At 37.3% G+C, this 60948-nt stretch overlaps 1 protein-coding gene across 2 annotated transcripts; it reads left to right on the top strand.

The window, feature by feature from the left end:
* Nucleotides 1-2402: 2402 nt before the first annotated feature.
* Nucleotides 2403-58070, top strand: tox (thymocyte selection-associated high mobility group box). 2 transcript variants are annotated; one of them, XM_030161070.1, is made up of 10 exons: nucleotides 2403-3045; nucleotides 22657-22722; nucleotides 27954-28064; nucleotides 33837-34121; nucleotides 42193-42438; nucleotides 43899-44132; nucleotides 44227-44307; nucleotides 47721-48212; nucleotides 53395-53555; nucleotides 56603-58070. In XM_030161070.1, exons 1-10 carry the CDS (start codon nucleotides 2941-2943, stop codon nucleotides 56637-56639), a joined length of 1818 nt encoding a protein of 605 aa, XP_030016930.1. In that variant the 5' UTR covers nucleotides 2403-2940; the 3' UTR covers nucleotides 56640-58070. The 2 variants fall into 2 exon arrangements, with proteins under 2 accessions (XP_030016930.1, XP_030016931.1); XM_030161071.1 differs by lacking the exon at nucleotides 27954-28064 and having other exon boundaries at nucleotides 56603-56739.
* Nucleotides 58071-60948: the final 2878 nt, after the last annotated feature.

Below are 60948 nucleotides of genomic sequence, written 5' to 3'. Positions count from 1 at the left end.
AAACTAAATTAAAGCCTCGTGGCATTAATGCAAACAAATCTCTAATTAATTTCTTCAGAGACAGGGCTGGATGAGGCAGTCTGGTTGACAACAAGGACCTTAACTCCTTTACACCTGAACTCCCAAATCAGTAGTATTGCAGCTGAAACTACATAAACTCAGACTGAGGGCTGAAAAGTTTCCCTTATCCAGTGAGTAATAGAATGAAGCATGAGGTTTTTTTTTTGTGTACAGCTACACTTCGTCCAAGACAGAGACAAGTGAGCAAGTAATAATGCAATTGAGATTGAGATGGAATCAAGACATTCAAATAGTGGCTAATCTTGACAACTTCAACTCCAAATCAGTCTCACTTTGATGAAAAAGTAGATGCTGGAACCCAGTCTGGTATTAAGTTAAAATGATGATGCTGTAGTGATGTAGGACTGAACCGATGCTGGGCATAACTCAATGATATTGTCATGTCCACTATAAAGTACCTATTTCTCAAGCTTCAACTCATTCAAACTTAACAACAAAGCACACAGAACCAAGGTGAAGATATTTCAGTAGACTGCCTCCTCATCTGCTTGATTGCAATTGACTGTGCCACTACATACAGTTTGAGAATATTGAACATCTTCTACGTAGTCACATGGGCATCCTTCCTTCATCTATACTTGGATGAAAATAGAACATACACATCAAGTAACTTAGCCAGAGTAAAGAAATGAAAAACATATTAGAATAAGCAATAATACACAAAATTTAAAAAGGAGAAAAGACTTTTGTTTTTTTCAGTTAGGAAATGCTCAAATCTAAATCAACAAATAGACAAGTAATAAAAAACAGTATAGTGTCTCAGTAGAGCTGAAACTAACAATTAATTTCAGTTAATTTGTTGATCATTTTGTGAATTTATCAGCTAAGTGGTTGGAAATGTGAGGAAATGTCGAGAAATGTGGGTCAATCATTTTTCCCCAAACCACATAGTCAATTTACAGTCATGAGTAAGTTTAAAAAAAAAAAAAAAAAAAAAGCCAGCTTCTCTGGAGACACAATGGTTAATAATCTCCCATAGGTGTACAGCTGGAATGACACTTGGGACTGGCCAAAAATTGGAATGATTCACACCATTTTCATACTCATCAAACCATTCAAATAGGAGCATCCTGGAAGAGCCCACTGCCACCAGGTTTGTCTGTATTTAAATATGGATATGAAATATGTTTCTTCTTAGGAACAGAGTTTGTGGTCATTCATTGACACCTGTCTGGATCTGGATGAGTTCTGACTCTCTCATCCTCCTCTAGATGGAGCACATCCTACCAGTAAGTCTCTCACAAACATTTTTGTCAAGCTAGAGATAATAGAATGGTGGTAAACCTTTGTCAGTACTACATCACTGACAGGTAAGAGAAACAAAAAGACAAAAAAATTTATATCTTCAGTGAGTTTTAAATGTGATACAAGTAAAAAGTAAAAATAAATAAATAAAAAAAAAGAATAAAAGAAAAATAAGTTGCAAAATCGTTTTACAAACTAAATGAGGAAATTTAGTACCATTTAATAATATTTTGTATCAATGATTACATCAGCTATGAGGTTCATGTGATCACTCACTCATTAAATAACAATAGGTTTTAGAGGGGGAATAGGTAGAAATAGGCAGATAAATAAATGGATTGATGAATAACCTACCTACATGACAGAGTATTCAAGCAAAAACTTGTCAGCAGTTCTCAGTCCAGTATGGTGGATTTGTAGCTGTGCTGCTATGCCCTGATCTGTCCATGTAAGAAATAATTAAGTTTCACCACTTATCAACTTAAATTGTTTGACAGTTGCAAAGATTCTTTTACATGATTTTTTTTTTTTTTTTTTTTAAATTTTCACATAGTAAAAACATACCCATAAATACATGTTGGTCAAAAATTGTGGTGATGGTTACCAAAAACCCTAAAGGGACTTAACAAGTGGCAACCTTCAGATTTCAACGAGTATTTACAACTGCAGTAGCTGGTTTTGGTATGAGATAACTGAGAAAAAAGACAAAATTGTGATGCTAACTAAAATCAGTTCAAAATGGCAGAATAGAAGATTTGTTCCAATGGAACAAGTTCTTTTCCATCAGTTGACCAATTACAATTAAGGAATTTGCAACAATGCTAACAGTACGTTATGCTAACCTGTACTGCTAGCTAACAAAAACGGGAGATATACATGTTATATTTAAGGTTTATTGGTGGTTTAGTAGATATAATAACAACTGCATACCGAAAATAATAATGTACCAGTACTATTATTCTAATAGTGTCCTCTTAGTTTCCGCTGTGAAAGCTTACCCTCTTATTTTGACAGAATACGACTCAGTTTCCGTCGGTGGCTAATTATTGCTAGCTTGAAGATGGAGCTCTTTGTATGACTTTTCGGCGAGGTACCAACCAGAGCACCGACCCAGCACACGCGTGGCAGCAGCAGCAGCAGCTTCAGCAGCAGTGAAAGTCCCAATAAGGGACAGACAGGGTCCAACGTCCCCTGTCCTACACACTCTCAGCTTCGGGATAAAACGAAGGAACCAGCCGACCAGAGCTCCGCCGCTTTGTAGTCCCTTTTCTGCGTCAGGTATCAAAGAAGTGCATTTACCGGGAAGTTTGACTCTCTCAGCAGCACTTACTGGAGCATTCAGAGCCGGTGCGAGGGCAGCATACTACATGTAAACTTTACCGCTTTCAGCAGCCTAGTTTTGGTGTATTTCAGCAGCTCCAAACCTGTATTTGTTTCCTAAAAGACGCTCATCACGTATAAATGTCCGTGGCAGCTTCCCTGCGTGGCCGCTCAGGGACTCGCTGAAAACCAACTTTCTAAAAACAATAGTAACCTTATCTTTGTGACTATAAGTGAATAAAGGGAAGAGGAAAAAAAGAAGAAGCAGGAGGAGAAGTGGATGTATTTTCAGCCATGGATGTAACAGTTTACCCGCCACCTCCTCAGCCTCTGTCCGCCACTGATCACTCCAGGCTGGGGCAGCTCTCCTACCCCGACCCGGCCTTTGGGACCAACAAGGTAAGCACTGGAAAAACCAACCTACATACTGCTTTTGTTCTGCTTTATCTGGAAATTAAGCCTCTCTTTGTGGTCTAATTCTTCTTATCTTATCCATCACCCCTTTCTGTGTGTCTTCATCTTTTCTTGACCTGCCAATTAAGTCCTAATTAATTGCTTTATTAGGCTGTAGTTAATTAACGCAGCTCCTGAAGGTAACTACAGTTACCTCCCATCTAAGTCCTGTCTTTCGATCATATCTTTTTTCCCAGTAATGGGCTGGCAATTTAATTCTGGGTGTAGTGTCAGGGGTGTAATGATACCTTTAATTAGAACCCCACCACTCCTAATTGAAGGGTAATTAAGCTTAAATATGTTCCACATTAAAAATACAAACATAGCACTTATGGAGAAGGATGTGCATTCCATTTTTAAGCCATAAGAAAAGGTACTATCTTTTTTTTTTTTTTTTTTTTTTAATCCTGCATGATTTTATTTGTCTACTAATTCCCTCTGGTTCTCCCTGGTGATTTTAAGATAATAAGTGTATGTAGGGAAGCTCTCTGTTGTCTCTTTCCCTCCAGAGCAAGGTCAAAGGTCGGGATCAGACTCAGAACAGAGACCGACCTTGAGTCATATCATCTTATATTTGCAGGACCATCTCTGTCTCTCTCTTTCTTCACGTCTCTCTGTACACTTATGGGTCTTTTTTTTTTCTTTTCAGAGTAAGGTGTTTGATACACAGGGACTCTACTCCTTTGACAGTGATGAATTGCTTAATTATGTAATTAAGCTAAGCTGATGAGTGTGGACTAGTAGAGTCAACCACAGTTTATTAACCTCTCCTCAATCCTTAATGGGAACAAGAAGACAATTCAGACATTTACTGGATATGTTTTACTATATTCAAAGTAGATACGAATAAATAATCAGAATTATAATATAAGGTATGTACACACATGGTTCCCACTTCCCACTAGTTAATTTATTTAAGCTGCATTTATGATCTGTGGAAAATGGAGATAAACCAAGAGGACAATGGAAAAAAGCTTTGCTGGCTGTATTCAGATGTTATCACAAGGTCTTTAAAATATTTGGGAACCTAAACAAGGGGATGACCAGAGGCTGTGTTGTAATGTACTAAGAAGTCAAGTTTACAACACAGAGACATAAACCCTGTTACACACTGTAGATATTATATTGATGGCTTCTTGTCTAAACAAATTATGATTCAGATAATTTTAACTTAATTAAACTAGGGCCGTTTTACCATTTTGAGCATCGTTTCAGTAGCACTTTAACATGGCCTGTGTCTGACCTGAATGCCGTCACACTGACATGACAGCAGATCAAGGTGAAACATCACAACACAGAGAGAATAAATGCACATTTAGGTTACCTGATTAAGATCAATCCTAAAACGTGACCCGTAATAATTACTAGAAATACATGTTTAGGTCACATGAAATAAGTTATTTTTTTTTATTTTATTTTTTGGGAGGGGGGGTAAAACTCAGGTCTGACATTACAAAATGTTTGCCATAATTCTTTCTAATACTGAATGATAGTCATCATAAACAGTAAGTCATCAGATCAAAAATGAAGGCCTGAATAATTACTTACTATTTACAATACTATTCATTTATTGGTGATCACTGAGACACAATGAAACACTGATCTTATTATTATTCCAAAAGTCCCCCACTATTCTCCAGCATTAAGTGAGGAAGCTTCCTCTTGTCTTACTGTACAAATGTCATGTCAAGTGGGGCAGCATAGAGCATCTGTCTGAATGAAGAAAAAGTAATAATCATAATGGGGCATATGTCTGTAAAGAGCTTCACTTGCAGATCACTCACAGCAGTTTCACAATCCTTTTTTTTTTTTTTTTTTTTTTATTTTATCTTAGCCGTCTTCTGCCATAGACCTACGAGACAGTGTAATATCAGTAGACTGTAATTACCGACAGTCTGAGGTATAACATGTTTCACTTTGGCATTATTGATTGATTGGATTTTTCACAGGCAGGCTGTCTGAGCCGACCCCCGTCTGCTCACGTTACTAACTGCTCCCTCTGCAGCAGAATCACTGACTCTGTTAAACCGCTGAGCAGCAAACAGGGTGGTGTTGAGGTTACTGAAACTCTGCTTTGAACCTCTTTGTTGGAGAGCATCCACCCAAGTGTAGGCAAGAATTTAGCTGTGTCCCACAACCATAAATGTGTGGGTTCTGATGTTTTCTCTTTACATGTGGGAACCATGCCCATCTACTTAAAGCGGTTCTTAAAAAAGCAAAAGTACCACAATGCAGTGTACACAAAAGAGAGGTGCCACTTGTGCAGTGAAAGCTAGAGCTCAGAAAAAACACCCACAACAATATGATATATTTATTAAAGTGATTTCTCTTCCAGTTGTGCTGCAGATCATGACCCCTGATTATAAAGACTGTGCATTAAACATGAAGAGAAGATTTAAATGAGATGTTTAATATAACCCTTTATCTTCAGACACATTAAAATGCTGTATTCATTGCACTGTTTTGTCAGCCATTGTAGCACAGGAGCATAATGTGTGGAAATGGTCTGCACACAGAATCATGCAGTAACGCATGATGTCAGTGTGTGTGTTTGTTTCATAAAGAGGGAGAGATAGAAGATAGAGGCTAGAGATGTAGAGAGTGAGTGTGGTGTGGTTGGGGGTAGGGACTGTAGAGAAGGAGGGAGGGAGGGCTGTTGGGGGTAGGGATGTTGTAGATGAGAGAGGAGAGAGAGAGAGTATGGTGGGGGTGGGGCCACTTAGGTTGGTACTATTTTTCTCTGTGTGTCTTTTGATTCACAGCTCTGTCGGTCTGATAGACGAGATCATATTACTGTGTGGGGAAACAGATGGAATAGAACGGGGGAAAGGAAAAAAGAGAGGAAGAAACAAAATGTAGTGTGTCAGAGGGAGAGGAGTGTCCCATACAGATGTGTTAAATGTAGAGACAAAAAAAAAAAAAAAAACCTCTGTAACACATGACTAATGTAACTTAGCTAGGTCATGGGACATATAGTAAGTCCAACCTCCCAAAATAAACCCTCAACTCGTCTTTCATACTGTCCCATAATATACTGCGTATCATTATAAACACTAGTGGTTTATTTACACTACTGATTCATGGGCAGACTATTTTGACAGTTCATTGACCAATCATTTTATCTGTAAAATTACACAAAACAGTTGAAAATGTGTGCAGCATGTGAATCACTACTAAATGAAATGTAAATATAATTAGTTTTAATCAGAATTAGAAAATGACTCGAAGGATTATTTGAAATAGTGGCATAGTTGCTCACATTATTTGACTAAAAGCAGCTCTAGTGTTTTTACTGGTTCTAAAAGAGGATTAATGAGGGGAATGTATTTGTTCGACGAATAGAAAAGGGAAATCGTGGAAACTGCTTTGAAAACATTTGTGTTGCACTAAGGTAAAATAAATTGACAATTGTAAATGCTGAACAGTCTTTTTTTTATTAAATTCTCTCTTGAGGGTTTCAGTTGATACCCTCTAATATGAAGCTGTTGTTACTGACTGGAACCAAATGCACTGCGCAATAGAAAACAATACAACTTGAGAGAATTAAATTTGGAAAAGGTCACACTCTTGTTCAACCTTGTTACTTCACCTCTTAATTTTTGACAGACTCTGAACCAAGAGACTGTAACACGAAGCTCCTTTCTCATTTTGTTAAACATTCTACCAGTGGGATTATTTATTGACACTATGTTGGGCAGTCGTCCTCAATCACTGAGTCGTCTTTTAAGGAGCACTCTACTGCTGTCAGAATATCAGAATTTACTCAATATTTAAGGTCAGTTTTAAAAACAACCACAATTTGAATATGTGTTTTGGTATAATGTGGAATAAATCTCAAAAAACTCAATCAATATATACTGAGGTTTCTTATACACAAAACACAATGTAAAATGCCATGACTCATATTGTTGCATGAGTCATATTTTTATCTAGGGCTGATGTTGAATAAAACAAGAGGCACTGTTGGCTATAAAACTGAAAAACATCACAAAAACTTGCCAATTAGGAGGAGTGCTTCAGTTTGTTCCACTTAGAATATATATATATAATTATTAAAAATTAAGCCAAACGCCATCAGCCTGTCATACAGCTGATTTGAAAGAAGCAAGCAGATGCCAGTCAGCTTGAGTTGAACTTTTAAGTGTTTACAGATGAATGTTTCTAGAGTGTTTATGAAATCTAGTTCCATGTTGTGTTTATTAATGTTCACACACAAAGCCTACCACATATTCTCTTTACAGAAGCATGCACTGAACCGTAACGTCCACACTATGACGGTTCAGGACAAATACACAAATCGACACACCCCTAGACAGTAGCTGTACGACAGATGGTAGTGCATGTGTTTATTGTGTACTGGAGGACAGATTTGCTTACTTTCTTATACTAAAGTTGGGAAAAGATCAAGTTCATAAAAAAAGTGCTAGACTGGTGTCTCTGGCCAGCAGCCAGTCGCTGTTTGTAATGCCTGTGCATGGTTTAATCAAATGGAGGGTTTGGATGGATGGGTGAGTGAGTCACTCTGAATTTTGATTGGATGACTGTGCTCATACTGAGTTTCCAGAGACAATGGAAGAAATTCACTTAATGCAGAAGTTCTTTTGAGCCAGCTACAATCAGACTCATTGTATAACTGTTAAAATACAGCATTTAATGTAACGTATGTCCTTGCTAAAGAAACAAGGGGAAAGAGAAGGACAGAGATGACATGAATAAGAGAGTAGAAGGGGAAGGGATGGTTGAGCGAGGGACAGAGAGGGAGAGAGAGAGAGGGGCTAATGTAAACATGATGATTGTGAAAGCTGGGTGAGGTATTTCTAAAGCAAATAGAGTGCAAGAGAGCAGAGAGGAAAGGAAGGTCTCAGGAAAGAGCAGAATAATGCAGACCAAAAATGAACCAACTAGTAGAAGATGGGATGTTGATTTGTTGTAATAGTATATATATATCCAAGAAATCACCTATGATATTTATCAAAAGTAACCAAAGGAGAAAATGTATATTACAATTTTTAAAAATCAGGAAAAGACCACATAATGCATTGTTCAGAGCACTCCAAACCCAGAACAATTCAGTCAGGAATTTATTTATTGTGATAGTTATATGTAACAATCATAGCATTGCAAGCCAAAAAAGTATCACTGAATAAATACAAAAACTATTATGTAAAGAAACCATTTCAGTGTGATGTTATGAACTAATGCTAGTATATTAACAGGTTGCACCACAAACCATTGTGGAATTGTAGGTATTGCAACAGTCAATCAATCAATATAGCATCACATCATAACAAAGGTTATCTCATGACACTACATTTAGAGCTGGTCTAAACCAGACTCTCAACAGTGACCATTTATGTAAGAAAAGAATACGTGGAAAGATCCGCTTCATGTTTATGATGGCAGTAATCTCCACCTAATGAAGTTACCTTTGCAGCAGAAAGTAACCCGACACTGAGGTAAAGTCTCTCATATTGTCATGACTTCAACAATCCAACATATATGTAAATACCAGATAACGTGGTAAAGTGAGCAATGATAAAACAGAACAGCATAATGTAAAATACTAGTACATAATGGGACAAAATAAGTGCAACAGCTTCACTAATGTCCGTAACTTGTTGATACATAACCTGTGATGTCAAAACACTTTAGTTAAAGTTCTCTTAGGACTCTTAGTCACTATAAACACACTTCTAGCCACATTAATGCTAATGGCCCACAACACAGAGTAATGAATACTTGACACCATGAGTGAAAGGAGCTGCTGGTCTAAAGATGACAATTCCATCTGAACAAAGATGTGTAACAGGAGGCAGACCTTTTGTTTAACTTAAAAGTTGGCATGAAAAAGATTGTCTAATGTTAACTTTTGCATAGTTGCCTTGTTGTTTGCTGCTGTATAGTTTAAAAGAGCATATGTTTGAATATGGAAATAGAAAACCGGATGTCTACATGTCAAAATGGGTCCAGCCCTACCTGTTACAAAAAATCCTTCTCTCTTGAATGATCTTACCCCTCAATAGGAACAAATTAGTGATGCTGAAAGAATGCAAGCAAAACAAAACTCGTCAGCAGTGTTGTGTGAAAATGTTCCCTTCTTTCATTGGGTAGATCTGTGTGAGACGAGAACAACCACAAGGCCCAAAGTTATGAGTCGTCAGTAGCTGGGTATCCATTACAGTTTTCCGCAAAATAAAAGCGATGTTTCTACAATTTCAACAAAGTACAATTGTTACTTGCAGATGTTTCCTTTGAAGAATGTTTGGCTTCTGATGTGTTTGGCTTCTGATGGGTGATTGCAGTAAAGTCCTGTCTTGCAAGATGCTTGTTTAAGGAAGATGGACACACTGAGTTTCATGCCAAACCTCCAAGGTGTTGGTACTGTAGTGTCGGTTCAGCCACTGCTATTGCAGGGACTGTCTTAAACAAAAGAAGAAGGGAATGTATAATCATCCAAAGTCAAAGTCCTTATGGCAGCCTTATTTATTTATGACTCGGGCAACTTTTAATGAACCGTGTGGTATTATTGAACTTATTGTGACATCAGATTTGTCATGTCCTCAGTAAGCAGTTCCTACACAAAAGCGAGTGGCTATTGCCCAATACAATCTAGCGCCCGGTTCTAAGTACAGGGTAATAGGTGAGACGTTCGGCGTGAGCAAAACCACCGTGCACAGATGTGTGAAAATGCACAAAATGTGTTTCCATTACACTTTTGCCTATACTTCTATATCGAAACATCTCAAAAACCACTTGATGAGAGCGTAAAAACTTTTTTGCAATCTTTGACAGTTTTTGCGACATTTCAGTGTTTCCATTACCAGTTGTCTTTTGCACATATCTGAGGGTAATGGAAACCCAGCTACAGTCATTCTGGTTTGTCTGGATTTCTGCATCTGTCAGTGTTTTTCATAAGCATCCTGTCAGCACAGCATGCCTGTCAGTGGGCGCCATTCAGCTCCAACGAATATATTACGTATTTGTGTAAGATCATGACCCCAATAAAGGTGAGTTACTCCATAGGTATTTGGAACCACAATGAGAACATTTCTTCAAAATGGTCAGTGTGGTTATCTTGGACTACCCTAAGTGCCATTGGTGTGTTCACATATTCAGTCATATTCACATTCACTTACAATCACATACTCTGTGATTCTTCTCTGAGCCCATTCCCCGGCCTTCTAGTTTATATGTGATGTATTCTACTCATTTAACAACAATGCCTTTCCGAAAAGATGTTCCTTCCACCCACTCCTTTAATATGCTGCTGCTCCACTATTTATGTGGTATATTGGTGAGCACTCTGACAGTCTTAAGTTGTGGGCTATCTTACTTTTACATGAGCCACTTCTTGGAGGACTCGTTCAGATCACTTAATTAATGGTTCTGTCCAAACTTGCTTACTTCACTAACATTCATGATAAATGAAGAAAGTTCCAGCTTCAAGTTATGGTGATTGTGACTTTAAATGAATCAGATTATCTCTTGGCCAGAACATCCACCGCTAATGTAGAAACTGCAGTATTTGAGTATCATCTCTCCCACTCCAGCATCCACCTGTAGGCTCTGATTCGAAGTCACCTTGGGGGACAGTTTATTATCATCACACCCTGTTCTTCCTGGTGTATACCTGCTGGGTACATACTCAGTGTTCACGTAATAATAAATCTGCTCCACGTGAGTTGGCTGACTGAACTTGCTGTCTGTTGCGATTGCTGGCAGGTAGCCATGGCATCAACAAGATAATCCACTCCACTATAAAAAATAAAACACTCTGCATCAGAGCCTTGTGGCGGCTTTGTCACTTTCAAAGAACTGCTTGAGTCAGTCAGGATTACAGAAAAAAATAAAATGGATTTGCAGGGTACATTTAAGATGGCCTGTCACATATCTTGCAGCAATATGTAAATGTTCTTTGCTAATTGACATTTGTTGTAAAGACTCACAGTAGGACTGAATCTTGTAATAACACAATCAGCTTGACTGCTTTCAACCTGCGGCAGTGGAAAAAGTCATTTGTGATGTAACAGATTGAAAACATTAGTATTTTATTTTAAATAAAGACTCCTCATGGCAGTATTTCTTATCTTATCTTATCTTATCTGGCCCCTCCTCCGCATTTTTTTCACATCTTCCCATTATCCCCTCCTACAGTTTTCCAACCAGCCAAAGTGTCGGCATCTCATCTAATTATCTATCAGAACACAACCAGTCAATCTGTCTGTCCGTCTGTCCATGTTGGCTGTCTTTCCCGGGACTGAACACCTCGCCAAGGCCCCCGCACTCCCCCCAACTCAGAGATGATTGGGTGACTTTCAGCGCTGTTGCTTGTGTGGCGGTGTGGCTCAAAGTCTTTCAGTTTCAGTTGGTTGAATCATGTGGACGAAGCGATGAGGGACTCCTGGTTGGTGGAGGGATGCCAAATGGAACAGATGGGTGGAGATATAGCGCTGCCAGAAGAGACTAATTATCAGGATTTGGTTTCCAAAACAAACATATTGCAATCAAATCACATACGGCAATCATTGCTGCATTGTTCTGTGTCTGTGTGTACTGTATTAGTGACAATGACTTGGATCAATTAACTTGTGGAGGAATAAATTGGACCAGTTCCTGAGGCAGTATTTAGTGGTCCATTTTTCTTCAGCACTCAGCCTTTTGTTCACGATCATACAATCCTAACTATCGTAGTGTGGTGCTAATTACCACGGGTAGATTAAAATAAATTTGTTACATTTGTAAATTGATGTCTGTTTTGACCCTGTTTCCTTCTGTTACCAAAAATTATCTTAGACTTCAAGCTAAGTTTTTCCTGATAATCTGCATTTCTCTGTTACTGGACTTCTGTGCCCCACACAGTTTTCTAATCTCATATGCCATTGAGAAAGTCAGTCTACCTCAGGCCTGATCTATGTGTGTGTGTGTGTGTGCGTGTGCGTGTGTGTGTGTTTAAATCTTATTAATCCTTTGTCCTCTTACTTTTGCAACTTGTCACAACTTACTTTGGAAAATAAAAAATAAAAACTTGTCACACATGGTGGTGGAATTAAACAAGCAGTTCCATAACAGCAAATTGGAGTTTGGATCACCTTAAGAGAAAAAGTGCCACTATTCTGTGACACAGTATAGCCTGTAGCTCAAAGAACTCAGACAAAATAATTGACATGGATGTTCAGTATTGATTAATGTGAAGTTAAAAGGTAACAACATCTTAAAGTAGGCTGACTAAGTAAAGTACATTTGGAACAAACCAGTCACAAATTTCTTCACAAAAATAAATTGCTAAAATGCTTAGACCTACAGACCTTTTAAAACAACAAAATTATAGAAAGGGCCAAATGGAGACTGAAGTGCATGAGTAAAAATTGTATTATAAAAGCAATAAAAAGAAACAAAGATGATAAAACACTGACAACAGCGGTGTCTGTCAGAGTGAATTTAACTTGGAGTTTTGTTGATGCATGCAAACATGAATTCATGTTTTTTTTTTCTCTCTTCCTGTAAAACGGTAAAATAGTTTCGATGAGTCATATTGAATTTAGGAATGGGTGCATTGTTTTATTCAGTCAGATGAGTGAACCCTGCCCGTATCATATAAAACCTCATTGACGTCAGTTTCTGGTAGTTGTGGTAAATGGCAGTGCTGGATGATTATTGGAGGTTTGACTTTGTACATCAGCTACAAAAGCTTATGCCGCGTTTCCACTACGTGGTACTGGCCTGACTCGACTCGAATTGGCCTTTTTGCGTTTCCATTACGAAAAGGACCTGAAATCTGGTACCCGGTACTACTTTTTTGGTATCACCTCTGTCGAGGTTCCAAGACTGGAGACCAGATACTAAAACGGGATGTGTAAGCACTGCAGACCACTGATTGGTCAGAGAGTTGTCTCTGTGGCCCGCTGTTTTACAAAAAAACAGATGCGGAAGTTTACAGTAAATATAGCGGTAGGTTAATCCACATGATGACATCCCGAAAACTACACCATGGTTGGTCCAGGAGATTCAGATGTAAAAATTCAGCATGAGCTTAACGGAGCAACACACAACAAGCAAGTTTATCCGCAGCTCTCTGAGCAGACAACACGGAAGTAGCGCGCCGCATCGCTATGATATCCAGGTACTCTAAAGTCGGTAGTATCCTGTAATGGGAACAGTCTCCAGGAATAGGACCTGGTACCCAAGTTGAGCCGAGCCGAGTCAAGTTGAGCCAGTTCCACGTAGTGGAAACGCAGCATTAGTTTAACTTAACAAATAATGTGTTAGATGTCCCATTTATTATATCCCCGAAATCAAATTTCGGGGTTATAATGTTTTTACCTCGAACACCAATGGATCCACCACCGGGTATCCTTCATGTGGATGTGATAACTGGGACAGATTTGGTTGGATTTCTTCTCCCTGGATAACCAACATAGAGGACTCCTAGCGGAAGAACCTGATCGATTTCAGCTTCTCTCTGAGTGTTCTAAGTCATCCAAATGTTGAAAGTTGAAAATCAGTTTTTGGGACATAAATCAAGCAGTGAAAGACCAATTAGATTAAATTTGGTTCATATTGATCTTCTTACCAATGTCCATTTTCTTGCTATCATCCAGAGTTCATATGGTGTCATTTTCATTCACTAGGTGGAGTTTTGTGGGGAAAAATTGGTTCTCTGACCATTATTCTGCCACTATCAGGTCCATGTAGCCCAACTTGAGTTTATATATATATATATATATATATATATATATATATATATATATATATATTAGAGGATTGGGGGGATTTCAGGGATATACCCTTGCTGCCCCTGACAGCATAAGCCTTGTTCATTTAATTCTTTACTTTAACTGTGATCTAACAGGAGTGCTGGCAGTGGAGGTTTACAGTATTAACTGTTGTGCTGTTTTTTCAGTCACACCCACTTTTTTTGGTTTGGTCAAATTAAGAGAAGAAAAAGTCAAAAATTGTTTCATAAGTATCCCCTACGTTCATCCTCACCATCTTTGTCTTTTTTAGAAACTAGAGAACTATTGAACTTAACATCATTAAAGTAATTAATTTATAAGTCTGTAATGGTTCATTAGAGTAACTCTTAAAAGGCTGGGACCCAAAGGGTCCGATGGGCTATTGGTATCAGTTGTCCGTCTGCCCGTCCATAAACAATTTTTCAAAAATCTTCTTCTCCAAAATTGTCAGTTAGAATGGCTTGATATTTGTTGTGGAACATCTTTGGGGTAAGGTCTACCAAGTTTGTTCAAAGAATTGGGAAATATTAATTTTTGAATTTTTTATGAATTTTTAAAAATCCCTGTTGGTTTATAACGGGACATATTTCAAAATGCAATAACTTGAAAACAGTTGAAGATATTGATATAATTACTATTGGCAATAGGTAGGAAGTCACATATGGGCTTTCATTTAGTGCCATAACCTTTGACCTTCAGTGACCCTGAAAAGTCAAACAAATGTCAATTAATGGCTTTAAATATGCCGTTGGACTACAGGACCCTTGGTTCTGTTTTTTAATTTCCACTGAGAAAAACTCAGTAATTTCAGTTGAGAAGCCTCTGAAGTCTTCAGACAATGGAGCCACGTTCTGCTGATAGTTAATGAAACATAATCAGTCTGTGTCCATTTGTGCATTAAAGAAAACTGGCCAGTGGTGTTTTAAAACACTCAAACATTGCACTTTACATTGAGTTTTATATCACTGTATTCTAAGTACCAGCTGTAGTACGATGCAATTTTTTGTTGAGATATGTGTACATTTTATAGTACATTTTATAGTAAGATCAGCTTAGTCGTTGGTCACAAACCTTAAAAGCAACTCTAATAGGAAGATGTGTGGCATAAAAGTAATGTTACACACATACATGATGTCGACTTCCACTCCGGATACTTTGGCCAGTAAAACTTGGTTTATATTGTTTCCACGGAGACAGAGATAAGACAGGTAAACAATTGCCGAGCTGAACTAGCACAGCTGTGTGAATCCTTCTCTTTTCTTTTACGCACACACCCTTAAGCCTCTGTCCGCACAGAGGTTAGCTGATTTATATTCCCTCATGTAGTTTATGTTGTCTGAATAGTTTTACTTGCTACCCAAAGCTATGTAGTTGACAAAACCAGCCTCTTTTTGACTTGTTCACTCACAGGCAGCCTCCAAACCTGCAGAAATGCTCATATTTCTGTCCGTGACATTAGCTTTCGTTGAAGAGTAGGTCACGACCAACGTTACCATCATGGTTGACAAGGGGACACTTGAGTTTTGGTGAAAACATTTCTGTGGTAGTTAATCGCTGATGTTTTCCCAAAAAAAAAAAAAAAAAAAAAAATCTTCTCTAATTTGCATCATTTCTTTCACAGCCCCCCTCCTGTGACGTCCCTCTTCTTTACTTCTTTCATCCTGTACTCCACATATTATTTCCCCAAAACCTCATCTTCTGTCTCTTCCTCACTGCACTCCTGCTTTTCCTGGATACACTGTATTTCTCTCTTTTTCTTTGTCCTTGTCTGTCATCCTAATAGACTCTCCCCCACTTTCTCCCCCCTTCCACCAACCCTGACCCACTTAGCTGGCTGCTTGTTATTCAAACCTTTGCTTTGCACACACATACACACACACAAATGAAGAGGAGCAGTAGAGATGAGAGAGAGAGAGACGGAGGCAAGAAGGGGGAGAGAGGACGAGAGAGAGGGTAATTTGGTTTGACTACAAACCTTGCCATCCTTTTTAGCTCTCTCACTGTATGCCTTTCAGATACACACACATGCAGATGATGAAAAAGTGCTAATTTTAAGAAATGCCAATAGCCTCCATCTACATGAAAAAGCAGACTCTGGAATATTTACCTGAACATGTAACTCCGTAGTCAAGACACCCCTAAACTCACCTTTTCATACACTATCACCAGCATCCTAATGTGAGGGTTTTTCCCAGCTCAGAATAAGGCTGAAGTGCTACCTCAGCTGTGACCTACTGAACTCTGATTTTTTTTTTATAGATGGAAAATAGATTTGCTTAAGCAGATGAGCAAGGTCCCATCTGCAGCTCCTGACTTAGACGATCTTAAAATGTAATGTCTTCGTGATGGAAAACATGACTCATATACAGACAGGTGGCAAATTAAAGGGGAAACCTGATGGGAGAGGTCTATTCCAGGATGATAATGCTCCCACCGATAGGGCACAAGAGGTCACTGAATGTTTTGATGAGTATGAGGATTGCTTCATAAGATGTATCAATATATTTTTGGATGAGATGTAGAGATGACAAAATTCCATTTTTATCTGCGGAGGATTAATGTTCTATTTCAGTTTTAGTTACTTGTGTTGAAAATAAACAGAGCACTCAGAGAAGGAGCTATTTCTGAATATTGTTGGTATTTCTTCATATATTTTTGCATTTCCATATTTTCTATGTGTTGATTGTCGTATGTAATAAAAAAAAAAAAAGCCTTTCATTTAGGTCACAGGTTGTCATCAAAGTAAATGCTTAGTACTTCTTGAAGGATACCTTACTTGTAGCTTTGTCTTTGAAAATAATATTTTGCCTATTTCAATATATTGTATTCTGGTGAATAAAAACTTTAGTGTTGATTAATTTCAGCTGGACAACTTTATTCCTTTGTTCCATTTATTGAAACTTTTGGTGGTCTCTGCTGTGCTCCTGTAGAATGGCTACATGATTTGGTGTCATATAGTGATAAGTGTGAGCAACACTGACTACATGTACAAAATTTTCCACTTTTTGTTCTTGTTCTGAAAAATACGAAACTCCCAATAAGTTGTTTCCTTCCCTAATGATCATGAATATGCCACTGAGATTTTTAAATGCAGCTATTGCATGCACCTATACATGTATACATATCATGAGTAAAATGTTGTTTTCATGGGTGGCCGTCTGTCCACTGTGTAAACACACTCTGTAAAGTCAGTTTTTTGATATTTGCCTTCATCCAATAACCTGCTGGTGTGTTCTTCTACTGACCAGAGATGTGACCTTTTCTTTGGAGCATCCATCTTGACCAGAGAGGATTTTGGTTTTATTCCACTTGAGAGTAAACAGGGGTCATGGTTCACATCCTGCAGTAAAATGTCATAGTAGATTAATTTTCCAAATGTGCTGTATATGTGACCACAGAATCTTCACAAAACTGGAATAAATTAATGTGTGTTTTAATATGAAAATGCTACTTTCAGAAAAGTCTTAAAGGGGTCATATTTAGCTAAACCCACTTTTATTAGTCTTTGGTACATTTATTTGTGTATTTGGGGACCTTAGTTTAAAATGTTTGAATTTGAACCCTCCAGGTGCAGCAAAGCTATCTTTATGTTAATTTTGGCAAAAATCAAGTGGATTTCTACAACCTGTTTTAATTCCTGCTTAATTTGTTACGTCTATAACTAGTTATGTCATGACATTTGCAAATATAAGGTCAAGACTTCTGACAAACATTTCTCAGAGTACGCCATAATTGTTAATTTATCAGCAGCAGCAGTTGTAGCCCATACTGAAAATATGTCCGAACTTCAAGCCGATTACCTAAAATATTCAATTGTTAAATGAACGGAACAGAGCAGCACAGCCAACAACCTGGAGGGAGTGGGGCATGAAGTTGCTCATTTGCATTTAAAGGGCCAGCGTTCCAAACGACCTTTCTGGTGTCATTACTCAGATATAGAGTTGAAGATGGACCTGTGGAGTTTAATTAATAAAGAATTCCGACCCAATTTACAGTTTATGTACAGTAGACCACAGGGACATATTTGAAAATGCATAATTCCATTTTAAAAAAAAAAAAGCAAAAAGCAAAATATCACTTCTTTAAATCAGAGTCTCCAAATGGAATATGCTGTTTACATGACACTGGGAAAATACACTGATTACTTTTTGGAATATATTTCTAAGTAAAACATGCTAGCTTAAACTAGTATTTTAAAAAACAAAAACAAATACAAAGCAAGTAGTAAGTGTACCCGGTACCTCTCTGTTCAGACACTACTGATTCCAGAATATCACAGTACAGCAGAGGTTTTTCCATTCAATTAGATTGCCCTAAATTCTCTAACATGTTACACGCTGACCCTTGAAATTGCAGTCTTTTGCAAATATATAATTGTACAGGCTGACATCGCGATTGTGATTTGATTAATCATGCAGCTCCATCCTGTGGGAAGGAGGGATTACTTTTTTACAAATGGGAACATAAAATAAAAGTCTTCCCTAAAAATACACTGACTCCTTCTCAGTCATACATAAAGCATGTAATTTGTCCTTGAAACGTACAACTCATCAAAACTGACACTTTCCACAACCACACCCTCTACAGTTGTAATGGAAAAAGTTTTAAAGTCAAATTGATGTTCAGTGATGAATGAGGGACTACTTTATCTCCGTGCATGCTCGGCTGCTCAGCACTCTAGATAAACCATCAGGTCAAACAATACCCTGCAATTTACACTGTACTGTAGTGACAGCAAGTAGAAGCAGTTTATCTCACCCGTGGACTGTATGTTCTAATTATAGGCTCTAAAATTAATGCAAAGTACAGTTCACCTGTAAAATATACACAGCTGTATTTGATAAAAGTCTTAATGGTAGAGCTTTGAGTAATCTGTCTTAAATTAAGCAACAACACTATGATCTATCCAAATTCATTCAGTCTGTCTGTTATAGAACTGTTCTCTCTGCCACTCACACTAAGCTGTTGCAAAAAAAAAAAAAAAAAACATCACAGTTTGTCCCTTTTTCCATCACTTCTTCTTTTCTTATGTAACTTTGTGTGGAGTGAGAATGTTTTTTTCCATTCGATAACAGTAACCTCTTGACTTACAGTTACTGATCACTTTTTTTGCCTGATTTATTTCCATCGTTACACAAGGTTTTATTGTCAAAGACATCTTAAAAATATTTTGTGCCTTAAGTGATTTGTAATAGTTCTGTGATAGTATGTAAGGTTCAGTATTCACCTTTATCATGTTGTTAGTCTCTGTATGGTACGTGTTCGTATTAGATCTTACCCAATGCAAACAGAAAGAGCTGGTTTGACAGTGGGGTCAGTGTGTCAGCCATCCCCATACATCAGAGAAGAAGAATGGTGATCAGACACAGAGATTGATACCTCATTCTTAACTTGCACCATTTCTGCTCCAGTTGTTATTTTTGGAAATGTGTTCCATGTAACGCATTAATAGTTCACTGTTTATTCAGTGTGTGTGTGTCTTAGACATATCACACCACTGTTTTGGCCCTCTGTTGACTCTGTAAACTTACACCTCATTTGCATAATACCTAACAGCTGGTGAATGGATAGGGCAGTTACACCTGTCTGTCCACGTGTGTGTGTGTGTGTGTGTGTGTGTGTGTATGAGAGTGAGCTTTACTTCTACACACCTCTTCAAACGCTCCTCTGCATGCCTGTTTGTCAACCAAGAAAATGATCATGTACCAATGAGTTATGAAAATGATGATTTCTCAGTTGTTTGATTAATTGTTTGCTTGGCAGTGAGGTTGATCTTATTTCAGAATGACTATGGCTAAAACCAGCATAGTGTCTCTTAACAGTTTATTTTTTCCCCATCAAACAGTAAAAGTACACGTTTAACTGTGGAGTTTAGTCAAATTCTGCCATCTACCAAAAATGCCTCTTCATTATGATACTGATATTGTATGACTAGTTGTGTTGTGAAGTGACAGTGGTTTTGAGAGAAATATAAAAACCTATTTACTTACTTTCATTCTTAAGTACATGATGTCTCATAGGTGACACCGTTACCAGAATAGTATTTTACATACTTATACTGATTTAGTCACAACTAGTCACAACTAGCAAAATATACCATACTTTCCTCTCAGTTTTGGAAAACAAGTTTGTGAAAGTAAATATAAAACTAATGTAATGAGGGGTTTGTCTCCTTTCTGTATCTACCTGGCTCACTTTCATAGACTTACTCAGAAATAGTTGAATTTTTGATTCCAAGAAGGATATATCTGATGATGCCATATATTGATATTCTCCAACTATCTAAACCTCCAGATGCTGCTACAGAAGCAGCTGACCCCCCCCCCCCCCCCCCCCCCCGTTTGCCCTCACCTTGCACCAGCAATATTTCCTAAAAATCACATCAAAGTGCTTATGCAATTTTATCAACTTCTATATCATTCATGCATATAATACTTAAATAGTGCCTTTAACACATATCCAGTTTCATACAATGACTAAACATGACCTTTGACCTGAGCTCATTTGAATATCATGTTGGAAAATACCGCAAAATCATTAGGTTTGACTTTTAAAATCTAAAATAGCATTCTTGCCCACCTTGTAGATTCTGTTGCTTGAAATATGTTAAACACACTATATTATACATAAAATATATCAAGCTTTAGAATCTACGAGGAGGGCAAGATGTTCAATTTTAAAGTAAACTAAGAAGTTTTAAAAATTATACATTGCATGCAGAAGTGAATGGAACATCCCAACTGATCACCTAAACATGTCTTATTCACAAATTTTTGTTGTTATTTTGATCAGAAGTATTTGCTGTTTTAATGGAACTTCTTTCCAGTTGAGTAAATCACATCACTATTAATACAAAAGAGTTCCAGACTTAGTATTTACAGACGTTATCAGGCTAAAAGGGATCAGTTTTGGAGATGCTTAATATTGCTGTTATGCTTCAGCAACTGAACATGGTCCAAATGATTTTCTAGACATAATTATGCATTTTACGGAGCCAGACACACCTATTTTTAAAATGGATCCAAAGTGGGCAAAACAGATAGGATACCAGAAGACGCCCTTTACATCCTTAGTGTGACTTATAAAGTATGAAAAAATAATAGCAATTCTACAGGTAATAGTGAAATTATATCCTATTTTATATAAAAGGGAAAATGTGTGTACTCAGTAATCTTAGATTTTTGTTGCCATTTGTTCCATTTTCACAAGTCACCCATTATTATAATACGTATGAGTAATAATAGGTGTTTTAGGCTCAGTAGTGCAGACAACACACCTACCAACCACACTGTAACACCAAAGCAGGGCAACACATTGTCCTCTTCACAGTAAATGTTGACTGGCCCAGTGATGTGTCGTCCCAATGTGTGATGCAGTAATATGAGCAGCTGTCCACTGCTTACAGTGACTCATGTAAACATATAAACACTTGTTCTTCACAGCTGGATGTAAGTTGAGACAAATAAAAAGCAATACAGAAAGGCCACATGAGGAAGTATAGAAGAGCTAATAATGGGAAGTAAACAAAGGTGTAAAAGATGGTGTAGCCTTTAGCTGTTTGTATACTACTCTACACAGTATCCATTTATGAAATACTGCTTTTGTAGTTGTATATTAATTCAGGTACTTCCCTGTTTTTACAAATAGAATGTTATTCATTGCAGTCTAGTCAAACAGAACCACAGTGGAGCAGGGCAGTAACTATCATTATTGTTTTTTTTTTTTTTTCTTTTGTCTTTAAGTTGTATTTTGCTTAAGGTTTTATATAAAAAACAATATGTTTTGGTTCTCAGTCTTAATAATAGACATTATGAAGACCTTTTATCATGATAGCATAACACCCATCAGTTATTTCAACCAGGATCAACAGGAAAAAAACTAAAGATTTGACATTTATAGTGATAGCTAATTAGTATCAACTTGTTTTTGTCATATATTTTTCCCTTTATCACCTAGTCCTTTCCAATAGTAGGGATGTATTTTCATTTTAGTCATTTTCTGGCCTTTATTTATTCATTTTTAAGCACAGGACAGCAATGATGGTAAACTAGACTAAACCAACAGTGAGTCGCCAGTTCTGCTCATGATCTTTTCTGCAACCATTTTGTGCCATTGCTATGAGGAATAACGATGTTGTCACAGCTGTCTCTGCAGTTAGTTTGTTTTTGTGCTTTACTCTGCATTATAGCATCTAAGACACAGTCTAGTATTATGGAAGATGGGGAAATTGGAAGAAGAGAAGATGGCCAGGATTAAAAGACAACAGAGCTGTCATTCATGAACTAGTTAATGTGAGTGGTGGTGTTGTATCCAGACCTCTGCTCTGCCAGTTAGGGTTATGTTCTACATGGCTTAAATTACACACTTCATCTTTAATACGGTGTTCATTAATTAATTACAACACACATGACGGTTTAAAAACCATAATGATGTTCAATGATTTATGATTATCGCAGAGACCTTAATTGATATTACTTCCTTGTTGTATGTGAGCAGGGTTTAGAGGAAATGCAGTAGAGAAACACTGAGCAGTAGGCATCAGTGGACTGTCATCATACTTCAGTCCTTGGACAACAACAGACTTTTATAAGCAGTTGTCATTGGGAAACTATTGTCGGAACTTCAGCACTCCTACCTCACCAGCAGGACTTTAAATGTGCAAAGGAGATGACCTACAGATAATGGACTAATCTTTCATACTGGCCATTGCCCAGTAATCTTTCTTTTCTATCTCCACCTATTGTCTCCTCGCTCGCTGCTTTGTGTTTGCTGTGTTTGATTATAGTTTGTTGACATTGTTGCTCTTGCTTTTTGTTCTGTCCAGCTGGATGGGGACACCATGTTCCTGGGTATGCCAGAATCAGGCCTTGACTTTCCCTCAACCAATCAGGTGAGTGTGAGCGAGGATTGCTTTGTTTGTGTGACATAGCCACAGTAATTGATTGCATTGTGAAGTTGTTTCCCTACCGTTTCTAAGTGCATTGAGCTATTTTCTAAACAGAACATATTACTTGTCAACATGTTTTAACATTTCCGCAACAAAACCATGTATCGTGTCCAAACACTGTTCAGCGTGTAACCATTGTAGTCAATGTGAAACCATGCGCTGACTGTGAGCAAAAACAAACATGTGGCAGGTGTGCACAAATGACTGTCATGTTAATTGGCAACTCTTGTATTTACAGTGCATGGTGAATACATCACTCAAGATGTTAACTAAGTGTAAAGGAAACTAAAATATGTAATATTCAGGGTTCAGCATTGATAGGTTTGTTTCCCATTTGCCTGTATGCAGAAGTAAGGTAATAGAAAGTTGAATGAATGTGAAGACATCTAGCCAATCAGTGCCTAATTGGACCATTTTTACTGATATTTCACAAGTAAAGAAATTAAGATGGCTAAATGACATAGATATGCATGTGCTGAGTTATGTTACATGAACCAGCAAAGACTGCTAATGTATGATAAAGATATCTTGGTGTCTCACATGACATGCTGATGCGCAATGTCCTTGGTTTGAAAACATTGTTTCCTTTGTTTTTTTTTATATTTAAAAAAATCCATTGAGGCCACCCTTTGTTAACCTAACATACAACCTATTTTATCTATATGTATTCTTCCCATTTACAAGTAACGGTGCTATGCATTTTCATTTTACAATAAAAAAAATATATAGTTTTTGATGAACTGACCTTTAACTAGAAGTACAGTGACTTGCCAGCTTTCTTTCACAACTAATGTGAGAATAATTGTCCAAACAACATGGAAAATATACAGTATCTTTCCTTAAATTATTTTAAACTCCCCTTTAACCTGTACGACATCTAAATCCTGTGAAAACCTGTCGAAAACTCTGCCAAAGTTAACTGTCAAGTTTTATCTGCGTGTGCAACTTTCAGTATAAATTACAAGTGACATAACTCCCACCTTATTTACTTACACCATTAGTTCCAGAAAAAAAGCCATGCATAATTCTTTTTTCAGCTGACATTTTAAATTCATTCACGCCTTGTAAACTTGAGCAGTGTGGTTTTGTAACTGTTGAAGGCAGATTAATGGGTGCATTAACAGAGAAGAATCGACCATATCTCTTACAAGGTATAGAAAACATCTGTGAAGTTGTAAAAAAAATAACTACTGGTCTCTGTTACTACACAGAGTATTAGTATACATCTATATCTGAATATATTTTACAGATCATTCTGGACAAATTCACTGATTCAAGGGTCTTTGTTGTTAAACCTTGTATTGATTCAGCTGACATTGTAATTACATCTGTAAGATATAATCAGATAAAGAGCAAATTTAATTGTTCTCGCTGCAGTTTAGTTTGCACCTGCAATTTCGGTCTTTTCAACGACCTACTCTCATTTTAATCAATTTTTGGAGGCAGAAGTTGTGGGTTGAATGATTTTTCTTTAGGTTTTACAGATAGCTTTTATAACTGGCTGAGGTCTAATCATATCATGAAGCATCTTCAAACATTACTGATCCGACCTTTGTCCCAGTCGGTTTCTAGTAACATTTTTTCTCGTCTAGATTTCTAACATGTAAATATCTGATGATGCACAAATACCCTGATTCCTCAGTAACATCGTGCACTGTAAACAGTCAGTGGACAGGATGTGCTCAGATTCATTCCCTGTACAGCCATTGCATGGGGGTCGTTTTCCCCAACCGTTTTTGTTCTTGTTGCTTTCTTCAAATAATTTGACCATACCCCACTGTGTCTTTGAGCTCACCTTTAGCTATTTCGGTCTTCAGTTATTTCCAGATGCATCAACCTAACTTTTTCTCCCATCCTGTTCCACAAATCAATATCACTTACTGCTCTCAACCCCAGGCACATAAAGCATTACAGTGATTTTCTCTCTTTTTTCGTAGACAGAGAACTGCTGCAGTGTGTGGATTGCCACAGGGGTTACTTATTCAGTGTACTAAGGCTTTAAAAATAGCTTCTTCATTTAAGGTGTTTGCATAGGATTAGTTAAATGTTAAATCACTCTCATTGAAAAGAAAAAAACAATAACTTAGTAGCAATTAAATCTTGTTTTACCTACACGTTGAATTTGTGCCAATGAAAGCAGCAGATAACACTTTGAGCTTATGGTTGATATAAATGCCAACTTATTTTGATAAAAACATAAATAACTGCAATTAAAGTTTTTGTTTTTTACCTCAGCTACAGCTGTATTATTTTTGGTGATTGGCTAAAGGCTAAAACTCTAGCCGTTTTTGTTCTAAGTCATTGCTATCTATCAAAATAAGGTTTAATGAAGAAGGTTATGTAACACTCCAACTGCTTGAATTCTATTATGTCGGATAAATGGTGATTGAAAATTCTGCAGCAGGACTAGTTGTAGTGTTTTTGTGTCATGGTATTGTTTCAGATGCTGATGGCCTCCTGTGTGTAATGGTATGTTTTTTTGCATGACCAGGCCTTTGTACTTTATACTGCCATGTGATATAAAAACATTTGATGAGTGTTGCTTAGCTTGAGGGAATCTGTTTGATTGACTGAATGAATCAGGTTTTTGTTGTTTAAAAACTGCAAACAGTAAAAACTTGTGCTCTATAGAACCTCTAGCTCTAAGCGTTATAATTGAAGCACTACAGCTATTGTTTCAGTTATACCACAGTATGGTATTATATGACAAATCCATATATTATGCAAAATGAAAACTGGTTCAACTAGTATATAGTATATCTCTAGCACTACTTACAATCTCCCTAAAGCTATATTTGTCTTTTGGGTGTTGTTAGATTTTTGTCTATCATATGATAAACAGTAGAAGGACTACAGCCACACTTCGTGCTTCATGAATGCATTAATGAAATAAATGTACTGGTCATTTTTAAAAGACTAACTTCCCTAATGTGTGATATCCTCATCTAAGTGCTAATTGAGGCTTCAGACCCTGTGATGCTAAAAAGGAAGAGATGTTCACAGGATGTGTTGAGTGGATGGAAATTTCCACCAGAGAACATTAAGTCCATGACATAAAGTAGGGTTTAAGGGTAATAGATGCTGTGTGTGCAGCTGTCCTTTCTTATGCCATCCCAGTATGATGATCAACATTGTAAAGATCAGCTGATTACTTTGAAACAGCAGTGAATGTGTGAGTGCATTCAGTATCTACCTTTCCGCAAAACCTCCAGAGAGTGAGATGTGTGTTTGTTAGTACAGAATTATCTCTCCACCAAGCCCATATTAATAAGAAACAGCACTAGAGATACATTATTCATGCAGCACAATATAGAGAATATTCTGCCATATAGGGATATATGATTTGATGTTTTATTCATAGCGTTGTGCCGTAGGAAGATGGGAGTGGTGTGTGGAAACAGAATTTATGGCTTTATTATTGAAGTACCATTGCTTCCATAAAGTCAGAGGTTGTTGTGATGAATGTGACCAATTCCACTCCAGACTGACCCTCATCCTTGTCGTTTTTTATGTAAAGGGAACAGCAGTGTGATGGTACTGCATAAAAGCTGAAAGAGCACAGGAGGAACTACTTTGAAAGTGTGAATAAAGGGATTAGTTAAAGAAAGAATACCAGTACTGTGAAGCAAAGGGTTGTATTTTATCAGTCTAAGAATATGGGTTCACACTTCACATGTTAGATGCTTAATTAGAAGTCAGTGCTCCAGGTTATAAACTTAGTCTACCACAAACAGATTTTCCCTCAAAATCAACACTCTTCTTTCAGACCTAATTATCCAGACTTTAATACCATATCCTCATCATGTAGTATATTGAGCTCATTCTGGACGCTCTATTGTTGGCTGAATAAATAGACCCTATTTCTAAAACAGATGAACTCACCACTAAACAGACTGTGGTGATGATCAGATGGAGCAGCTTGTGCTGATTGTAGGGTATCTATGAGTCCATAAAACACCTAAAATTCAATAATCTGAAATGTAATAAACTGTTCAATGCTGTTTTAGTTAGATTTTTGACATGTTTTGAAAAATTGTTTAAAAAATATTGGATTTTTTAAAATTTAATTTTAATTTATATTTTGGAAGTCTGGTGAAAATAAATCTGAAGCCTTTATTTTCCCTCCAGAAAAATACAACGCTTCACTTTCAACAATTAATGTAAATTCAACTCTGCATTCACCCATTCATCCATCTTTTTCTTACTTACCTGTGACCCAGACCCAGATAAGCAGCAGAAGATGGATGAACAGACAGTTGAATGTACATTAACAACTGAAAGTGCAGTGTTGCATCTTCCTGGAGGAACTGATTAAGAGTCCGAAAAATACAAAGTTAATGGAAAACGCCTGCCATCACCTAGTTCTGTTCTGAATTCACATTGGGAGCCTCACTGAAGTCAGGCCACATTGCATCCATTATAAATTGTATTCATAATGGTCTTTAAGGCCCTAAAAAGACTTAAATTTAACAGTTTTAACCTGATGAAACACAATTAATAACACATGACTAGTGTGCGTGGCTGTTTTGATCTATTCTGTTGTTCCATATGATCCAAAATTAATTAAAAGTGGTTGTGGCATTAAATATGTAGCCAGGTTGAGATAGAGAACAAGAAGAGTTGGTACATGGCCAAAGTTAAACACTGCAATGAAAGGTAATGTACTCCAACTGTATGTTTTACGATTTATGTGTTTGCCTTTCCTCCTACAGCACTCGATGTAACCTTTTCTTATCAGGGATTAGTTGTGGAGGGAAAGAACAAGCAATTTATTTACAGCCTCTCTCTCCCTCTGTCTGTCTCTTTCTGTAAATATCTGTCTGACTCTGTCTGGCTTGTTTATCGGCCTTTCTTTCTGTCAAGTCCACTTAAGTTTAGCCATTTCACAGGCATAAAAGTAACGGCACACTATTACTCATCGGTGAAACTAGACCATCATTTTGACCCATGGGATAGTTTGTATCCACGGAGCTCTCTCTCCCTCTCTCTCTCCCTCTCTCTCTCTCTCTCTCTCTCTCTCTCTCTCTCTCTCTCTCTCTCTCTCCTCTCTCTCTCTCTCTCTCTCTCTCTCTCTGCCCTTGCTCCTCTTCATGACCTTTTCATATGACCTCTGACCTTTTCCTGACCTCTAGTCCTATTTGAACCTTTGTTTGTCTCTGTGATTCTTCCCATAGTTTCGTGTGCCACAGCCCCCTCACCCCCTGACCAAGGTGACGCCTCCTAACCCGCCCTCACAGCACTGGAGAAGGGATGCTCACATGGCCGACACACACCGTCTTCCCTGGGTGAATGCACACAAACACACACATAAACAAACCTGGCACTGCTAACATAACACTGCTGCTGCACTAAGTGTAGATTAACATCGGACTGTGCTCAACACCAACACCAGTCATATCTGACCATGTATTAATTGCTTTAGGCCTCAGATAAATTTGTGCCACCTAAAGGCAGGACATTGAACAGCAACAGTTGAGTGGTCCACTTGTATGTATTCAGATGTGTGCCATCTACAGGCAATGTCCATACCTGGCACACAACAGGCTTGCTGTAAATATTTACAGAGGATGTTCTGGTTTATAAGACTGTAGCATCAATGTTTATACAGCACATGTGTCTATGTATGTGTGGGTCATTTGGTTTTTGTTAAGTCCACAGATATAAAAAAAAAAAAAAGTGATTATATCCCGTCTGTTCTTTAATTGCTGTGATTTTAGTTTTTGTTCAACAAAAGAGAAAATTAACTTGCACATCCTTCTTTCTATATTTCAAATGAAAATTAACTGACAGCTCATTTTGTTTTTAATACCCATTTCTCAACAGAAAAAAACAATGCTCAAAGAATACATGGTACAGGGTGCTGCACTTTTATTATATTCTTCGCAGTAACTGTTTATAGTCTGGTCTGGTTTTTGTTACGTTTGGTAGAGATGGACTAAACATTTCTTCACAAAACAGATCTTATATCTTGTAACTTTAAACAGAATTTTGCGTCACTGTATATGTTATTTTCTGTTCATAAACATAGCAGTTGCACCTGGAGACATTTGAAACTAAAAGAGGAAAGTAACACAACTTCTACGTGTTCCACAATTGATGTTAGCTAGTCAATAGAAGTCTGCAGTATGTCTGTATAGGTTAAATAATGCACAAATAGAACAACGAGTCTGCTTCGAGAGGTGAGTTAAAATTGTGATTCAGTTTTTTTAGTCTACTGACCAGGTGAAATTAGAACTGCAGCTGTTGTGTTTGTAAAAAAACTGCTGTTTGTGTGTTCATACTGATCTGAGCAACTCTATTACAATTGACAAATGGTATACACTATCAAACCACCTAAGTGTTTAAGGGGTATAAATATGTACACGTGTAGCTGGGTAGTCTACTCCTATAGTTGACATGAGCTGTTCTGACAGTGTCTTAACAGTGAATCTGAGAGTAAATTGCCAGCCAGTAAAAAAAATTTTGTAGGCTTTTGCATGGAATCGTTTCAAGTGTGATCTCTCAGTTTATTTGACAAATGTATTAGTGAACAGTTTCCATTTCCCCAAACCAGTGTGATGATCAGTTTCATGCATTTTAAAAATTTCCCACATACAAGTTTATTAAACATCAACCTGACGAGTGGGTGATACTGTATGTAGGGGAACCATATTCAAGGGACTCTCCCAGCTCTCTCTAACACGATATATATACTCACAGTAGCATTCTGCTGATAAATATGAAAAAAAAAGTTGGTTTTCATCTCGGTCTGTTGTGCCATTGTCTGTCTCAAACACACACATCTTCCAACAGACATTATTTGATCAAAGCGAACATGGATAAAAATAGAAAAAGAGGGATGTCAGTCAATCACCAATCAAATACTTAGCTTCTACAGGCCTGTTTATTTCTGTGTCGTGTTTTAATGAAACTGCTGTCTGTCCATCTCTCGGGCTCATCAGCATTTACAATCACTCTCAGATATTGTCTGTTTCCCAGAAGACGCACCATCTTGACAAAGACAGGGCAGATTTGCATTAGCCTATTCAGTGTGTCCAACCCACATCTTATATGTATGGATGAATAAGTATAATTGACACATTGAGAAAAATACATGCAAAGAACTGACCCAGATATGAAATTACATATTCAGGTAGTAAAAATACAGTTTTGCCTGGAGTTATTCTGATGTTTATAGAGAGGGACATTAATTCTGTATGGAATAATTGTATCAGTTCATACAGAAGTTATATTATTTCATCTAATTAGTCTAATCTAATCCATCGCCTTCACATATCAATCATGTGGCTTCAGTCAACACATATCATCACCAAACGCAGATCCTGATTGTCTTCTTGAAATAAGTTGAGCTTGTGCATTTTTACGTCTACCATGAAGCAGATATGAGCATGAAGTTGTGGGAAGTGTTTGTAATGTGAACACAGCATGTGTGAAAGGACTTAATCCTGACTACATTAGTCGTCCTATAAGCCCCCAGTGCACAGCGAACAGCCTATTGTACTGACATGAATGGAAGAGCAGAGAGAGTGAGGGAGAGACATACAGGAGTAATTTATGCAGAACCTGAAGAAATGATGGAGAGAGCAGGAGAGGGAGGGAGGGAGAGAGAGAGAGAGAGGCAGACAGACAACAGACAGGCTGAGTAATTTATGCAGAGCTCTGAGCTGCGACTGAGCACAGTATGAAAGTTAGACTGAAACCAACTGTTGGACCTGTAACAAAGAAGTAGTGCCAGGTACGGAGTACAGTGTTGGATGCCACTTTATGGTTACTAAACAAGTATGGAAAGGAAACATGATTACATAATGGTTCTATGTACATGTAAACAGTGTCGAAATATGATGTATTCATATCACGATACTTAGTTGGAGTTTAATGGTTCTGAAACTGAGACCAAATCTGTACATGTCCACAGTCTGCAGTTTCATCTCCATCCTCTGTATTGTAATCCATTCTGCTGTCACTGCCGTTGTGCCCTCATTAACTTACTAATGTATGAAAACACATTCTTTTTGAATTTTCTTAACATTAAACATGTAAATCACACAATTATTATTGTATTCAAACTAAAGATGAATTGATGTCTTAGCCAAGCAGCCGTATCAGCAATATTTGCAATTGTCATAGACGATATAATTTCACAGATGACAGTGGTATCTGTCATTGTCATATTTAAGTTTATTAATTAGATTTTCATGGTGGAATTTTTGCCCAAATGTAGTATGATGAGTTGTTGAAAGATGGTTCAGGTTGCCCATTTTTTTTCTTATATTTATGAAGAATTTTTTTGTTTCTGTTTTACAAAAGGGAGGGTAAATAACAAAAACAAAATAACCAAACAGAAAATAACAATGGCATTAGCTCTCAATCAAATGTCTGTATTGACCAAGAGTTAAGTTAGAGCAAGCTACATCTTTTGCAAATATTACACATACTTTGTTGTATTCAACAGCGTGTAACTTAACCATTTTTGGTCATTTGACACATGCGGTTGATGTTAGCAGAACTGTTTATTTATTCTTGTTGACTTAACTCATATATAGACAGTTCTTAAGAAAAGTTTGTCATTTTTTTTGTTGAACCAATTAATATATTAACTAGTCTGTAGCAGTACTTTTCTTCATTTGTCCATGTCAGTCTCCCTTCATACTCGTCTTTAATGTTGTAGATGTTGTGAATTGTAACTGTTTATTCCAGATTATTTTTCCTTTTCCTTTGTGAGCCACGCCATCATGATCTGAACTGAACTGTGAATTTGGAGAACGTTTAGATCCCCTGATGTTGTGTCAATTCAGTGGCAGGCTGCTTAGTTAAATAGGTGGAGTGACCCTTAAAATATACACCTATTACCATGTGTAGTAAGTCAGAAAAATAGAGCTCCTGTCCATGAAGTGGCGGGCACTGCTGTGTGGTATTGGAACATGGTGAAATGACTAAATTCTTGAGTACTCGTACAGATCGTTATTTGTCATCTCTGGAGCCACATCACCGTCAGTTCGTTGGTCACAGTGTAGCATGACGGAGAGGTGTGGGCTCCTGCTGCATCTCATCTGTAGAGTCACTGACTTCTGATCATTAACACAGAACTAGAGTTACTGCTTTTTTCTTTACATGTGACACTGGCACTTAAACGTTTAATTTAAAGCTCTTTTACTTAGCAGATTTTGCAAACCAGAGGCCTAACTGTCTCATGGAAAAAACCTTGTCAGCATTTCCCATCCTAACTAGTCCACATGTAGATATCTGAGTCATCACCACAGAATGAGGTCACCTGTAACAACATAAGACACTATATAAGGGTAAGAGAACACAGCAGCAGCGCATATATATACCCAACCCAAAAATGTAATGTCCCCATAAACAAATGGTCATATAGCGCAGTAATCCTCCATTAAACACTCTGCCAGTGAAAGAAATTCAGTCCAGATGGTCATCAAACCAGATGTCGAACCAGAATAACCTTGTAGAACACAAAGGAGTCCATAGTTTGGTCTTTGGTCTCTGACATTTTGTCTCACAGACATTTTGTCCTTCTGACTTAGCAGGTAAAGGCTTTCATAGTTGATGAAAATGTGTAAATGTGTTTCAACAACACCTTTAAATATGATGCGCTTGTTTGAGTTTCCACCAGTTATTAAAGAGCTTTGCTTGTTCTTTCCACCGGCACTGTGACTGGTATTATCTTAAGCACATGTGTTTGTCTTTACATTTTACCACAGGAAATTCCAAGTACTTTTGAACAAAATACCTTGAAAAACCATTGTAAACAGTTTTTTGCTGCTCTATGGAGCTCTGAAACGAGGGACTACTTAATTTACAGTAGAGCCCTGAGTGATGCAATGATGGATTTGTAATTATTAATTTGGGTTTTCTATGACTGAGAAATTATTTATCCGTAAATTAATGACATATGCAATAAATATAGCTTTTTGTTAAAAATCTGTTGTAAAGTGAAAAAACGCACATTGACATAAGTAAAAGACACGGCATGCAAAAATGCATTTCTGTATCTGAACTGCTTCACTTGAACTGCATGTGCATCGTCAGTCTCCAGCACACATCTTTTGTTCCACATTTTATTTTAAACTGCTGAAACTATCGACTCACAACTTGGTTCACTACAGCAACCTGTCACATAGACATCACATAACTCAACACGTAACACATCAGTCAGCTCACAAGTCATGCAACTCATAACTCACCACTGCACGAGTTAAGGCAGAAAAGAATCAGAGAGAGACACGGAGAGAGATGAAAGAGAAATCGAGGGTGAGATTAGAAGAGCAAGAGAGCAAAAGAAGGGTGAGAAGAAGGACGGTGAGAGATGAAGAGCAAAAAAAAGAGAAGGAGAGGAGAGACTGGTGTGTCCAGCCAAGCAGAAAAGGCTGTCAGTCTCTATAAAAGATCTCCTCTGTCAGATTAGTATGAGAGGGCTTCTCTCTCTTTCATTCCCTTGCCTCGTGTCTCTCATTCTTCTCTCTCACTCCATTTCACTCTTCATGTCATGTCTCCCTCTCATTTGTCTTTGCTCTCAGAATAATTCATTAGCATATATGAGCCTTTTTTATCATGTCAGATTACCACAGATGGTTTTTTTTTTTTTACACACAAAGGCTAACCCACGTGTATTGTCTTTTGTTCATATAAAAGTGTAGCTGCAAATGAGTGACTATATGTTGTCTCAAGGCTGAGCATAACATTAGTGATAATTAGGCTGTAATAAGGGATCTGGATGAGGATGACTGACTGTGAGGTAATAGTGATGGGCACTTTTTATATCTGTTCCATTTATTATCTGTGTAATGGATCATGAAACTATGGACTCCTTTAATCTTTAACTCTGTCGTTCTTTTTGATTTTATGATTGTGAGCTCTAGTGATAATTAATAAGTCAATATTTTCTTGTTCCAGCTCTTTAAATTTGAACTTGCTATCCTTAAAACATATCACCTTGGTTTTGAGAAACACCATTTTCAGACATTTTATATGCCAAACAACAAATCAATAAAGGTGTTTTCCATTGGTTTCTGTTCTCATGTTTTTTTTTGGCTTTCCAGTCCTACTCCGTGGGCAATTTGGGTGACGACGACTTCAACATCCCGCCCATCACTCCTCCCACTCTGCCAGACCACATGCTGCCCCCACATCTCCCCCATGATGCCCCCTCTGGGCCCTACCATCCTCTGGACCCCCCGTCCAGCTCAGCTCCACACCACCCCTACCAGCTGCAGGGTATGGACCTGCCTGGCATGCCCGGAGGTCAGGACGGTGCAGCGATGTTGAGCCAAGACGGTGGTACATTCAGCCCAGATGGCGGCCCAATGACCAGTACCCTATCAGTGGTGAGTGTGTTTCTTGGATTTGAGGTCGTAAAGTTTCAGTACATAATGGGAAAATTTGCTTAAAATAAAAAAAAAAAAAAAGAAATGGTGGCAGCGAAATATACAGCGCCTCTTCACTCAAATCAGCAGCCATTGTCTGGGGGGTAGATAAAAAATTGCAGGCTATGTGTGCTTGTATTTTGTGAAATCATAATGCATTTCATTGGTCACATGTCATAAGAAGGACAAAACACACTCACGTCCATAGCAAAAAAAATACTCAATACAATACTCATATTCTGCAATATGTGGGAGTCAATAATAATCTCCTAATTTTAGCAAGGTGATTAAATGTTTGTACAAAAAAACATATCAAACACAAGTATCTTATAAAGCATCTTTTTATCCAGATTTGCCTCATGTATCATCACATTTGTAGCTCTCTATAGACCCCCTTTTACTGTGCACCTCAAACTGAATATTTCCTTGGAGCAACAATATTTGTAATTTTGCAGCAATCATCACTCTTTTTTTCATATTGATTGGAAAGATCTGAATTAACACACTGATAATCCTCTCACCTCCTGAACTGTTTTTGTCTCATTTGACTCATCTTCTTCTCAAGTTTGGTTAACCAGGCTAACTAGGTTGACTACCTGCATGCTAACCGGATGCAGTCAGTTCATTAGTGATGTACCGCTGAACCTTGTAAAACTTTAGTTCCAGAATTTAATTCTAGACATGTGTATACCAAATCAAGAAAGCTTAACATTGTGTACCCAGTAATATGAGATGAATGTAGTGTTACATCTGTACTGTACTGTAAAGACTTTTCAGTTTTAGTAATGACTGAGAAAGTGGTAGTTAAAAATGTGTGACATTACAAATCCTGACCTTTAGTTTGCTAAGCTACACAATTGAGCACCTGCTTAGAAGAAGTTCAAAGGCTCTGTACACCCACACATGTTTTCAGCCACTCTATCTGGTTTGACCTCTTTTCAAGATATAATCAAACGGGCTAGCTCAGATACTTAAAAGAAATTTTAACGTGCAAGTTGTCCCACCTTAAGAGATTCAACAAAAGAGGAAAGGAATTAAGCAGATGTTAATTAAGCACAGCTTGTGCACAACTACAGTACCCAGGTTATACCAAGGATTAGTGGCCAGTGTATTCACTTCTGAAGGCAGCAAAAAACTGTGTGCAGTTTCCACTTTATTTTCACCTTTGTGGAACTTAATGTTTTACAAACTTTCCAAAGCATAGTGAAGGAACAGAGAGCTGAAGAGTTCAACCTGAGGAAGTTATTGTAAGTTATTAGCCTCCCTATACTTTTACTTTTTTCTTACCTTTTTACTTACTTTTATTTACCTTTATTTAACATGTTCTTTTAAATGACAAGGAAATTGTTTCCACATCATAATGAAACTGTAATCTAAGGTAGACATAAATATTTAGAATTAATTCTGTTAGAATCGAAGATGGTGTCACCGTTCGTACAAAATAAAGGCTACAAAAAAGCAAAAATATATGAAACATAGTGTGACAGAACCAATGGAGGTAATTCATTTGATAGTACCTGTTCAGCAGAGGCACGTCATCTTGGTTTTATTGGACTTTGAAAAGCAGGAAAGAAGAGTACGGTAATTTCAATGAAAATGTCACAGAATAGAATGCAGGATGGGAAAAATGGACATGAAATATCATGATGAAGTGCAGTTCAAAGTTTCATCAAATCTAATGCACAGCAGCAAAATCAGTCAAAGGCGCTGGAGGACAGATGAGTGTCAAGAGGGTTTGTGTTATTCCAAATGGAGTCGCTCCTCATGAGGTCTTTTGCAAATGCATTGTTGACATTATTTGCAGTTAGAAAATGGTAGCACTCCTCATGTACAGCTGCACTAACATGTGGTCATTGATTAGCTTAAGGGAGGCATTTCATCCCCAGTCTCTTAAACTATCAAGCTTTGCAGAAGCTCTAAACTGCTGCCAGAATTAGCCTCTATAGCCATATGTTTGTCAAACTATCACCATCAAACACAGTAAGTGAGTGTACAGATGGGCAGCAGAGAAGTGCATTATGTCGCTGGAGTGGACTGAGAAATTTCTCAGATGTTATGAGATTTGTCACAAAAACTAGTCACCAATGAAATCATTGTGGGATTATTTCAAGATGCCCAGATACTGTGAAGAAACCACAAACTGAGGACAAAGAAAGTGTATTCATTCAGTGCATTTCATAAACAAAGAAATTCAGCACATTTTACACTAACAAAAGCAACATTCAGAGGAAAATAAAATCAAAGTGCTCATAGAACTATTGGAAATGTGCAGAAAAAAAGGAAATACAACACACATGAAATGATGAGAGAAATACAGTTAATAGATTGCAAATATGAATACATAAATCAGTTGGTTGTCAACTATTGAATTAATCATCTATTATTTTGATTATCATTTAAAGTATGATTAGTATTTTCTGGTTTCATTCCTCTATGAAATAAACTGTACATCTTTGTTGTGGATTAAACAAGTCCACTGAGGATTTTGTCTTGATTTGACCCTTTTAGATCAACATATAGAGTAATCAAACCAAAAATACAGTATCTTGCAATTAAAATAATAATAATAATTAATTAAAGAACTTGTGGACTTTAAAAAAACTCAAATATGAGATCTTCTGGCAGGTGGCTCCATTTGCTAAATGCAACATGTTTCTTTTGGTCTCTAAGCTTCATCAGCTGACCTGAGTCAATATTAATACACAAGCGATTAACAGGGTACTGTTTTCACTTCTGACAGTTATATGTTCAGATGGACTGTCTCTGTAAGTGTCAAAGCTAATGTGATGTAACTCATAAGAAGTAAAGTGAGTATTTCAGTTGGTTCTGGGGTTTAGCTGACAGCCAACGGATGTGTTTTAACTAAACTCTTTGATATGTTTTTCAGTGTAACTGTGAAACAGGATGTAGCCCAGGGCACTGTTATTTGAAGGCCAATCATGGCAGCGGGTCGATGTGACATTTTCCTCATATTTAAAATCTTCATTTCACAGTAAAGTGAAAATCTTGCTTTTAGCTGTGACATTCAGATGTGGCTGACTGTGTCATACAGTAAAGAAATGAAAGCCAGATCTCAGACGGAGTTACTGAGAAACTGGTTATTCAGAGGGGGGACACAGGTCTGTGTGTTTGAGGCTCTGTAATACAGACTTCTCCCATTTTATTAAAAATGAAACTTTCTCACCTCCCACTCTTGATCTTTGAATCTGTCTGTGTTGGCTCCATCTCCATATTAAATCTAACAGCCTTAATATTAAGTGTCTGTTTGACACAATATAAGCTCTGATTGTATTTGAATAGACTATTTTAATGACTTTTCATTCAGTTTAGATTTTTTCCCTTTTTGTTTAAGTGTGATGAAGTGAAATGTGGAACAGTAAATTATTAAATTTTCAATCTGTGTCACCATCTCCTACCTTTTCTTTTTCTCTCCCTCTCTCTCTCTCCTGCTCTACCTTGCCTTTATATTCTCATACTAACATACATTTACTCCCCGTCCGTGAATTATGGTTGCCTAGCAACCGCTCCTGGCTCAGCCTAATCGGGGCGGGGGCCTCGAAAGACTCAAGTCAATGTGTGCATTTTTTCCACTGCAGGAGTAATGTGTTTCAGTTGATATTAAGATGTGCACTGCCCTTTTTAAAATCTGGACGGCCATCTTTAAAGGCTGACCGTCCACAGTTATTAACACAAAGAAAATTAATTTGTGCCTCCTCTTAGCTGATGATTTACTTTAATTACTTCTAAACTGGAAACTTGATTTTTAACTATAGTGATCAACAAATTTCTTTTTTCTCTCATGTACAGCTGGAACACAGTAGGTGCCTGTGGCCATTAAAGAAAATAAAAGAAATCTTTAGTGGAAATGTTGGATTTACAGCAGCAGCAGGAAATGACATGTAGAAATCTGCACATGTAATCGTTGTTTCTTTTAAAATGATATGCAACCAATGCCATGTGTGTAGGAGATTTAACTGTCACTGAATCATAAATGGACGCAAACACTAACAATAAAACAGACAAACAGAAGAAACCTAGTAATAAGCAAATATGGCTATTTAAGCAAATGTATTTCAGCGTTCAGAGATTTTCCAGTTCAGGCCATTGTTTTGGTCGTATATCTGATGGCAGTGTGTTCAGATCTGGAACAGCTGACTGGCCAAATGTTTTTTTCTGTGTGTTTTCTAGATTAAGTCTCTACAACTGCTAGACTTGTGGCTCCTTTGCTGCTATATTTTAAAATTAGACGAGACAATGCACATCTCTACATTTATGTAAATGTGCCATTTTTGCCAATTGGGTAATTTTTCACAGCAGATACTGAACAGGCATCATGACAAATAAAGTAAATTAGGAAAAGCTGTGATCATATATGTATATGTTGTAAGAACATCAAGTAATTTTAAACAAATATAGATCAGTTTTATTTCTATTTCAGGGGCAAAATCATTCACACACTAAAATTCAGTTTGATATGTGAGATTTGTAAAATTCTTCAAATGAATACCTTTACCCATTTGACTCAAATCTGTAGTGGTGCCTTTTGAACGACTGCTGAACCAACATTTCCAAAATGTGTTCGTATAAGGACATTATAGGTTTCTTGACCTCAAATGGTTACTCAACAAGAAAAATTTTATCTAATTACCGAAGACAGATTATGAACAGCAAAGAGGATGTTATAAGTTGTAAATACTGGAGGTTAGTGCTGATGGTCTTGTCGTAATAAACACTAAATATCAATAATTTTCCTAAAAGCAAATTGTTCCCTCACATCATTTGGCTGCTTTGTTTTTATTTATGCATTTAGTAATTATTAATGTAACTATTTGTGTTTATTGACCTTTTCACTTGTCTGACTGGTGATCAATACTCTGACCACATCTAGGGGAGTTTGTTTGTGTGTGTATTAAATAATAATGAGCTGCATAAACACTGAAATACAGCTCAATGTTCCTGACTTTCAACACTGGTTACTCATGAAATTCTTTCACTGCATTGATCTGATATTTAATGCTGAGTAAGGTTGACCAACTGATTAAATATTACCAAAATCACAATATGGTCCAGTGCAGTATTCAGCTTGCAGGAGCTGCTGTTTTTGGTGATGGTAAAAAAGTATCACAACATCAACAGCACTCATTATAAATAAGGCATTGTGATTTTACAGACATGGTTGTTTGTAGGGCTGCACCTGATGATTATTTTTCATTGTTGATTGATCTTATTAATTTCTCCCTTAATGGATTCATTGTATGGTCTATAAAATGTTACAAAATGGTGGAAAACCCCAGATGAGATCCTCAAATATCTTATTTCATCCACAACAAAGGTGGAAATGCAGTGTACTCTTTTAAAAAGAAACCGGAAAATAGTTAAAGTTTGAGCTGCTGGAGTATGAGAATTTGAATTTATTTTTCTCAAAAAAAAAGTCTTAAGTCAATGATCAGAAATCCATGTATTTTACAACATAAATCCATCATTGACCCCATACTTATTTTCAACAGTGAGTCTCTTTGACCACTTAATCAGTTTGTTTAATTTGTCATTTTTAGGCTTTGTGTCAAGAGTAAGACGGGATGGTAAATTTCACTCCTATTCTCTTGATATTGAAATCAGTCATGAATCACACACAAAATTAGTCAGTTGTTACTCAGCCGGGTTTTATGAGGGGTTTCCCCGTCTATTATTCTTACTCAATCACCAGAGCCCTTTTCTAGCCCCGAATAGGAATCTCCAAAAACACACGTTCCCATTGCAAATACCTATAGTCACGAACATTTTAACGTGCGGTAATCGTGCTTTTCGCCCACGATGCTGAAGCTGTGTGACCTTTTGACCTATTCTTCCGATCAGCATATACCACAAAAACAACCGATGAAATATACGTTCACTATAAATTTTTTTTTTTTGTATTTTTTTTTTTTATGTTTTACCCAGCATGTAATTTTTTAGCGTGTTTAAGTTTATGCCTGCTTTTCACCCTCAGGTAGACAGATTTTTCAGGAAAAAGAATAAAGATTTTTACTTCTGTTGTGTCTTTATAGAATTCCTATTAAGGAATATAAGCTGTCAGAGGTGAACAAAACCTCAGCTTTCTGGGAAACTATTACAAACCAATGTTAAAACAGTCTACTAATATGACATTTACCAAAGTAATGACCCGACCAGCACCAAACCTCAGCTTTAATTTTCCTCTGTTCCCACCAGCTTGCACGTCAATCTGAAACGTCTTCCATGTCAGAGAAATGTCAGTGTCGTTCCATTTAAATACCACAACAGCATTCAGAAGCTGCTGCCGGTAACAGAGTTCAGGTAATATGTTCCCAAGAGGGGCACAGCACAGAACACCACATCCGTTATTATTCGGTGCTTATTGAGAGGAAACCATAAACACGTATCAACAAACTCCATTTCTCACATTTGTCATAGAAGGTGTCAAAAGTTCCCATGTTGAGGGTGTTTGCAATGATAACTTTTGTTTTCCTGAGAAATGGTCAGAAAATCACAAAAGACACATTTTCGCAAAGACGGGTTGAAGGTGAATTCAGGGTGTGAGGCTTTCGGAGAACACAGCCAGACATAGGCACAGCTCATAAAAAGGAGGATTTACACCTCAAAATATACCATAAAATAAAAACAGTCTACATCTATTGGCCCCAGAAGTGATGATTTATTTATATATTTTTTTTCATGCGTTATTTAAATTAAAATATTAATTAAAATATAGTATACAATGCATCAAATTTATATTTTATACATATATGCCCAGTTTATGGGTTACTCTAGTTATGATGACATTTTGTTCAATTTTATCTGAGATTTATTTCATTCAGTGTCTGTCAGGAGACATTTGTTTAATAAGACAAGAGCCTATAAAATATGCTGCATCTATGACACAGGTGTTGTGGTAAAACGCTGGTCAAGGCTGTCGCTTCACTTTATGTCCCGCACTAAATAATTTTCTGACACGTTATTGAGGATGCACATGGGATTAAACCAGTACTTGTGTCTATATTTCTACACCTGTGGCTGCAGGATATGGCAGCTTCAACTAAAATTTAAAAAGATAAATAAAAAATCTCTTTATACATTCATATATGACTGGGCAATATATCAAGTTTATTCAATAATCTAGTTTTTGTTAAAAAGTGTGGGTTTTTCTTTTTTTTTAAGGCTCTTCTTGACATGTTTCTCCAGTCAATACTACCTACCATTAATATTTTTTAATGAATAATGCTCATTTTTTTGTAAAAACTATTAAGCATTATTTGTTGCAGCACCCTTTGAAGTGATGTTATTATTATTATTATTGTCCTTTGTATAGTTTTGATAGAGAAAAGTGTTCATGTTATGTTAATTTACACAGAAAAGAAATGAAATATCATGAATCATCCATAAAACTAGATTTATTTTTGTCTTTTTTGAGTGTTTTCAATTAATTTTATTTATTGTTTGCACATGTTACTAGTTTTTTTTTATTGACAATCAATATATTTCCCACCACAAACAGTCATTTTGACCTTCTTATTTTTTTTTTTTTTAACTCTTTTTCATTTTCATACATGAAAAAATAAAACAAAAAGTCATCAAATACAGAGCTTGTCCTATGTCCAAAAGGAAAAATATTGAATTAACACCTAAGATTCCTACTGCATTAAAGCACAGAAACACAACATTAATTAGAAAACACAGTATAAAAATCCTTTATTTTTACAATAGAAGCTTAATTTTTCCTGTAGTGTCGATGTGAGGTTATTAAATCTGTGTAGATCTTTAGATGAATAAATTGATCACAGTTTCTTTTCTGAAGATGGAAAATAAACCTTAAGCTCTTTAATGATACCACCCTGCAGAGAAATAAACTAACTTAACTCTGAGAAGGAAAATATTATGCAAGGTGTGTTGACATTTATTTCAAGAGGTTGTCATAACAATGTCAGGTTTGCAAATTCAGCTGTAACTTCAGTTTAAACCTCTCCCTGCCGTAAAAGCAGAATGAAATCTTATATTTTCTTTGTTCTTTGGACAGATGCAGCAGATGGTGAACTCTGATTCCCGGTTTACCAGCAGTCAGCAGCCAATCGAAGCAGCGCTCGGACCCAGGAGCCAATCGGGCATGAGCCAACAGAGTCAGCTGTCCACTATCAACCAATCCCAACTGGGCCTAAGCAGGAATTCCATTACCCATAATTCTCCCTCACCTCCTGGAAGTAAATCTACTACACCGTCTCCTTCCAGCTCGGCACATGAGGACGACAATGAAGATGCACTCAGGGTAATACACACACGTATAGTAGAACCCAAATGATTGCTGGAACGCAGTATGATATGATTCAGTGACTCCTACAAACCTGTGTGTGTGTGTCTGTGTCTATGTGTGTGTGTGGACAGTAGAGACCTGTTATGTTAATGCTATGTGTCATAATAGACACATTCTCTCTGCATATCAACTAGATGGAAATCGGCTCTCTCACTGTTAGGTGTCTCACAGCGAAACAACAATGTGCACCACACTGACTGCTCATATTCTGGGGAAATGAAACCATCACAGTACTGCTTTATCATTCTCATTACTTATGTATAGAAGAATAAGAGGTAAACAGACAACATTATAAGCCGGGATTCAGATAATAAAGGCTGCAAAAACAACTATTTGCATCTGTACAATGCCTTAAAAGTGTCTGCTTTTGTGCCGCCTGCCATTCAGCTGCACTCAACTGCTCTCGTGTCAGGGAAAACAAAACGGGAAAAAAATTACCATTCCCACTAAAATCTCAACTTAACACAATCACAATATCTGTCAAAATAATTGTAGTATGATTATTTACATGTTGTTCATCCCTATTATCAATTATAAAATCCAAATAGATTACTGTCTGTATTTTCAGTTAGTCCACCTCTTACCACTTCCTTTGTTGTAGCAGTGTTTTGTTACTTGTACATGTGTGGTTTGACAGTAATCATGTTGCCTTATACATAGATGATTTTTAGTTTTAACAGGCTATATTTCTTCACATGTTGTTTAATGATAATTCATGAGTGGTGGTGCCAACAGTGATTCAGTAGAATAATGAATAATGTAAAACAGACACATGATCTCACTGACTAATACATGACAAAATCAAGACATGGCTCAGCTGTCCGTTATGTGTTAACAGCCACTAAACTACTTCTGACCTGAAACAACAGGTCGTCTCCAGTTAGTGCAATTAATGTTTATTTTAGAGGTAATTCAGTCCTTATAATTTCCTCGTAGTTTTCTCAAATTTTCCGTGTTCTTTGATGTCATGTCTACGGAAAGTAGAAACTCGGGTGGTTACAGTTTTCATTAAGAGTTTCTTTCAAACCCAATTAAAATGTGCCCGTTATTCATTTATTGTTGCAAATTAAATGTTTAACACTCGCTCTAATAACTTCTCTGTAGACAGTTTTTACATTCTGTGAAGTGAGAGGTTAATTAAGTTTGGATGTGATGTCTTTGTTCTTTGTACTTGTCTTTGTACCAGCTGCTGCTAAATCGCAGGGTTCACTCCACAACTAATCTCATGAACTCCTTAGAAATGTACAGACTCTTAAAATATAGTGTTACCTACAGCAGCTGGTCTCCCTGAACTATACCTGAACTGATTTTGTTTTCTGATGTATACTCCTCATATTGTTTCTGTCCATCACTACTTCATTCCAGTGTACAATGTAAATCCTTTCTTAAACTCACTGCGATTCTCCTCTGAGCAGGTTAGTGGAGCAGAGAAGCGGCCAGCAGCGGTGGACATCACTAAGAAATCCAAGACACCAAAGAAGAAGAAGAGAAAGGACCCCAATGAGCCGGTGAAGCCAGTGTCTGCCTACGCCTTGTTCTTCAGGGACACCCAAGCAAACATCAAAGCCCAGAACCCCAATGCCACATTCGGGGAGGTGTCAAAGATCGTGGCCTCCATGTGGGATGGACTGGGAGAGGAACAGAAGCAGGTAGATTCTCTTCTTTAACACTCTTTAACACATCACACGGTGCTGACTGTACTCTTGTATTGAGGTCACATGTTTCTGCTCGTATCTGTCTCAGGTGTACAAGAAGAAAACAGAGACGGCCAAGAAGGAGTATCTGAAACAACTGGCGGCCTACAGGGCCAGTCTGGTCTCACAGGTACATAACTACTGGAAGCTGAAGCCAGTGTAGATGTCCCTGAAAGTGTAATAACACTAAGTGACCACCTGACACTTGGCTCCAAATATCCTAGCTCTAACACTACATTCACACTTTAGGTCGTAATCAATCAAAGTTCATTTATATAGTGGTCCCTCGTTTATCGCGGGGGTTACGTTCTGAAAATAACCCGCAATAGGTGAAATCCGCGAAGTAGTCAGCTTTATTTTTTACAATTATTATATATGTTTTAAGGCTGTAAAACCCCTCACCACACACTTTATACACTTTTCTCAGACAGGCATTAACATTTTCTCACATTTCTCTCCTGTTTAAACACTGTCAAAGTTAAAACCTTTGTAGATTTTAAAAAATAAGTACAGTATTATAGAATACAGCCGCATAACTTCTACCTTACTTCAGCATGTCCAGAAGTCCAACTTTTTGTGCGATGGTTAGCATCTTCCTCTGCTTTTTGGGTGCGACCGCAGGTGCCTTTGTCGGTGCAGAACGTTTCGTCGACATTGTGGGTTTTGTCGGGGAGAAAACTTGCAAACATACAGCACTTCAGAGTCACACTGCTAGCGATCGAACATTTATGTAAATTTGGCAAGCTGAACGCATTTTGTACTATACAGGAGACACGGCACGGAGGAGATTGATTGACATTGGTCTACAGTCCCTTAGCCAATCAGGACACAGAACACAATGCGTGTTCATATGCTGTAAAAAAAAACTTAGAAAATTACACTAGAAAAAATCCACGAAACAGCGAGGCCGCGAAAGGTGAACCGTGTTATAGTGAGGGACTACTGTATAGCATTTTACAACAACATAACAAAGCCCAAAGTGCTTTACATCTAAAAGCATGATTGAATTATAAGATAAAAAAACAGGTTAATAAAGTACCATAAATATGCATAAAACAAAGAGCACACAACACACATTGATAAAAGAGACCACAGATTCAAACCTAATAGTGTCTCAATGCTAAGGGTTAAAAGCCAGTCTAAACAGGTGAGTCTTTAACCTGGACTTGAACAGGGGCAGGTCAGTGAGAACTCGCAAGTCAGGAGGCAATGAGTTCCACAGTAATGCTTAATTTAGATTTTTTTTTTGGCTGAAATCTAATGTTTTTGCACGGATGTTCACATATGAGTCTGATGGCAGTTACATTTGAATTATAATGTGAACAGTCTGCGGTCCTGAAGTGACCCACATGCGCAGGAGAGGACGTGACCTCACACATAGCTTACTGCATTTACGGACGTAAACAGGGATATTGTTGGGTCCTGCCTCCACCAGCCCAGAATTCTGACATCTATTGCCTTTCAATGACATAAAAGTCAGATAAATAACATGATTGTTCAGACTGGAGTCACATTGCAAAACATTAGATATGTATCCGATTTAGGACCAAATATGAAAGTAGCCTGGGTCTGATGTTTTTTTAAAATCTGACTTGTGCTGTTATGACTGTCAGAGAAAGTCAGATATGGATCACATATGGACAAAAAGTCAGATTAGGCCAGTTTTACCTGCAGTGTGAACGTAGCCTTATTCACTCCCATTCAGACACCTCAACTTCTGTATAGAATTACTTAGTACATTTTTTCCAGCCCTCATACTGATTTCATTTACTTTATTTTGACTCTACTAACTGTGTTGGTGGTTGGTTTGTAACTTATTACTCTGATAATATTTTATTGCCAATAAAGGTTTTGACGTCTTCTATGTGGGTGTTGGTTGACAGGTGTGTTTTACAGCTCACTGCTTGCCTCAGACCTTCTGTTACCAAAGGATATTATTTTCCTTCCTTTTTGTTTAACTTATGACAGGACTTATGATATTATGACAGGATTTTGTTGCATAAATTAAGTTTACTGATAAATAAACACATAGTATGTCATTGGCGTCTCTCAACTAAAGCTGAAAGACGTGGACTTCTGTGCATTATGGATCCACCACTACTGTTATGACCTGACACAATAAAAGCCCTAAACATACACATGTACAGCTAAACTTTCATTCATTCAGACCTTTTCACCAAGAGGTAACGCAATAAACATGTCACTCATTATGTTACATAGCTCCAAGTCAGTGGTAGTATCAACTGACACCATTGGCAGGTGACCAGATGAAACACACTGAATAAAAATAAGCTTTTCTGACTCTCGGAATATTGTTGAAAATATTTGATGCAAGTACACAAGCCACCAAAAGACTGTACAGAACACAGGCCTAGTTTTTATATATTCTAAACCAGGGGTCTCAAACTCATTTTCTTTCAGGGGCCGCATTCAGCCCGATTTGAACTCCAGTGGGCCGGACCAGTACAATAAAAGCATAATAACCTATAAATAATGACAACTCCAAATTTTTGTCTTTGTTTTAGTGCAAACAAAACCCATTGAATCATGAAAATACTTACTTTCATGAACTATCCAAACAAAAAAGATGTGAATAACCTGAAAAAACTGAAATTTCTGAAGAAAAATAAGTGCAATTTTAAGAATATTATGCCTCAACTTATCATTTCTGCATGTGCATTATGGATCGAATCTACAAAGACACTGTTTTTTTGTCCATCAGTCTCGATGACGACCTTGACTTCAGTTTTTGTGGGTCCTGGAGTGGCCTTGTCAGTCCTATTTTTGCCCTGAAGTATCTGCCACAAAGACACTAAACACTGAGTAACAAGCAGAAAATTGTCAGAATCGTGCTTAATTTTCTTTAGACATTTCAGGTTGTTCATATTTGTTCAGGTTATTCACATTTTATTGTTACAGGAAGGTTTGTAAATGTAAAGATTTTCATAATTTAATGTTATTTTTTGCACTAAAACCAAGACAAAAATTGGAAGTTGTCATTATTTATAGGTATAATGTAATATTTTTTCACATCAAACCGAGAACAAAATATGGAGTCATTATTTTTGTAGGTTATTGTGCTGTTATTATTTTACTGTAGACCATATTGGTCTGTATGTGGAACCTGAACTAAAATGAGTTCCACAACCTTGACCGGAATTTTTGCACTTTGCAAATTCATCCCACGGGCCGGATTGGAACCTTTGGCGGGCTGCATTTGGCCACCGGGCCACATGTTTGAGACCCCTGTTTTAAACTGTCGCATATGGTGTTAAATTCTACCAACTCGACCTATAAGCATAATTTAATCTGCTGGATATTATCAAACGCAAGGAACTGAAATTACTTGGCGGTGTGTAATATGATCAGTATATTTATCCAATGTCCGGCTCCAGTATCTCGTCCAAATATTTAGAAGTCATTATGATCAAAATACAATCTGTGTTAAACAGCCACATGCACAGGCTGATCGTTCAGGTGTTTGGTACGACTGGAGCTTCATGAGTCGGTGTGTAAATGTCCAACTTTCTTGTTTTCTTTCAGAGTTACAATGACCCATCTGAGATGAAGCCCCCCCACTCTTCTTCAACATCTTCCTCCTCTACCTCAATGTTTACACCCAAACCTTCAGTCTACCCTGTCCACCCGAGCCAGCACCCCTCCTCCAGCTCCCTCAGCCACCCTCACTCCCTCCCTCCCCCGCAGCACCCTGGTATGTACATGGCATACCCTCACTCGTCTCACCCTTCCCACGCCTCGAGCCCCGGCCTCGGCGCCCACCTCCCCCCAACCCACGCTCAGATGCACCCCCAGCTCCAGGCTCTGTCCTCCAGAGGGACAGTCCCCCGGCCCAGCGTCCCCCACCAGGGAGCTCTGTCCCTGGGTAGTGTGGCAGCGGCGTCCACCCCTCCACTCCAGGTCAGCCCTCCTCTCCACAGCCAGGCACACCTGGGGGGGCTCCACAGTCCACACCATCAGCACCAGCAGCTCAGTGGACACTCACTGGGAATGACCCACTCACCTGCCATCACACAGGTCAGTCACACACTCACATTTCACACAAAACTAATTGGTGGATGTTTTGTTTATTTTGTTTCTAAGATCATCTTAATACCAGGTTTTAAGGAGTAAATCCAGATTAAATTAAGCACAGCTCTGTTGCAAAATTCAGGACTATTCTTCCTGGAAAAGATCATCTTTTTGTTCAGCCTCAGTTCATGGTTTTGTGCCTGAACTGGCATCTGGAGAAATTGAGCAGCATCATGAAAATCAATTGTTTAGTTCATTAACTTTTTTGACTCAATGATATGTTGATTGTATCCTAGATTTGGACGTTTTTAGCTGTGTGATTCATTTCATATTTAATCCTCTATACTAATTCTGTAAAATTTCTTCTGATATGGAACACGACTTTTATTTCACATATTCTTTTCATTTTTTAAGTATGCTGCAGATTTCAAAGCGCCACAGAAGTGAACAGACAGATGAATAGATCAGCCATCCACTCAAAACGCACACAGAGGAAATGAGACTGGGAGGGCATGAACTTTTCCTTCAGCACTGAACTGAGTTAGAGGATGAATTAGATCAGTCCATGTGTTTGTTATTATCTTAACCTGCTGACCTAGTTGTTTGTTGTGGGATAGGTCTGCTTCACAAATTATGATCATACATGGAAAAAATAAGAGATAAAATAACAAAACTGATGATAATTTATTAGTAATATAGATTTTATTGAGTAGTATATATCACTTTTCTCTTCAAAACAAACATATAAGAATAAAGAATAATACAAACCTTTATTAAATCACATCCATTGAGATTAAAATATATTATGGAAAGAGATGATCAACAAAGCCGGACATTACATATTGAAATGGTAAAGTCAGATATGTAAAAATAGTCAGATATGGAAAAATCAGATATGGAATTAAAAATATAACACATTAAAATGGACTAATGTACTAAGAATAAATCATACAAACTTCATCTTGGAAAAAGTAACCCCCCCTTTAATTACATTATGTTTTTTTAAATTAGAGCTATGAATTCTACCACAGACACTAAATTATCAAGTTCTGTAAAATATGAGGACTGTCATGTTAAATCTGAGTGGAAGATGACAGATTTAGAAATCAGTTTTTGATTGAATTGTGCTCAGTTGTCCATCTCCACTGTCTACTAACGTCTCACTTCAACCTGTCAGTCATCCCCTTTTCATCTTCCGTCTGTGCTGACAGATTAACAGTCAAGAGTTTAGTGATTTTACTGTTGGAGAGAAACCAGATAAGAGGTTATGAAGGAACATAAATATGAATTTGTGTTTTGTCCACTGTGAGGTGATAGGACTCATCCACATGAAAAATAATATAAAGATCTGAACAGTCTCACGTCCATTTTTTCTCTTTTTCTATTGCATTGCATTCTATTACACTTCCATAATCCCCTTTCTTTTTCCTATTTTTTGCATATTTTTAAAAAAAGAGAACAAACAAAAAAAAGTGTAGGAAAAGGGAGAGGACACAGTGACAGAGCTCCAAACTTTTTTTTTTCTTGTCCTGGTGAAGAGTGAGAAATGATGGGGGAAGGGAGGGAGAGAGAGAGAGAGAGAGAGAGAGACAAAAGAGGCAGATGGGGTCTTTGTGAAGGAGTGAAGGAGAAGAATTTGCTCAACAATGGATGAATAGGTGAGGTAGAGGAGGAGAGGGGGAGGAGAGGGGAGAATCAAACCACCTGCTGTCCTCCTCTTTCTCCTCTTTCACTCACGACACTCAGATTAACTTCCCTTTCAGCCTCTCTCTCCCACACACACACACACACACACACACACTCACTCCAACACACTCGCTCATTTCCCCCTCTTTTCCATCTTCTCCGTCAAGTATCTTATAGTTTGCGACATGAGCTCCTGCTCACCTTGCCTTCCTTCTTTCTCTGCTCCTCTTCCTTTTCATCTCCTCCTCACTATTTCCTCTTTCCTTCTGGCAAACGATAAAATCAGAGATGCTCGAAAACGCTCTAATTACAGCTGATGAACCTGCAACTGATCTGTCTCCTTTTCACTTCAGCTGCATTCATCACCTCACTCATACTTGTGTTCATCTGAAACCATTTAGTTACAGGTTTGTTTGCAAAACCCTTCAAACATCTATATGTTCCAGCTGCGGGAGGCGGTCACTGTAACAGAAACAGTTTGCAGCATGATGTAATGTGGTGTAATAGCACCATGAGAAACAATTCATATGACCGTACAACTGTACCAACACCTAAAATCCACAGTATGTGCCGTCTGTCGAGGACGGGAAGTATTCATTACAGGAAAGCTATATTGGATTTCATCAGACTATAGGATACTGTATAGACAAACTACAACTACAGTATAGAAACAGGACACTATCAGGTTTCCCACGTGTCCTGGAAAACCTGGAAAATGATTGACCAATTTTCCAGTCATGGAAAATGAGCAAAAAGGTCAAATGTCCTGGAAACAGTTAAGTTATCCTGGAAAATTATTTATCCTCCCCCTGCCTTGTCACCGTGTGTGCCGAAACAAAGGAAATAGTTTTTCAGTGATGTATTGAAAATATGCAAATATTTTTAGAGGAAGTGCAGGAGAGAAAGTAAGAGAGAAGAGAAAGTTGAGCTGGGAATTGCCCAGTTGAACATTGTAACTCCAGTTTGTCAGGCTAATGAAGTGCTACGCTGTAATCTGTGGGTGTGTTTACATTATTCTATGATACATTTGTCATAATTATTTTTCATAGATAAATTATTGCCATAGACTGCATATCAAATGTCTGAGTAATAATCATAGAAACAATCTGGGTAAATGCAAGTTACAACTGTAGAAAACAACTTTTCCAAAGATTGAGAGGGACGGGAATGTGTTAGTGTATGATGTGATACTTTATCTCAGTAGCGGCTGAAAATGTCCTGGAAAATAATTTCAGGGAACGAGTGGGAACTTGACTGTGAGAACACATTCCTAAACTAAGGCCTGTAGTGCTGTAATCCTAACTTTGCTCAATCTGCAAACTTATAAAAAGTGATTGAAAAACCACCAGTTTACATGAAAATTGGTGCAGAAGTTTTTGTATCATCCTGTCAGACAAATGCAAACAATCCCAGAACCTTCTGTAATAATATTGTATAAGGCTGCGGTTAACATGCACAATAAACTTCATCTCACTAATTAGCAGAACATTTTCCCTTTTTGTAATTAACTGAAAATGATAATCGGTGTGTTATGTCACCTTTAGCCAGGTTCAGAACTTGTCAAATCGTCGTTTTATCAGTAGTCCACATCTTTGCACAAAATCAGAGAACACACCAGCACTACTGTGGGAATACATGCGGGTGAAATCCCCCATGTCTTGTTTTTGTTTCGACTGTTTCATCAGTACCAGTAATCTAGTCAGTATGCCTGTCCTTGTATATAATTATAATTTAAGATACTGCAAACAATATCTGGCTAAAAAGCATGAAAAGACAGCATGAACAGAAGTTTAGAGACATCTCATCACATTGGTGTGAAGCGATAGATTTTGCAGAACAGAGATTTGCAAGTAATTAAGTTTTAATTTCATGTTGTTGTGAATCTTTGGTCTAAACTGAGCTTTAAACCACCTTTAGCCTTCACCCAATCAGCCATGTCACCTTCTTTTTTCTGTTTTCTAGTGACATCAACTGTAACATTGCATTACTGTCACCTTCTACATTTGAGTTATGACCCCTTTAACCAAAAAGTGCAGAACAGACAAAACAATCTCTAACTAGGGCCTCGGTCTCCATAGAAGAAGAGGTGAGGACAGAATGGTACAATCTGCACCCTCACTGCTAGATGCCAGTAATTATTACACAATGAACCTTTAATACTGTCTGAATAGACCAGGGGTGTCAAACTCATTTTAGTTCAGGGGCCACATTCAGCTAAATTTGATCTGCAGTGAGCCGAACCAGTAAAATAATATAATAATATATCAATAATGTCAACTCCAAACTTTTCTCTATGTTTTAAAGCGAAAAAAGTAAATTTACATTATGAAAAGGTTTATATCTGCAAACTATCCTTTTCAAAAGATGTGAGAAACATGAACAAACTGAAACAGTAAGTGTAATTTTAACAATATTATACCTCAGTTTATCATTTACACATGTACATTATAACTTACAGATCACAGTGGATCTACAAACACACAAAACATTTAGTAACAGGCAGAATCTTGTTAAAATTGTACTTACTTCTCTTAAGACATTTCAGGTTCATATTTATTCAGGTTATTCACATTTTTTGTGAAATTATACTTTGTTTTAGTGTAAATACATGAAAATATTTACAAAGAGAAAAATTTGGAGTTGTCATTATTTTTATGTTATTATGATAGTATTTGACTGGTCCTGCCCACTTGAGATTGAATTGGTCTGAATGTGGAACCTGAACTAAAAGGATTGTTAATTATTACCTCCGCCAAGGAGGTTATGTTTTTGCCAGGGTTTGTTTGTCTGTTTGTTTGTTTGTCTGTCCGTTAGTGTGCAACATAACTCAAAAAGTTATGGACAGATTTGGATGAAATTTTCAGGGTTTGTTGGAAATGGGATAAGGAAGAAATGATAAAATTTTGGTGGTGATCGGGGGTGGGGGGGCCCACGGGGGGGGGCCACTGATCAGCCTTGGCGGAGGTCTGCGCTCTCCGAGTGCTTCTAGTTTCTTATTATTATTATAATTATTTCGCAAATTCATCCCAGGGGCCGGATTGACCCCTTTGGCAGGCCAGATTTGGCCCCCGGGCTGCATGTTTGACACCTGTGGATCCATGTCGGTCATGTCGGATCCACCTCGAAATACTCTTATTGTCACATGTGGCTTCAGTCAGACATCAGACTTTAAATCTGTTTAGAGGTTAAATGTATTTTGTGCAGACCATCATTATATGCTGCCGCCGTGCTCTGGTGGAGTTTTAACGTCTCCAGTTGGTGCAAACACACATATTTTTGACCTAACGACGATGCTTGTATTTCAGTGCACTGTGAATCGTTAATATCAATATTGTTTGTCTGGCTTTTCCCACTTTATTTGAAACTGGCTGACTGTCTATCATCCATGTCCATCTCTGTGTCACGGTGTCATTTTCCCCACACCGCACACATGCTGTTTATAACCGTCCCGTTCAAAATGATAATGGAGACGTGTGTTTAACCCTTTCACTTCTGATTCCAGGGCTACCCTCCCACCCTCCAGTCTGACTACCAGCCAATAGGAGGAGGGATGCTTAATAGTGGGCCGGTGATGTCATCATCAGTGGACTACCACCAGCTGGGTCGACACACACCCAACCACCACCCCTCCCTGGACTGGAACACCGATTACCATGGCAACGGGTAGGTAATAGTGTCTGAATGAGGTTACAGACACAGGACTGAAGGGAGCAATATTGAGTGTTTCCTTTAAAATGGGAGATGTGTCACCAATGTATTGTCTTCTGTAATATCTGGTGTTCAGCTGGTGACTGTGTGTGTGTTTGTCCTGTTCACTCTTTTTAGTGAGAACAGCACACATTAACTTAAACAGCAGTCGGCTCCAAAAATCTTCCACTGATATGAATTATTTAATAACTTTTGGACCACTAATCCTATAAATACATGTAAATAATTCAGCTAAAATGCAGTTTCTCAGCTTTTCATCGACATCAGATATGACCCATTTGGACATTCAGAGGCTCCATAGTGAATGTAAATACACCGTCATCTTCTGCAACCTATGTAGTCTGACAAATGACAGTGGTTGTAGACACTTGTTTTATGTTCAGTTAATGAGAGAATTTGCTGGAAAAACTCACTTTGTCTTAGGTTTTATCTGTTTGGATGTAATAACCTTTGGATTAGCAAGCTTTTATGAATATCTACATCACAGGTGTCAAACATGCGGCCCGGGGGCCAAATCCAGCCCGCCAAAGGGTCCAATCTGGCCTGCGGGATGAATTTGTGAAATACAAAAATTACACTGAAGATAATAACAATGAATGGTGTCAAAATCATTTTAATGCAGGTTCCACATACAGACACATACAGTCCAATTAGATTTCAAGTGGGTCAAACCAGTAAAATATTATCATTATAACCTATAAATTATGACAACCCCAAATTCTCTTTGTTTTTTAGGTGTAAAAAAGTAAAATTACATGAAAATTTTTGCATTACCAAACTATACTTTTACAAAAAACATGAATAACCTGAACAAATATGAACAAACGGAAATGTCTTAAGAAAAGTAAATGCAATTTTACCAATATTCTCCCTGTTACTAAATGTTTTGTGCGACTGTAATGCACATGTGTAAATGATAAACTGAAGCAGAATATTGTTAAAATTGCACTTGTTTTTCTTAAGACAATTCAAGCTGTTCATGTTATTCAGATTTTTAAGGAAACTTTGTAGATGTAAACCTGATCATAATAGAATTTTACTTTTTTCACTGTTATTATTTTACTGGTTCGGCCCGCTGGACATCAAATTGTGCTGAATGTGGCCCCTGAACTAAAATGAGTTTGACACCCCTGATCTACATGATAAATAACATAAATATAGGAAAATATGTGATTTTCATTGAAAAATGCAAAATGCAGAGGATAGTTTTATAGTAAATACAGATAAATTACTCAAGAAAGGTAATTTGGAAGTCACAATAAAAACAGCTAGAGGTCTTTAAGGGTTAATGAGCAACAGTGTAAAATACACAAGATGTAAACAGGTACAATTTTAGCACCTGTAGCATTTTAACACATGTGGATTTAACCTCCTGAGACCCAGAAAAGTACAAGTTTTGGCTTTTTTACATTAAATAATTGCCTTTATAGGAAACTGCACGATGCAACAGTTTTTTCACATGCATTTTTAAAAATTTTATGGAATATCTTTTGCAATAGACAGCGTTTTTTTTTTGTTTGTTTTGTTTTGTTTTTTCAATAAAGCTGTAAAACGCTTGTCCCCTACAGAGGCTAAAAATGCATTGCTGGGTCTCAGGAGGTTAAGGCAGGTAACAACAACACATGAGTCATAATATACAGATACAAATATACAACCCATAAACAGAAAAAGGGATGAATGCATTGTGTTTCAAACCACAGCTGGGTTTAAGCCACTGTTATGAGTGGGTCTTAAAACGTCTTCCCCATCACATACCAGCTTGACTCAACTCACGTTTTTTGGGTTTTTGATTGGAAAAAAGTTGTAGATAAATACATGGTACCCTTTACTTTGGCATGATTTGAGTCAAGGTTCCATTCGAGCTGAACTGATACCAAACAGTGGCATGAAATGAAAAACACCTCAGGATACTGATTAGTCACAGAATCACTGGGTGAGAAGGGACTGAACAAACCTGCCATATTCAAATAGAAAAGCTTCTATTCGCAATTCACTGTCGCATATGTTATATCTATATTTTATATACTATATTAATTTATTACACTATGGGTAATTGAGGAAGTGCGGATGTTTCAGAAAATACGTTTTTGACGAATAGCTACACTGAGCATTTACTTGTATGTGAGGAGGGCAAATTACGTGGTGAGTGTTATTTTATTATTAATCAGTGACCAATATTTGGAACTGACAAACATTTAGTGTATAGTTCAATTAAAATCTTTATGTAAAACAACTGCACAACAAACTTAATTTGATTTTAAATGGATTTAAATTATGTATAATTTTAATGATATTTAAACAATATTGACAAGCGATTTCATATGATATAAATCAGAAGTACTTGTAAATAAATAGACATTGTTGATAGTTAGATGCTTCACAGCCACAGCAGTATATTTCTCACAAAATATACAGATCATAGAAATGTAAATGTTGGAACAGTTACCAGTCTCTTTTAGTAAAAAAAAAAAAGTAAAAACCTGGCAACAGCAAAACAAAAGCTAAGATGTTTTTACTCTTGGTAGAGATGGAACAGTATCAATAAAAGATGAGCGTAAATATGTGCAACGGACAAAGATTTAACACATAATTGCCTCCATCCACATCTACAAACCAATAAAGTCTAACACTGATTGAGTTAATGCAAGAAATGAACACGTTGTCACATTAAACTTGAGTCAAAAGTCCACTGTGTTTAAAGAAACAAATATGAGAGAAGTGCGTGAGTGTGAAACAACGTTAATGATCCAAACTTGAGGTTTGGGTTGGGAGATAAAAGCTAAATCCAGCTGTAGTTTTTTGTCAGAATCTTACGTCTGTCATCTCCTTAATCAACAGCTCAAGTAGAGTTGTGTGAAATAGTAAATCTGACTGGTAACAATGTTATATTTTGATGATGACGAACTGAAGTGGATGAAAATGTGTATAAATGTGTATTTTCTTTACGTGGTTTTGATTTAAAACATGCCTTATGTTCCTTTATCTGTCTCCTGTCTGTCTAGGGGTCTTCAGAGGGACAAACCTCTGTTCCTGAGCTAATCTCACAACAACATGACACCAAACTTCAGCCAAGCTCGTCTACTGCCACGCCTTGGAAACCTCCAGCCTCACCTCGACATAACCCCAGGCCAGCCCGCCGACCTTTAACCTCTGGACACACAAATCTGAACAGGACATCAGATCAGCACTGTTGAATAAACCCAACATCAGTGCACATAATTAAATTCTGTGTCATCAGCTGCGAGTAAATGTAAGCAGTAGTGTCCGTTTCTGTCTAAGTGTTACCATCATGGCGCTGTTCGACACCAGAGGAGTAGTTTCCTCCAGCGCCTGCATGTGGACGTGTTGGACTGGTCTTTTTATCTGCTGTATTGTTCCTACTGCATTAGACACACTATGATTTTAATGGAACATGTTAATACCAATGACGAGATGCTAAAATAAGTGTAAATACTCCGACCTCCCTCAGAAAGAAACCTTTTTTTTTCCCACTTCCTCTCTGCCCTGAAAGTCCTGTTCGTGTAAAGATGGTGTTTACCATCAGCTCCAAAAGGCTCTGAAGAGCAAGTGTAAAATGTTGTAACATAATTGTTTGAGCTGTTCATTTAAAGCCAATTGATTATTAATTTTTGACCTTGTTGTTGCTGTCGTATCTTACAGCGCTTATACAGAGTTTAAAAAAATGTGTTTTCCCGCTTGATTCTTTAATTATATGAATATAAGTCTTCAATATTCTGCCCGTTCTTCTGTGGAGGCAGGGAATGCATCCTCATTCAGAACAGAGACGGTGCCAAACGACGAGATAATGACTGAATTCACAATGCTTTATTCAGCTTAAGACAAATACGAGAAAGAGGTTGAACAGCCCCTGAAGCTGTTTGTTGCCTTTTAACCAGGCGCTGACTGTGAATAATTGTGGACAATTAAAGAACTTTCATTGTTCTCTAACAGTGAAGCTCAGATCTGCGAGGTAGAAATCCAATGTATTTTAGTCCTTGAAATAATAAAATGTCAAACTATTCTTTGTTGGGGAAAAAAAAAGAAATAGCGCTTTGTACGATGACGGCTCCTCCTCCTGGCATATGTCTGTTGATAATATTGATTTGGATCCAAACTGTGCGTGAGTGTGCGAGTGTGTGAAGTGTTAATGAGAAAGCAGAGCGGGTGATTGGGGTTGCATGGTCCTCTTGTCATCTCTCTTCTCTGTGCACAGAGACTATTTAAGAAACTATAACTGTTGCTGGGGTTTGGCTGTGTTTTAATGTTTTTTTAATCAAGTTTTGTTTTAGTGTTAATGATGATGAGAGACGTCTCTTCTCTCGCTCTGTATCTCTTTGTATTAATGTGTTTTTTGGCAGATGAAAGGACTCTGGGTAACAACAACCATGAAGATTTTCTTATTTTTAGATTCTAATAATGTGTTTGAGAATAAAGTCAGTGCTGCATTGATGTGCAGTCATTACTCCACAACCTGCCTCTTTTATGTATCTTATCCATTTGGTGGCAGTTGCCTTAATTAACTGCTCATAATAATGTACACCTTTACCACTGTAGTGACACCGTAACCTTGTGGCTCCATCTCTGCCTTTGCATTTATTAGATGAGCAAAACAAATATCTTTTGAAGTCTGTAAAAATATGTATTTTTAATCTGCTGGCTCAGATCGGAGCTTATCAAGAGGGTTTTAACAGAAATTGCATTACAACTTTTTAGTTGAGGCTAAAATAGTTTGACAAAGTCTCCTTTCACATCTCATTAGCAGATGGAATTTAGTTTAGTTGTAGGAGAAAGTTACTTATTCTAATTAAAATGATGTTAAAACAGATGGTTATATTTTAATCATACAGACAGGTGGCGAATTATAGACTAACATAAAGGATAATGTGTTAGTGAGGTGTTCAGCCTCCAGAATGGCTTCACCTTGCGTTTGCATTGATTCTTCCCGTTTGTTGGCTCTGCTAGAGCGACAAACACCATCCCAACACAAGAGGTTTCTTAATTTGATGTTTTGATGATGGAGATGGAGAGCACAGAAAAAAACATTCACCTTAGATTTTCACTTTTAAGCGTTAGCTGTACATTTGAAATGTACATTAAAAATGTATTTGTACTAAAAAGAAAAAAATCACATAAAAACAAGTGACTACCCTGAGCACCTTCAATGGCAGCTCACTGCTCCTAATGTGTGCCATGTGCTAATGCTAATGCTAAGTACTGTATGCGTGTGAGACCAAATTTCCCTACGGGGATAATAAAGCAAGACAACCTTTACATTTACATGCACACTAATAATGCAACAAAATTCAGAATTTTAGGCGTCATGTTAACAGCATAAAACTTGGATATTCTGGATTAAGATGTGAGATATGCTGATCGGCTAAAATTTACTTAGGGGGTCAAATGAGTGGCCGTTTTGTCAAAAAAAAAAAAAAAGTAAAAAATACATAGAACTGTGTTGAAATAATGCTAATACACTTGTGCACAGACTACTGATATTATTTGACAGTGGAAGCTATATTTTTAGAAATATTGGATTTTGAATAGCACGTGTATGTGAAAACTTTTGCTGGTGGACGGACGTGACATTACCCATGATGATCTGGTCAGTACCAGTACTTTATTAGTAAAAATGTTAGTATTGTGGATCTAAAACAATAACAGCTGACACAAAAACATAAAATGTAGCAGTGGACGGATGTGACATGGTTGTTACAGATCCCATCATACTGATGCTCGGCAGCCATGTCACCATTTCCACAAATGATCCCTGTGCAAAAACTAGGATCATAATTATTTATTGTATAGTTTATCATCATACTAAAGAGTAAATAACAATATAGAATTGTTATTTCTTCATAAAAATGCTTATTATTAGAAAACTGCTGATTTAAAAAGTGACGTGTGACATTCTTAATGTATGTATTGGCGTAACATAAGCAGGATGGATCAGCACCATACTCCATATTACAACCTGTAAAAATAAAACGTGATATGTAGGATATAATCTTGTAAGAAAATTTGGGAATGTAAAAGAATAGAATATTTGTTTTTCAGGTAAATTCAGTTAAAATATAACTTGGCCATTTGTGACATGAAAAATATAGCATTAATTGTGATGAAATTGGACATTTTTGAGCTGAAAACATAGTTCATATGACCATCAACATGTTGCAACAGAACTGAAATCCTGTAAATTTGCATAACTTGCATTTACCAACACAAAGTTCCTTTGGGGATTCACTTATATAGATTTCTTATGCACAAAGACATAAATAAGACCTCTAAGCAAATTTTAGCCGCGATATAATTAAGGTTCTATGAGGATTCTTTGGACATGAAAACAGCACATTCAGAAAATTAATCCAATCTGCTTAATTTACTGCAGGTTTTGACACTGTAGTCCCTGTTTACACTCAGCTGGAGTAAAGATAAGGAGTTTCTCTGGAACAATCCAAAGAAAAATAATGTTTACCAGAGTATCAGAGGAACAGACATTGTTAGTCGTGCAAACAGCTTGTTATGAATCTTGTCTTTTTCAGAATAGGTGCAAAAGCTCAAATATTTGGTCTATGTAAACATAATGTCTAATAATGCTTAACACAAGGCAATTAAATGTTCCCTTTCTTCTAGCCCAAACAGAAACTCTAATTGGAAATGTCCCCTTTGTCATTTTGTGCCAAACAACATAATTTTCTTCTATATATTGAAAATCTATAAACCATTTTAAACCAAATGACTGACAGTTCTCACCTCTTTCTACCACCGTCCTTCTTTTGTTATCAGGTTTGAGCACATTCACTCACTCATTCAAGGTTCAATGTATGATATTTAGTGAAATCTGGTGGTGAATGTGGAGATTGCACACTGACCACCCTCTACTGCAGATAATACAAAATGTCCTTGGAGTCAGTGTTGGCTCTACTTGACTTTTTAGTGTCGGGGATATATGATAGTAAAGAAACTTAACCTGAAAAAAAGACCTAAACAGTCGCCAGCGTCAAAAGCATCTGCTGATCTAAAATGTTTAATAACCTTTGATCCTCTAATTCTATCAGTACATGTAAATAAGATAAAATACAGTTTCTCTGCTTTTCAGCAGCATCACATAATAGACATTTAGACTTTCAGAGGCTCAGTAGTGAACATGGAAACACCGTCATCTTCTGCAACCCACGTAGTCTGACAAATAACAGTGGTTGTAGACACTTGTTTTATGTTCAGTTAATGATAGATTTTGCTGGAAAAACTCACTTTGTCGTAGGTTTTATCTGTTTTGATGTAATAACCTTTGGATTTGTGAGCTTTTATGAACATCTACATAATCAATAAAATGAATATATAGGAAAAT

This window comes from Sphaeramia orbicularis, chromosome 17 (genome assembly GCF_902148855.1).
Source record: "Sphaeramia orbicularis chromosome 17, fSphaOr1.1, whole genome shotgun sequence".
NCBI classification, from domain to species: domain Eukaryota; kingdom Metazoa; phylum Chordata; class Actinopteri; order Kurtiformes; family Apogonidae; genus Sphaeramia; species Sphaeramia orbicularis.
The sequence above is the reverse complement of the archived record's forward strand: the minus strand, read 5'-3'. Positions and strand labels throughout refer to the sequence as shown.

Excerpts from the sequence above, each read along its gene's own strand:
- tox (XM_030161070.1), top strand. The coding sequence starts at position 2,941 with ATGGATGTAACAGTTTACCCGCCACCTCCTCAGCCTCTGTCCGCCACT. Across the intron at positions 22,723-27,953 it reads ACTTTCCCTCAACCAATCAG|TTTCGTGTGCCACAGCCCCC; the intron begins GTGAGTGTGAGC and ends TTCTTCCCATAG. Across the intron at positions 44,308-47,720 it reads GGGCCAGTCTGGTCTCACAG|AGTTACAATGACCCATCTGA; the intron begins GTACATAACTAC and ends GTTTTCTTTCAG.